This window comes from Panthera pardus, unplaced genomic scaffold (genome assembly GCF_024362965.1).
Source record: "Panthera pardus isolate Hobbes unplaced genomic scaffold, ASM2436296v1 HiC_scaffold_6, whole genome shotgun sequence".
NCBI classification, from domain to species: domain Eukaryota; kingdom Metazoa; phylum Chordata; class Mammalia; order Carnivora; family Felidae; genus Panthera; species Panthera pardus.
Window position 1 is genome coordinate 59839997 of NW_026526991.1, and position 60948 is coordinate 59900944.

Below are 60948 nucleotides of genomic sequence, written 5' to 3' on the forward strand. Positions count from 1 at the left end.
ATAAAATTTTTTGCAATTTTGCATCTAAAGTTACATTTAGAATATTTCTAAAGGGACTATATTCATCAATGTCCTCACTTCAAAATGAAATTATCTGCATGAATAAAATTATTTAAAGAATTGGTTATTTTAAAATATTTAGATCGCTTTCTACTTTTCACTCAAACTACGCCATGACATATGGCTTATATGTAAGATGGAAATTGAATTGCCTTTTGAGAGAGGTAAATATCCCATTATATATTCTCAATATTTTTTTTGCTTCTTAGAAATTTGTGTTTTTTTTCACATTGCTGAACTTGTAATAGTTTCAATTTATTATTTTGAATATTCTTTAAATATTCATTTTTTAAACTTTTTTAAAAAAAAATAAATGTTTATTTATTTTTGAGAATGAGAGAGCAGGGGCAGAGAGAGAGAGGGAGACAAAGAATCTGAAGCAGGCTCCAGGCTCCAAGCTGTCAGCACAGAGCCCCATGTGGGGCTCGAACCTATGAATCCTGAGATCATGACCTGAGCCAAAGTCTCATGCTTAACCGACTGAGCGACCAGGCACCCCTTAACGTTATTTTTCTTTTGTCATTTTCAATGTCTTTATCAGTAGTTCATAGAAAAGTTGAAAGAGGTGATAATGGGGCTCTAAGCAAATACAACTTTTAATATGAAATCTAAAATTTCAGAATTTAACTGTAGGTCTTAATTCATTATACTGGCATATTTTATATCTACAAAGTCAATAATTAAAAATGAATGAATTAATTTTGAATCTGGAACCAAGATTGTATTTAATGTATTTAAAGAAATGGATGAATTTGGAATTAGTTACAACTGAGTTGGAAGTTTGTAAGTAAGGGCAAAAAAGTATTATGGATTTTGCAGGTCAATTTTCAAAACCGAGTTGACTTCTATAGTGCTTTTTAAAAATAGTTTCTGTTGCATGGTTCTAGATTGTATCTTTAGCCTCTTAGAGTTTTACCTCATAAGTGGGTATATTTGTGAATATGGAACCTTTTATATATCATTGTCTACGTATAAAGCTAGATAGTATAAAGCTACGTATAAAACTCAGATAGTTTCTTATTATTGTACCTTTTTATTTCTAGAATTTGTTTGACATCACAAAAGAGAAATTAAGCACCATACAAAACAGATAAAGTTTATCCTTCTGGGACTGACAGATTATTCTCAGTTAAAGATTGTAATTTTTTTATTTCTACTTCTAAATTACATGTTGAGTATGATAGGAAACTTAACCATCATTGCCCTCACGCTCCTGGATTCTCATCTCAAGACCCCAATGTATTTCTTCCTACGTAATTTCTCTTTCCTGGAAATTTCATTCACAAGTGCTTGTTTCCCCAGATTCCTAATCACCATTGTAACCAGAGAAAAGACCATTTCCTATAATGATTGTATATCTCAGTTATTTTTCTACATATTATTGGGGATTATAGAATTTTTCCTTCTGGCAGCTATGTCCTATGACCGCTATGTTGCCATCTGTAAACCTTTGCATTATACATCTATCATGAACAGCAGAATTTGTCATCAGCTTGTACTCAGTTCTTGGGTAACTGAATTCCTGGTCATTTTCCCTCCACTGATCTTAATTCTTAACCTGGATTTCTGTGCCTCAAACATCATTGATCATTTCATTTGTGACATTTCTCCTGTCCTGCAACTTTCTTGCTCAGACACACATTTACTAGAACTGATTGCTTTTTTCTTAGCTGTGATGATCCTCATTGTCACATTGTTCTTAGTAATCCTTTCTTACTCTTATATCATCAAGAAAATTCTAAAATTCCCTTCAATTAAGCAAAAGAAAAAAGCCCTTTCTACCTGCTCTTCTCACATGATTATTGTATCCATCAGTTATGGTAGTTGTATATTTATGTACATAAAGCCATCTGCAAATGAGTTACTTCAAGCAAAGGAGTAGCTGTGCTCAATACTTCAGTTACCCCTTTGTTGAATCCATTCATTTATACTCTGAGAAACAAGTAAGTTAAACAAACCTTCAGAGACATATTTAGAAAGATACTCTCTGCTTCAGACAAGTAATACTGTTTTTGAAATAATATGAAAACATAAAAAAAACAGGGAACAAAAACTGTTTAGACACTTCTAGTTTAAGAAATGATCTTTTGGCACAAAAACAGACACTCAGATCAATGGAACAGAATAGAGAATAGAGAACATTTCTTCCCCCTACCCACACCCCCATGTTCATTTGTTTCTTAAATTATACATATGAGTGAAATCATATGGTATTTGTCTTTCTCTGACAGACTTATTTTGCTTAGTATAATACTCTCTAGGTCCATCCACATTGTTGCAAATGGCAAGTTTTCATTCTTTTTTATGGCTGAGTAATATTCCATTGTACATATATACCACAGCTTCCTTATCTATTCTTCAGCTGTTGGACATTGGGCTGTCTACATAATTTGGCTATGTTGATAATGCTGCTATAAACAAACATCAGGGTGCATATATCCTCTTGAATTAGTATTTTTGTATCCTTAAGAAACCATTATTCTAGAATTATGGAGAAGCTTAAAAAAGAGTATATGTTATTGAGCTTTTATAGATCTTTTCTATAATCTGACTTCTCCTTGCTAGTATACATTAAAAGTAATTATAACTCAAGCAGAACAGTTTAGTATCTAAACCATGTAGTTTTGAATACTGGCTCAGCTACCTGAAAACTGATTCTTTAAGATATGTGTATGAGACAGTTTCCCTGTTGGCTTTGCAACAGAAGTATTCTTCAGGGGCTAACTTGATATAATTATACTTGACTCTATACGATAGAGAATTATTGATCAGTGCCCTTCACAATTATGTTAAAACCTATGAGCTAGTCATAAATAAAGTAACGATGATGTCTGTAATTTAAATTCTCTTTAATTAATAAGGAATTAACAGGCATGTCTGAATAAGAGGGAGATGTTGTAGCTGCTTAATTGTAGTATGGAGATCATGCACCTTAGTTTTCTCCAGTCTGTGGAATTCCTAAGTCTTTCCTTGTTTTTCATGACCTTAATGTATTTAAAGAGTACTGATCAGGTATTTGGTAGAAAGCCTGCCAATTTGGTTTGTCTAATGTTTTCTCATGTTTATATTGAGGCTGTACATTTTTGTGGAGAATGCCATGGAGGTGGTATCCCCTTTTTAGGGTATTGTATCAGGGAGTATATGATATCTACATCTTATTACTGATGTTAAATTTGTCAACTTGGTTAATGAGTGTCTTCCAGTTCTTTCCATCATAAAGTTCTCCTTTGAAATTATTAAGTATTTTTGTGAAGAAACTTTGATATGTGTTGCTGTGGTTGTAAATTGTGGCAGAGGGACAACATTCTATAATTTTATGATTAATTCTCAGTCTTTTAGTGGGCCTGTGTTCTTTGGCCTTCGTAAGTGTTTCTCATAAAAATCTTTTCCCTTGGAGTACAGGCCTTTGTGTGAAGAATATTCTGGGATTATTTCAGAATAGTTACTCTTCCCTATCCTTGCCTGAGTCAGGGGGAGATCTTGGTTTTTCAGCTTGAGAAACTGGTGGGATTAGTTGGAGGCAAAACCTAAACAAATGTGGGGACCCCCTTTCACAATGATCTTCAGTATCTTCTAATTCTCATGGTGGTAAACACTCCATCTCCAGCAATTTGCCAAAATGACTATAAGTAGAACCATTACCAACATACAGTTCCAGTGATTTATATTCCATGAAAGTAGATCTCAACTGTGACTCTGGACTTTCCAGTCTCTTCAGATTTCAGGGTGTTGTTTCTGTGCAATTTCACTTCTAAAATGGGTAAAGTTCAAGTAAGTTATTGACTTTGATAAAGCAGAAGTGATGACTTTCAAATGCTAAGTGATGGAACTGAAGCCGGAAGTCCATAGGGTTTTCTATAAAGGTGCTTATGTTGTCTGCATAAATAAAGTCAGTTTTGCTTCTTCCTATTTAATATGAATACTTTCTTCCTTCCTTTATTTTACTTTATTACATAAATTAGAATCTACAGTACAATATTTAGTAGATGTAGCAAGAGTGACCATCTTGATCTTACTCATTTTCTTAGGATGAGATCATTCAGACTTTCATAATGAAGTAGTATGTTAGCTATAGTATTTCTTTCCTTTTTCTTTTGTTTTTTACTATATTTTGGATGTCCTTTGGTATCGTAGACTCTGGGTCTAGAGTTCTTTCTTGTCTAGCAAGAAAGCGGACGCAGGATTAAAATCAGGGAGATGGCTAATGTCCAAGAGAAGACAAGAGCCCAGATTAAGGGTCTTTGCTCTGTTTTTATTATCAGAAGGTTTACAAAACATGGTGATAGATATGCACAAAGAGACAATGAGACTGTAAACATTAACTCATGGATGTGAAGAAAAGGGGGTTTTGAAGAAATGTGGGGTTAGGGATTTGGGTAAAACAAAATCCTGGCGCCGGGTAGATGGTTGTTAAGGGCAGACATGAGACTCTGCCTCTGTTTACCTTAAATGGCCTAGGGGATAGGGAGGGGGACAAAACAGAAGAGACTCATAAATATGGAGAACAAACTGGAGGGGTTGTGGGAGGGTGATGGGCTAAATGGGTAAGGGGCACTAAGGAATCTACTCCTGATATCATTGTTGCACTATATGCTAACTAATTTGGTTGTAAATTAAAAAAAAATAATAATAAAACAAGATAAATTAAAAAAAGAAAACAAAACATGCTGCCTCAGGGTCAACAAGGCACCTTTCTTTTGCTAATAAGTGCCACTCCATGCAACTTCACCCTGCTGTGGTCTATAGCCCTGTTTACCTGTTTACCTAATTTGGTCCTTCCTTCCTGTGAAAACAGCTTTCAGCTATAGTACTAAATTGGGGGGTGTTTCCGCCCTGCATACCTCATCTCCTTTACCTCATATATCTTTGTTCTATTTTGGGGCCTTTGCCCCGCCCTCTCTATACCTATTTACCTAATCTTGTTTTCCCAAACTTGGGTGTGAGCATTCTATGGTTTTGTAATTCTTTATGCCTTGTTAACCCCATCAGTGCAGGCTCAGGGAATTCCTAAGCTTGTTCCCCACAGTTTGGTATTTGTCATTCATTAGATATACTTGCTGAGAGGTTTTTGTTGTTGTTGTTGTTGTTGTTGTTTTTTTTGTTTTTACATTGTAATATTTAAGGTGTACAATGTAATGATTCAACACTTATATACAACACCCAGTGTTCATCACAACAAATACACTCTAAGAGTTTTTATTAGATATGCATACTGACCATTTCAGTTGTTCTTCTGCAACTATTGAGAAAAATTCCACTTGACCAGAATTAAACTTTTTCTATATTGCTAGGCTTATTTGCCATTTATTTTTAAATGTTTACAACTTACTCATGTATGAGATTAGTTATCTATAATGTCTATTTTCTGATTTTGCTCTTAGGATAAGGATAATTTTATTTTCATAGGATGAGTTGGAAAGTATTCCCTACTCTAATATATCCTGGGGGAGCAGTGTGTAATTATTAGTATTGCTTCCTTAAATATTTTTTGGAAATTACTGGTGAATAAGGAATTTTCTTTATGGAATATTTCTTTTCTTTCTTAATGTTTATTTATTTTTGAGAGAGAGAGCATGAGCAGGGGAGGAGCAGACAGAGAGGGAGACACAGAATCTGAAGTGGGCTCCAGGCTCTGAGCTGTCAGCACAAAACCTGACACAGGGCTTGAACTACAAGATCATGACCTGAGCCGAAGTCGGTCACTTAACCTACCGAGCCACTCAGATGCCGCATCTTTGTGGAATATTTCTTAATTATAAGTTCAATTTCTACAACAGATATAGACCTATCATATCTTTTTTTTTTCCCCCTTGACTGACATTTTATTGTTCTTGTCTTTCAAGGGATTTTCCATTTCTTTTATATTTTTTAATTAGTTGACCTAAATTTGTTCAAAAATCTCCATGTTATTGTTCACTAAGAATGTCTGATACTGGTCTTCTCTGATACTGATCTTCTCTGATACTGGTAATTTGTATCTTTTCTGTGTTTTTCATCTTCAATCTGCCTATAAATTTATCAATTTTGATGATATTTTTTGGAAATCATATTTAGTTTTATTGATATTTTCTTATTGTTTTGTTTTCTATTTCACTGATTTTCACATTGATCTTTATTATTCCCTTTCATCTGGCTACTCTGAATTTTCTCTACTATTTTGATAGTTGATTGAAATGGATACTGGGGTTATTGATCTGAGAATTTTGTTCTTTTTTTTCTTTAATGTTTATTTTTGAGAGAGAGAGAGAGAGAGAGAGAGAGAGAGAGAACAAGCAGGGGAGGAGCAGAGAGAGAGGGAGACACAGAATCTGAAACAGGCTCCAGGGTCTGAGCTGTCAGCACAGAGCCTGACGTGGGGCTTGAACTCACAAACCGTGAGATCATGACCTGAGCCAAAGCCGGATGTTCAACTGACTGAGCCACCCAGGCGCCTCATGTTCTTTTCTAATTTTAGAGTCTTAAGTTTCTTTTTAAGTTATGCTTTACCTGCATCCCACAAATTTTGTTATAATTTTGTTTACATGGCATTTTATTTTTTCTTTGATTTCCTTCAACCCATGGGTCATATATGTGTTATTCAGTTTCCAAATAATAGTGGGTTTTCCAGATATCTTACCATAATTGATTTCTAAGTTAATTACATAGTGTTCAGTAAACATACTCTGCATGACTTGAATATTGTAAACTTATTATGACTTTTTTGTCACTCAGATTATGATCTATTATGGTAATGTTTTGTGTAATACTGGAAAGAATATTCTGTTGATGTTGGATGGAACATTCTGAATATGTCAATTTGGTCAATTTCATTGATAAGGTTGTTCAAGATTTCCATAACCTTCAACCTTTTCTATCAATTACTGAGTGTGTAGAAACTTCTGACTGTAATTGTGAATTTGAGTGCTACAGTGTTAAATCAGCTGCATTTGTCAAACTATGGCTGATTTGCAAACTTAAATTAGTTATGGAGATGAGTTTGGTAAAAATTGGTGAAATCATTCTGTGAAAATCAATTGGTTACATAGAATTTCCAATGAAGTTCATTGTATGTTTCATTATTATTTGTAAATTATATTAGTAAAATTTATAATATGCCTGTGTATTTTTTTCTGATAATTTGTTTTAAATACAAACACACTAGTTCTCTCTCTGCCTGTATGCATTGAATGATTTGGACTTTATTGAGCACCACACTGATTGAGTCATATCTGCATCAATAGATGCAAATTAAGTATTTAGATTTACATAGAATCCAACTCCAAAGCAACAACTGAAAAATGAAAAGCTTTGTAAAACAAAGAGGGAAACAAGAACATAATTCTGGAATAGCTGGATAATTCACATTTCTGATGCCTAAGAAGAGAGTACACTGTACTTTCCAATTCTAATTAAAGTTACTATCAAATTGAGTAAAACAGTTTTTACCAGCAGATGTAGTAAATGTTTTTGTTGAGACACAATTGTAAATATTATACAGATGTTTTAGACATTCATGCTTTCAGGTAGAATTTAGCTTTCAACTGTTTTTGATTATGTGTAACTCTGTTTCTATAAACACTTATTAGAAGAACTCATTCTTTTTACGGTGAGAAAAGGGAACTCAAGCATTGAAAATTCAAATAAACAGTGAGGAAAAGTGTTCTGATGGTAAGTTAAATGATTTCATGTGTTCATGCATTGCTTGAGGAAGAAGAGAGGAAAGAAGCAGATAGACAAATATTAATTTTTCTTAAAATATAGAGCAATAATTAAAAATTTCTTATAGGAAAGATTTATTGTGTAAGGTTTGGATGGTGCAAGCATGCTTAAATCCATATCCTTCAATGTCTGCAAAAATTCTGAAAGAAAGGTTTTTATATTTTTTATTTTTAAATTATTTTTAAATTATTATTTTTTAATGTCTATTTTTGAGAGAGAGAGAGAGAGCACAAGCAGGGGAGGGGCAGAGAGACAGGGAGACACAGCATCTAAAGCAGGCTTCAGGCTCTGAACTGTCATCACAGAGCCTGATGCAGGGCTCGAACCCACAAACTGTGAGATCATGACCTGAACTGAAGTCGGATGCCACCCAGGTACCCCTATATTTTTCATTTTTAAAAGAATGAAAGCATATGAACACTGGAAAACATTTTGGGGTACCATCATTGTACCAGAAATTTTGAGAACTACCTGAGAGAAAGAAAGCATATGGTTTAATTTCCAAAAAAACAAAACAAAAGAGAGGACATTGGATCATAGGAAACCAAAGGCATACCTGACTCTTTCTAAGAGAGCCTCAGATAAGCTCCAGACTCAGCATTAGTAAATTAAAAGAACATAATGGGCTGTGTAACAATCATCAGGGTAGTTCATTCAAGATGCTTTGTGGTGAAAATATTGAGATCTTACAGAAATGGTAATGCCATACTTCTAATAACTTTCAAATTTAGTCCAAAAAGGACATTATCAATGCTTATGCACTGGGAGAAATAACTTTTTAGAATTGCTTAGGGGTGCCTGGGTGGCTCCGTCTGTTAAACATCCGACTGCTGACTTTGGCTCGGGTCATGATCTCAAGGTTGGTGGAGCCCCATGTCAGGCTCTGTGCTGACAGCAGGAAGCCTGCTTGGGATTCTCTGTCTCCCTCTCTCTCTGACCCACCCCCACTCACGCTCATGTGCATGCATTATCTCTCTCTCTCTCTCTCTCTCTCTCAAAGGAAAAAAGAATTGCTTAGAATTTTATTTAGCATCTGTTTGGTGTGCAAAGGGAAAGTTCTTCAATGATTAAAACTAAATATTGGCATTGTTAAATGCTATTTGCATTCATGTGACATCAAATCACTCATCCTCAGAAAATTTTCAGGGCATGTGAATGTAAAAAGATAGTCGAACCACGTAAGGTCAAAATAGGATAAATGGAGAACAAAAGCTGAAGGAAAGGAAGTTGAATATTGTAGTGGGTGGAGAAACGTAACAATGTTAATATTGTGTTAGTCATAAGATTCCATTTAAAGTTCAAGTCATGAATATCTTAATGATTAAGATTTATTTGAGAAGCATTTGTTGACTAAGTTCTTGAAGGACTGCTTTACCTGCTGGTTCCTTAGGGAGTAAATAAAAGGATTTAGCATTGGGGCAACAGAAGTATTGAGCACTGCTATACCCTTGGTCAAAGCCACTCCTTCTTTTGCTGAAGTTTTGATGTACATGAAAATGCAACTTCCATAAGAAATGGAAACTACAATCATGTGTGAGGAACAAGTGGAAAAGGCCTTTTTCCTTTGCTCAGGCGAGGGGATTCTCAGAATTGTTTTAAGGATGAATACATAGGAAAGAATCACTAATATTAAAGTCACCATGAGTGTGAATACTGCTAGGAAGAATCCCAGGAGCTCTAGGAATGCTGTGTCCGTGCAGGAGATCAACAGCATAGGAGAAGAGTCACAGGTGAAATGGTCAATGATGTTGGAGTCACAGAAATCCAGTTGAAGTCCCATCATGACAGGTGGAAAGATAATGAGAAATCCAGCCAGCCAAGAGCTAATTACAAGCTGGTTGCAAATTCTGCTGTTTATTATTGTTGTGTAATGCAATGGCTTACAGATAGCTATATACCGATCATAAGACATAGCAGTCAGAAGAAAAAATTCTGTCGAGCCAAGGAGTATAAAGAAAAACACCTGGACCATGCAAGAATTATAGGAAATAGTCATATCCCCTGTTATAATGCTGGCCAGAAATCTAGGAATGCAAACTGTTGTGAATGCGATTTCTAGAAAAGAGAAATTCCTAAGGAAGAAATACATCGGAGTTTTAAGGTGAGGATCTATCAGAGTGAGGGTGATAATTGTCAGGTTTCCAGTTATACTCAGTATATATGTGAAAAATAGAAATAGAAAAATCAAAACATTTAGCTTTGGGTCATTTGTTAATCCAAGAAGAATGAAGTCTTTTACAGATGTTTGATTTTTCATTTCTTATTGCTGACTTCTCCCAGGTCTATAAATGCAAACAAGAAACAATGATTTGTGTGAGTCCAGTATTATTTTTTATCACTTCTGTGTGATAGTTAAGAAATATATAAGATATGTAACAGACCAATAAATTAGCCACCAAATTGTACTGAATTCTGAAAATCTGTATGAGCCAGGACAAATAAACTTATATCTAGTATCTTCTTTGTAGATCACTAGCCATTTAAAATTGACTGAGTCACTTGACATCTGTATATGAAAATATACTTGAATGTGTTTTGTTTTCTTTTAAAAATCTTATAAGTGTATATGAAAACTATAAAAAATATTTTATTTCTATTAAAATATTTTACCAATGACTACATGTTCTAATAATTTTTCTCAAAATAAAACAATTGAAGTTTCCTTTTTTAAATAGTTTCTACAAGTTTTTCAAGATGTTTCATGTCAGTCCTGCCTATACAGAGAATTACCAACTTAAAAGAATCAGGGCTATAAAACAAAAAATTTATATAATCCTAAGCAAAGTAAGAATTAAACATTTCCCTTTCTGAATTAAATAATAAGCTATTACTTTTTAGAAGACAAACTTGAGTGATTTAAGTTATAAATTGATTAGAAAATGGAAAAAAAATGAGGTAAGAAATGAAAAATATACTTACAGTTATATAATCCCACGTGGTAAAAATGTAACTGCTCAAATACAAATGTTCTGTTGCCTTACTTTACTTTTTTTTTTAAATTTTTTTTAACATTTATTTATTTTTGAGACAGACACAGAGCATGAACGGGGGAGGGTCAGAGAGAGGGGAGACACAGAATCTGAAACAGGCTCCAGGCTCTGAGCTGTCAGCACAGAGTCCGAAGTGGGGCTCAAACTCACGGACCGTGAGATCATGACCTGAGCCAAAGTCGGCTGCTTAACCGACTGAGCCACCCAGGCGCCCCTGTTGCCTTACTTTAATTGAGGGTCAGTGTTGGAGGCTTTACTTTTGGAGCATTTTATAGACTTCACAATTTGTTTTTGCCTTTAATTTTATGATGCAAGAACATATTTCTGTACCATGTAGGTGGAATTTGGCAGGATGATCCTGGTCACATAGAGTGAGATGGAACGTACTGAAGAATAAATTCAGGAGAAAGTAAAGTCAGGGAGGCCCTGATAGAAAGTTGACACAGTCCCAGTTGCAGGTAGAAGGTGCAAGTATTCAAGAGGTTCTGTAACAGGTGATCCAGAAAAGAGTTGGTGACACACATGGTGGAACTAGCTCTATGGTTAGTCCCACGTAGTCAATCCATGTTAAGTCTGGAAGACCGAGACTCAAGGTATTGCAAAAAATTTTCATTGGGTAGCAGTGTCTCTGGCACTAACTCATTGTTTAGGAGTAGAACTAGAGAGGTGGAGAAGGGAGAGCCAGCAGCAAAACAGACCCCTGCTCTAAGTTTCTGCCTGGTTACACAGCAGAACTAGAGACTAAACTTTCCTGGAATGTGGGTAAGACTCTCAAAATAAAGAAAAAGTAGTTACAGTGAAATAGGGGTGACAAAGTTGTCCATTTTGCTCATTAATTAAGTAAAGCTCTTTGTTCATAAGAAGGAAAGGCTCAAACCATGAGTGAAAATCAATGTATAACAGCTATAGGAAAGAGGTGAGCTGCTTGGGAATGGATAAAAATTTGTGAGACAGAAAATCCTTGAAACTTAAGAAACTATCTTAAATTGCACAATCCAAGACCACGCATTAAAATCCCTTGTTTTCCAAAATTTCCATAGAAACAATATCCTTCCTAACCCTAGATCCTAGGAAGACCTACTAATATAACAATTACCTGACTCACAGTAACTTTTATAAAATAAACATGAGTTCATTTTTGTAAACTTTTTATTACCTTCCTGTGGTTTTCTAACAATTGTTACTAAAACAAACAGGTATCTTTTTTTCTAAAAATAGTCACAAGGGATCACTTTGGTATGCTGATGAAATGTAATTTCAAAAATTAATCATCTTTCTTGATGTTCAAAAAAAGTAGTCACAGGGGATTCAAAAAAAGTAGTCATAGGGGATTCTTGTAGGAAAACAATTAAAATGTCTCCGGAGAGAGATGTTCCTGATGAATGTACCCTAAAGTTTAGTTGAATAATTTTGATTAGGTATCCTTGGGAAATGATTAAAAAAAAAAAAAAACCACATTCCATTTCAGAGGGGTATATAAGTGCAAAGAATAGCAGTGAGGAAAAAGCAGTCTTAGAATTCTTTAGGATTTCCTATCGTCAATGTTATTTTATTTTGACCTTAGATAAATGTCTGTTGAGGTACTATAATCCAATTACGTAATTACATGTAAACTTGTGAAGAAACAGAAAACAGCAAGAATAAAGGGCTACAAGTGTATAAAATGTGCTATTCAAATATTTTGTTAATAAAAGTATATTGAGAATAAACAAACTATTGGGACTACACCAAAATAAAAAGCTTTTGCACAGTGAAGGAAACCATCAACAAAATGAAAAGGCAACCTCCTGAATGGTAGAAGGTATTTGCAAATGATAAATCTAATAAGAGGTAATATCCACAATATATAAAGAAATTATACAAAGTCAACATCTACAAAAGAACAAGGAATCAATAAAAAATGAGCAGGGGATCTGAGTAGGCATTTTTCCAAAGAAGACATAGAGATGGCCAAAGACACATGAAAAGGTGCTCAACATCATTAATCATCAGGGAAATGTAAATCAAAACCACAATGAGGTATCACCTTACAACTATCAGAATGGCTAGAATCAAAAAGGCAAGAAATAACAAGTGTTGGTGAGAATGTGGAAGAGAAAGGGAACCGTTATGCACTGTTGGTGGGAATGTAAAATTGTTGCAGCCATTGTGGAAAACAACATGGAAGTCCATCAAAAATTTAAAAATAAAAATACTGTATGATCCAGTAATCTTCAGAAAGATATATGCACCTCTATACTTATTGCAGCATTATTTACATTCACCAAGATGTGGAAGTAACCCAGTGTCCTTTGATAGGTAAATGGATAAAAAAAGATGTGGCATATATATAATGGAATACTGCTCAGCCATATGAAAGAATGAGATCTTGCCATCTGCAACAACATGGATGGACTTACAGGTTATTATGCTAAGTGAAATAAGTTAGAGAAAGACAAATACTGTATTTTACTTGTATGTGGAATCTAAAAAAAAATGAACAAACAACAACAAAAAAAATAGACTCTTAAATGCAGAGAACAAACTGATTGGTGCCAGAGGGGAGGTGAATGGGGGGAATGAGTGAAGTAGGTAAAGGGGATTAAGAGGTACAAACTTTCAGTTATATAAGTCAAATAGGTGAAAAATACAGCATATGGAATGTAGTCAATATTATTGTGATAATATTATCCAGTATAGTACTTACTTTGGTGAACAATGGGTAATGTATAGAATTTTTGAATCACTATGTTGTACACCTGAAACTAATATAACATCGAATGTTACTTCTGCTTCAATAAAAAAATAAACTAATTCTTTGTGATGGGGAATAAAAAAAATAGCATAATAACTAAACAGAAAGCTATGAAATCCTCATGCTTTAGAAGGCTAAATATATTTAAGGTGTCAATATTTAGCAAACGTATTGATAGATTCAACAACATTCCAGTCAAGGTATCATCAGGGTTTTTTTGGATACATTTTTTATTTAAGACAGTTTTAGAATTATGGAAAAATTGTAAAGATAAAACAGAGAATTACTACATATCCCTGACACAGTTTCTCCTATTATTAACATGTTAATATGGTATAGTCATTACAATTAGTGAACTGATAAATTATTAATACATTATTGGGTTAATACATTATTATTAGCTAAAGAACATAATTTATTTAGATTTCCTTGATTTTTACCTAATATATTGTTTCTATTCCTGGATCTCTTTGAGGATAGTACAGTACTATAATCATCCTTAGGCTTCTTTTGGCTGTGACAATCTCTCAGAATTTTGATGATCTTGAGAGTTTTGAGAACTCTGATCAAGTATTTTGATCAACTGGGATTTATATGATGTTACTCTTGGATTAAATTAGGGTCATGTGTTTTGGGGAAGACCATTGAGTTAAATTTACCATTTTCATCACATCCATGTCATGAGTTGGTACTATCAATGTGATTTATCACTGCTGGTGTGAACTTTGATCACCTTAGGTACTGATAGTTAGATACTTCACTGTTAACGGTGCTATCCCACCTACCTCCACTTTCCACACTGTACTCTGTAATATGTGCAGTCCACACTGCATGGTTGGGAATTACACTCTGCCTAGAAGATGGAGTAAATTATTTGGGATTCCTTTACATGGAAAATTTGTGTATTCTTTCTCATTTATTAATTTATTCAATTATTTATTTATATCAGTATGGACTCATGGAAATGTTTTGTACTTTGAATTATATTCAATACTAATTTATGTTGTTGCTAAATTTTTCTAGCTTTGGCCATTGGGGGCCTTTCAAGTTGGCTACTCTTTCATTTGACATCCATCCATCATAGTTGTTTTTAAAAAATCGCTTACTTATTTTCTGGTACTGTAAGATGCTTCAGGATCATCTTGTATATTCCTTACCACAGCCCTGTAATCAAACATTTCTGCAGTACCCAGTTACTTTTATTGGCGAAGAGTATTAGAAACCAAGATCTGGGCTGTAGGTGTGTTGATTGCTACCATAGTGTCATTGTTTCTTGACTAAGAGGACAGAACCAGGAAATACATGTGATCCTGATAACCTGTGTATAAATACATATGTATAAATATTACTATATGTAACTTTCCTTCCCTTCTTCTCTGTAACCTCCTATTCCAAAAGTGAGAATTCTGACTCTACCACCCACCATCCAATTACTTATTGTTCAAGTTTTATAGTAGGTCTATTATCCATTTTGAGTTAATTTTGTGAAAGGTCTGTGTCTAGATTTATTTAAAAAAATGTTTTAAAAATATTTTTATTTATTTTTGAGACATAGAGATACAGAGCATGAGCAGGGGAGGGGCAGAGAGAGAGGGAGACACAGAATCTGAAGCAGGCTCCAGGCTCTGAGCTGTCAGCACAGAGCCTGACGTGGGGCTCAAACTCATGGACTGTGAGATCACGACCTGAGCTGAAGTCGGACGCTTAACTGACTGAGCCACCCAGGTGCCCCTAGATTTATTTTTTTTTATATGGATGTCTAATTCTACCAGTACTATTTGTGGAAAAGATTAACCTTTCTCAATTAAATTGCCTTTGTTCCTTTGTCAAAAATCAACTGACTGTATGTGTGTTATTTCTGGAATCTCTATTCTGTTTCATTGATCTTTACATATATTCTTTTGTCAATACCATGCTGTCTTCGTTAATTTTGATCTTTATGGATATCCTTTTGACAATACCTTGCTGTCCTCATTAATTTATTTTTATAGTGAGTGTACTGTATTTTAATTATTTTTTCTTCAGTGTCCCTCTTTGTGTAGAATAGGGTTTCTGATCTATATAATTTTCCTTTGATGGAAGAACTTTTGAAAAACTTCTTTCAGGTCAGGCCTGCTGATAATGAATTCATTCAGTTCGTGTTTGTCTGACAAAGTCTTTATTTCTCCTTAACTTTTGAAGTATAATTTAACTGTGTATAGTTAGTGCTTTTTCTCTTTAAACACTTTAAATATTTCTCTCCATTCTCTTCTTGCTTGCATATTTTCTGATTAAAAATGTGTTGTAATTTCACTCTTGTTCTTCTCTAGGTAAGCTGTATTTTTCTCTGGATTATTTCAAGATTTTCTTTCTATTTTCTGCATTTGAATATAAATGAGTAGTTGAAAAAAAATTTTTTTATTTGTCCTGCTTGGTGTTCTATTAATTTTCTTTTATCTGTGTATTTGCTTCTGTCATTAATTTGGAAAGTTCTATTTACATCCACTATTTCATTAAATATTTCTTTTTTCTCACTTTTCTCTTTCTGGTATTTCAGTTATGCCTATGTTACAAGTTTTGGGATTGTCCCATATTCTCTGTTAATTTTTTTTTTTTCTTTTTTCTCTTTGCATTTTGGTTTGGTAACTTTTCATTGAGCTGTCTTCAGAAACCACTGATTCTTTCCTCTGCCTGGTTCAATCCACTCATGTGCCTATCAAAGGCATTCTTCATTTCAGTTACAGTGTTTTAGATTCCTGGTATTTCCTTTGATTCTTATGATTTTCATTTCCTCACTTAATTTTGTCATCTGTCATTATATGTTTTCTACTTTTTCTTTTAGAGCCCTTACCATATTAATCATAGTTATTTTCAATTCCTTGCTAGATATCTTTAACATCTGTGGCATATCCACTCTGATTCTGTAGCTTGCTTTATCCTTTCAGATGGTACGGTGTTTTTGTTTGTTGGTTTTTGTTTGTTTCCTTTGTTATGTATTGTAAATTTTTTTTGTCATTGAAATGTAAACTGATGTGAATAGGCCATTAGTATGAAGATTTAGTATAATCTTGCTAGGATAATTTTGCTTCGATGTGTTTACTATTTGCTGTTGCTGAAGCTGTAGTTTGAAGTTTTCATATCTTTTAGTGTCTTTGCTTTTGTCTTCCCCCTCTTGACTTCAGGCTTCTTTCCAGGAATGAGAAGAGCTCTGCAGCTGTAATCCACTGTTACTGTATTGTATATTGTGTGATGGTAGTTGTGGCAAAGGGATAGTGTTCTGTAATCTTGTGATTACACCTCAGTATCTTAGGCCTGTGTCTCTAAACTGTGATTTTTCATGACTGTTTCTCTAGTGGTATAATTGTCCCAAATACTCACCTTTGAGTTGAGACATGAAGTTTAGAGAAGATTGGACTGTGAGTAAGGTGCTTTGCCCAGGTGGGATAAGGATATAGTAAAGTTCTTTGAAAATTTTTGTGATGAGGAACAATTTTGGTGTGTTTTAAAATGGTTACTTCCTGGGGTGCCTGGGTGGCTCAGTGGGTTAAGCGGCCAACTTCGGCTCAGGTCATGACCTCGAGGTCCGTGAGTTCGAGCCCCGCGTTGGGCTCTGTGCTGACAGCTCAGAGCCTGGAGCCTGTTTCAGGGTCTGTGCCTCCCTCTCTTTGACCCTCCCCTGTTCATGCTCTGTCTCTCCCTGTCTCAAAAGTAAATAAAACGTTAAAAAAAAATTTTTAAATGGTTACTTTCTGAGGCACCTGGGTGGCTCAGTCAGTTAAGCATCTGACTTCAGCTCAGGTCATGCATGATCTTACAGCTCATGAGTTTAAGCCTGGGGTCTGTGCTGACAGCTCAGACTGAAGCCTGCTTCACATTCTGTGTCTCCCTCTCTCTCTCTACCCCTCCCTTGATTATACTCTATCTCTCAAAAATAAATAAACATTAAAAAAATAGATCAGTTACATTTCCTTTAGCATGAAGGGATTTTCTTTGTTTTTCCCAAAACAAAAAGTTACCCCTGGAGGTAACTTCCATGTAAGTGTCAGGTCATTCAGAATTCTCTAATTCTAGTCTATACTAGGCCCCTAGCAGTTTGTAAAATTTACCGTTTAAGAATTCCTACCATTTAATGGCTCTAGCAGTTGTGTTCCAGGTAAGCGGATCTTAGCCATGACTCTGAATTTGTTCCTCTCTTCAGTTTGCAGGGTGGCAGCTTATCCTGTGACCTCAGTTCTCTGAATGGTCAAAGACAAGTCATCAATTTCAGTTTGTTTAGCATTTTATGTTCTAAGAATGGGAACTCCAAGTTCTTTACATGTCAAGCTGAAACTGAAAGTCTTTGTGGTGGTGGTTGTTGAAATTACAAGCCTAATCTAAAATTTCCATTGAAAGCTAAAAAACCTAAAATACTCCAAGTAACTTTGAAAAAGAAGAACAAAACTGGGAAATATGCAATATTTAAATTTTAATATATCCTTTAAAGACTTAAAGATTTAATGCATGTATTAGAATGTCAGAAATAAAAGAGTACTAGACATGATTTTATTTATATATACTTTTGTGAATTTTTATATAAAATTATTAAATCATTATTTCTAATGTGATTATATGAAATATATATATTTCAGGTACCCCAAAGATTCAATGACAACACATTATTTTTCAGCAAATGGTGCTGGAAAAATTGGACTTCCATAAGCAAAATCTGAACCACAGCATATATATTTTATTATACAAAAACCTCAAAACAGATCTACCTAAATATGAAACCTGAAACTTTATAATTTCCATCAACTGGTGAATCCATGTATTCATACAAACAAGGAATAAACTAATGATATATGCAAATCATATATATATATTCATACATAGATGAATCTCAAAAGCATTTTATGAGGTGAAAAAGGAACACTTAAAAGGTACATACGATATGATTCATTTTCTATGACAATACAAAATAAACAAAACCATAGGACAATGGATCAGTGGATTCTTGAAGAGCTGTAAGATGTAGGGATTGGCTACTAAAGTACATAAGAAAATATTTTGGATATTTTTTCAAAATATATTTATTTCAACTGTGCTTGTGGATACACAACTGCATACGTCTGTCAAATTTTATAAAAGCATGCAGCTGAAATTTATTGTTTGTAATTTTTAATTTTCTAAAACCTGACCAAAACCCAGGAAAGAAAAATATAAAGAGTTCATTTTGGTAGTGTGAAAAGCAAAGCAGTGTCAGTACAGTCGATGTGTCTTTCGAAATCTGTATTTTGGAGGACAGAAAAGTTGGGGGGGTTCTATGTTAATATGGTGTTTGGTATGTTAGCCTGGGAAGTGGAAGTATGCATGTTTTTTTAGGTATCATTTTAAATGAACATCATTAACTTCCTATGTATTTCTCTACATAGGATACATTTGACAATAAATACAAACCAAATGGTAATGTAAGAGTTTAATCTTAAAATCTCAATATTTTCATCATACCCAGATTATTTAATTTTGGATCTGTTTATGTTTATGATAAAAATGTCAAATTTAAATTAAACTCTGCAATGGGTCATATAGTTTATTTTCAAATTATTTTTAGATCTGTTTGATTAAAAATTATAAAGTTACTGTTTTTCACTTATGAGTGTGAGTACATCTTTTGTATATAGAAAGCTGACTTTCAGACCCAGCGCTTCTATTTATGAACTTGACATCTGTTGGAATTTAATTCTCCGTGAGTTCCTGTCCCCTCAAAACCTTTGCAATATTGTATGGTCATGGAAACATAATAATACCATGAGGTTTGTGGTTGGAGGACAGGGAACATGACAGGCAAGGCTGATTTTACTTACCTGAAATACAACAATGATGATAAGATGCCTGTGAGAATGAAATGTGATAATACATATGCGGTGATCAAATAATTGTAGAAACTTTCTGCTTTTATTCAATGCATGAAAATTATTGTGACTGATATCAATGTAGAGTATGGATTAGTACCTCATGCTTTAGCCTAAGGTTTTCTTGGTTATTGCTATCAAACTAAGAATAAAACTTTAAAGTGCTGTTGCATGAGTAATACCTCTCCCTTATATAGTAATGGAATTGACTACATAATATTGTTCCAAGGCTTATGATGTACTCAGATCATGTAATTTGTATGTGGATTCTAGATGTCACTGATTTTGATGAGTGTACGGAAAGACTCTTTTTCATTAGGTAAGAGATTAATTCTCTGCTCAATATTTATATAATTGGGAAGGAGCAACATAAGGAAGGAATGGAGCATTCCTGGAGAAAGGCCTTTGTTCCTTGATAGCTCCTTCTCCCTTCCCTCTTTTCCATTAATTTTGAGATGCAGTGCCATTCAGACTATGTCATCCATATTTATTTTTAAAAAATGTTTATTTATTTAAGTTTGAGAGGGGGTGGGGCAGAGAGAGAGGGAAAGAAAGAATCTCAAGCAGCCTCTGCACTGTCAGCACAGAGCCTGACATGGGGCTCAAACTCATGAGATTATGACCTGAGCCAAAAGCAAGAGCCAGAGGCTTAACCGACTGAGCCACCAAAGGCACTCCCCAGGAAAGTTAATTCTTAACTAATGTCTAGTTTCTAATAATAATTCTTTTCATGTGGAATTTGCCAAATAGCATGTTTGGTCACATAAAGGGGGAAGAAGACCATGATTTATCTGATATTCTCTGAATGTTATTTTAAATGGTAAATAATTTCATTTGTGCATCCAACTCAAACTTTATTTACTGCGAAACTTGATATTCTTTCTGTGCTCTTAGGCTCTTCCTCCTCTGCCTTTTCACCCATTTCTACCTCTCTCCTCGTGAACTTTATTAATGACTTCAGTTTAAGGAGGGATTTAAGATAGAATTCTTAAAAGATTGAATTGAAAAGTTTCCCTTAGCATTGCATGTATTAGAGGTAAAAAAAATAGCTGAATATTTATGAAAGCAAATGGATAATATAAAAAGTAGTTCTAGAGAACTGGAAAATATCACACCTCTCCTGAGTTATAAAGTTGCTTCTAAAAAAAGGAATATGTAGTTTGCCTTTTATAGAAAACATAAATGGAATGCCTTAGAAAAATGTTATCACATTTACTGTATTAGTACTTAGAGGAATTTAATTAAGTACAGGCAGCCTGGTTAAGATCAATGCAGAAATGTTGTGGAAGGTACAAAATAACTGATTTCTTCCTTTTCTATTCTAATTATCTATTCATCTAGCTCACTTTTCCTTCTGAGTATTAAAAACATTTTTTTTTAATGTTTATTTATTTTTGAGAGACAGGGAGAGACAGTGCGAGCAGGGGAGGGGCAGAGAGAGAGGGAGACAGAATCTGAAGTAGGCTCCAGGCTCTGAGCTGTCAGCACAGAGCCCTACAAGTGGCTCTAACTCACAAACTGCCAAGATAATGACCTGAGCCAAGGTCAGACGCTCAGCTGAATGAGCCACCCAGGCACCCCTGAGCATTTATAAGACAAAATGAAGGCTTTTCCAAAATTGTCTGATTGTGTGATTCTTTCTTAGATTTTGTGATCTGTAAGTTTTAGTGATTACTTTTTCTTTAGCCAATCATCACTTGGTATTAAGATCCCAAGAGATTCAATGGCCCATGAATGGTTAATACTTTTTGGAGAGTATTTTGTAATCTCTAGAGCTTGAGGAATGCTTCATGAGAATAGGAGTCAATGAAATTCCAATTTGCAATGCTATTAAGAAATTTTTATTCTAAGCTCCCACTTTATGTTTAATAGAATTAACTTTTAGGATGATAATTCACCAATGAAAATAAATGATTTCTTATGTTTTCAATAACCACAAAACAGTAAAGTGACAGTAACTGTGATTTGATTTTAAAAAAGGTTATGGCACAAGTGTGTTTGTGTGATCATTACATACGTGTAATTTCCCTTGTTAAAGGGAAGGCGTTTTAGAAATATTAGTGTGAAAAATAATATGAACTTAATATTTTTGAAAGCCTCTAAAACATAACATATATCTGATACATTTCTCACCAACCATCACATTTGCAATAAAAATTTCATTATTTCATAATACTTTACAATAATATTTCACCTTACGCTTATGAACAATGTGAATATTAGAATCAACTTTTTCCAGAGAAGTTTCTGTCAATCAAGAGGATCACCTTTCCCTTCCCTCTTATTTTTCTTCCTCTCTTTCTTCTGTCTACCTACATACCTATTATATATACCATATGTATAGTATATATTCATTTAGTTAACATTTTCATGTTGTTTGTATACACTTCTTATATATATATATACATATATATATATAATCAGTTTTATAATTTAAATGTTTTTATTTAAATTTAAGTTAAATACAGTGTAATATTGGTTTCAGGAGTAGAATTTAGTGATTTATCACTTACATACAACACTCAATGCTCATCATAAGTGGTCTCCTTAATACCCATCACCCATTTAGCCCATCACACCACCAACCTCCCTCCGTCAACTCTCAGTTCGTTCTCTATTATTAAGAGTCTTTTATGGTTTGCTTCCTTCTCTGTTTTTTTCTATGTTCATCTGTTTTGTTTCTTAAATTCCACATATGAATGAAAGCATATTGTATTTGTCTTTCTCTGACTGACTTATTTCACTTAACATTATACACTCTAGTTCTATCCATGTCATTGCAAATGGCAAGATTTTATTCTTTTTGATGGCAGAGTAGTGTGTATGTGTATATATATATATATGTGTGTGTGTGTGTGTGTGTATATGTGTGTATATATATATATATATATATATGTGTGTGTGTGTATATATATATGTATATAGATGCCACATCTTTATCCACTCATCAGTCGATGGACATTGGGCTCTTTCCATAATTTGGCTCTTGTTGATAATGCTGCTATAAACATCAGGGTGCATGTACCCCTTCAAATCAGTGTTTTTGCATCCTTTAGGTAAATACCTAGTAGTACACTTGCTGGGTTGTAGGGTTGTTTTATTTTTAGCTTTTTGAGGAAACACCATACTATTTTACAGAGTGGCTGCAGTAGTTTACATCTACACCAACAGTGCAAAAGTGTTCCCCTTTCTCCATATCCTCATCAACATCTGTTGTTTCCTGAGTTGTCAATTTTGGCTATTCTGACAAGTGTGATGTGGTGTCTCATTGTGGTTTTGGTTTGTATTCCCCTGATGATGAGTGATGTTGAGCATCTTTTCATGTGTCTGTTAACCATCTGGATGCTTGGAAAAATGCCTATTCATGTTTTCTGCCCATTTCTTTTGTTTTATCTTTTATTTTTTTAATGTTTTTTTTTGAGAGAGGGAGAGAGAGGCAGACAGAGAGAGTGTGAGTAGGGGAGGGGCAGAGAGAGAGAGAGAGAGAGATAGACAGACAGACAGAATCTGAAGTCGGCTCCAGGCTCTGAGCTGTCAACACAGAGCCTGATTCAGGGCTCAAACCCATGGACCGGACCATGAGATCATGAACTGAGCTGAAGTCAGATGCTTAAACAACTGAGCCACCCAGGCACCCCTTCTACCCATTTCTTAACTGGATTATTTGTTTTTTGGGTATTGAGTTTGATAAGTTCTTGCTTTTGCATTTCAGCTTACTTGTGATTTTCTTACAAAAGTAAACCTATATAATTTCATTTCTTACAAATTGCCCCAATATGGAATTTATAATTGAATAAAATGATAAATTAATTTTCATTTTGTGGTAATGTTATGTTAAATCCTTTTTTAAAAAAATGTAACCCATTCCATGAAAGGACAATGGTAAGAAATAAGTGAGTGTTCACAGACACTCTTGTCTATGAGATACAAGAAAAGGTATTTCTGTCTGGGAGTTAGAAACTATGTACAGCTCTTTACATTAACCTATGTATCAGACCAAGCTGGAAATCAAGAAACCAAAGTCAAATCCACTTACCTAGTATCTAGTTATATTCACAACTGCTGTCTTAAGACAACCAGTTTTCTTAGTGATACATAGGTGCCAAAGGGGATATTAACTGTAGGAGCCAGGCTTGGACACATTTTTTACAATTCTGAAGTTGTCAGAGTCATTTTCTTGGATATTATTGAGGGAGGTAGGACATGCTGTAAAAGAGGCAAAGGACAGATAAACACAGTGTGTAGATTTGCTAATAAGGAAAACTAAGGCATAAATAAGTCATGTATCATCATTTCCAAGAAACTCTTTGGAGTCTCTATGTCCTATCATTCCAGATTATGAAATTGTTGTTTCATATCAGTAGGAAAGACCATTTTTGTATCAGTTGAAAGAGTTTGAATATAAATATGACATTTATCAGGATAGCTTAATTTACCTTTATATACCATGCTTTTCCCTTTCAAATATGATTGGCAGAGAGGGAATTCTTCAGTTAATCTATTTTCTTTTAAGAACATATCAGTGGAAGAAAAAGGTAAATTTCATGTCTTGTACTGAAACTTCTATATTTTCCTACAAAAACTAGTATAAAATAGATACCATCTCATTTCAAATGGCAAAGATAAGGCTGACAGCAGATTTTATCTTAAATTTCTATTTGATTTTTCAGCATGTTTTAATTACATTTTATTGATAAACTCATGGAGATATTTTAATAATGCTTTAATTTTAAACGTTTTATTGATGACACAGAAGTAGAAATTTAAGAAATATTAATTGATACATATTATTATTTCTCGTAAAATACATTTCATAGTGCTTGTGGTTTTTAGTAGCTTCTTATAGTATAGCAATATGTATCTTTTCTATGAATGTTTAAGCTGCTTTGCTTTGATATGAGAAACAATGGAGATTATTGACACATGAATTTTAGTTACACAGGATAAGATTGACTATTTTCTATACAGAAAGCCAGTTAAGACCTGGTTTTTAGGCTAGTAAGAAAAAGAGGCGTTGTTTATATACCTATGTCTAACTGAAAGAATGAATTGAGGTGTTTGAAGAATTTATGTAGAGAAAGGCAGAGAGTTCTTCATTCAGCTTTACTTTTAAGGGTATACTTTTTTCATAATAACATTCATTTATTTGAGTAAAAGGCCATTCTCTGGACCACATTCTTAAAGGCTTGCTTCACCTGCTGATTCCTTAGTGTATATATGAAAGGGTTTAAGAGAGGAGCCACTGAGGTATTGAGCACAGCTACTCCTTTGCTTAAAGTCACCCTTTCCCTTGCAGAACGCTTAATGTACATGAAAATGCAGCTTCCATAAGAGAGGGAGACCACTATCATGTGGGAGGAACAAGTGGAAAAGGCTTTCTTCCTTTGACTTGTGGAAGGAATTCTCAGAATTGTACGGATGATGTATGTGTAAGAGAGAATAACTAGTGTTAAGGTGACCATAAGTGTTACCACCGCTAAAAAAAATGCCATGAGTTCTAGAAAGTGAGTGTTTGTGCAAGAAAGCTGTAGAATTGGAGAAGCGTCACAGATAAAATGATCAATTACATTGGAGGCACAGAAATCCAACTGTAGAAGCAACAGTATTGGTGGAAAGATGATCAGGAATCCTGCAAGCCATGAGCTAAAGACAAGAAGGGTGCAGACTCTGCTGCTCATGATGGTCATGTAATGGAGAGGCTTGCAGATGGCCACGTAGCGGTCATAGGACATGGCAGCCAGAAGGTAAAATTCTGTCACCCCCAAGAAGATGAAGAAAAATAGCTGAGTCACACAACCATTGTAGGAAATGGTTCTGTCCCTTGTCACAAAAGTGACAAGGAATCTGGGAATGCAGACAGATGTGAATGATATTTCTAGGAATGAAAAGTTTCGAAGGAAGAAATACATTGGAGTCTGCAGGTGGGCATCTGAAAGGGTGAGGGTGACAATGATCAGGTTCCCAGTCACACTTAGCATGTAGGTAGCAAGAAGAAATACGAAAAGTACAACCTGCCACTGTGGGTCATTTGTCAATCCAAGAAGAATAAATTCTGTTACTGAGGTGTAATTTTTCATTATCTTCCTTCTTTATAATGATATTTTTGTGTAGCTGTAAAATAGATGAAAAAATAAGAAAAGTTACGACACCAGGAAAGAAAAACATACACACATACACAAACACATAGACACACTTTTAAATAATGTTTGTTTATTTTGAGATAGAGGGAAGGAAGGGGCAGAGACAGAGGGAGAGAGAGAATCCCAAGCAGTCTCCGTGTTGTCAGCGCAGAGTCTTACCTGGGGCTTGATTATATGAACTGTGAGATCATGACCTGAGCTGAAATAAGAGTCAGGTGCTTAACTGACTGAGTCACCCAAGCACTCCAACTTAAATAAATAAATAAATAAATAAATAAATAAATAAATAAATAAATAAATAAATTTTAAGTCATTGCTGCCTTATATTTTTAGAGAAACATGATACTGACATTTATAATAATTATATAATAATATATAATAATAAATGTTAGTATGTCATATATTAATTCATTATTCTTGTATATCTTTCATTGTATTCTCACATATCTCAGTATAAATCCCTGTCTTCTGAATATTTTGGTATATACCTGAAAACAAGAAAAAAAGATTAAAACCTCTAAGATGAAAACCTTTTCTAATAAAACTCAGCTTACTCCCAGCATACTACAAAATTTTGAAGGTATTTTTTGTTACTTTCTTCATCATATATATTTTAACTTTTCTATTTTGAATAACCATTTGTCTTCTCCCATTCAAACTTTTACAATCTTCAGAGACCACTTACTTGCCCATCTGGTAGAATAATGTTCCATGATAACAGTATACAGACACATTTAATGCATGGGAGGGTAGTCCCAATCGAATTCCAATGTCTGTGTCACAAGACATTCTAGTTTTAATTAGTAATTTGCCATAGTGGTCTTTTCTAAGATTATAAACATATTCTTAAATATATTTGTATTTAGTATCTACCTATCATGAGTCTGCTCTCTGATACATAAAGCACTACTGTTTCTTAAGTCCTAATTTTATTTTTGTAAATTGTAAATTGTAAATTTTGTAAATTCTAAAATGATTTTGGGGCTCCTGGCTGGCTCAAAGGAGCGTGTTACTTTTGATTTGGGGTTGTGAGTTCAAACCCCATGTAGGATGTAGAGATTATCTCAATAAAAAAAACTTAAAAAAAAAATAAAATCATTTAGCACTTTTCCATAATATTGCCTATTGTTTTCTTGAGGGAGACAAAAGGTACGCTTTTGGGAAGCAAGGATTATTTCTTATTTCTTTTATTTTTCATCTTTGGCTTTAATGCAACTCTTGATGTTTATCAGGATTTGATTTTTTCCTGTTTAAAGTTTTTATTTTCCATAAAAGCTTTAGATGCGCTGTCATCTAAGATCATTTTTAAAAATGCTTAACTGTCCATACAGCCTAAGTCTGTAATGTCTCCTTTGTTTTCTACATCCTTCTGAGGTTTCAGAGCTTTCAAAAGGAATGGTATTTTCTGAGAATTAGCCAATTAATTTAGTGTGTTAATGAACACATTAAAATCTTTACCTGATTGCTAGGAGGGGATTATTCCTACTTTGCATCATCTCTCCTCCTCGTGGTCATAAGATATGCATTTTTTTTTTTTTGTCTTCTGCCTTTACATGATGGATGCTAACCCTCACTGTATAAAATTCACATTGTGTAAAATTAAAACAGAAAATGTATCTGCTCAGCGTTAAGACACATGAAATAGTTTCAAATCTTGCACAAAAATGATTACATGGTATCTTGATATTGATTATATTAAAAATAATTATTAAAAGACATTTAGATTAAGAACACAAAAATATGTAGTCTTATCAATCACTGAATATTTACATTATAATGAACAAAAATGTTGCATGAAACTATTACATTGTTGCAGTTTAAAAATTTCTTCATTTATATATTTCATATAAATTGTGTGGTTTAATTTAGTCATATATAGTATTGTGCATAATTGAGAAAACTTGCATAAAGCATAAATTTATCCTATTAAAGCAAAATTGCATTCCTGAAAGAAACTACTAAAGACATACTTTTTTTTTAATGTTTATTCATTTTTGAGAGAGAGAGAGAGAGAGAGAGAGAGAGAGAGAGAGAGGGAGAGGCAGAGCATGAGTGGGGGAAGGGCAGAGAGAAAGGGAGACACAGAATCTGAGGCAGGCTCTAGGCTCTGAGCTGTCAGCACAAAGCCTGATGCAGGGCTTGAACTCACAAACCATGAGATCATGACCTGAACCAAGTTGGACGCTCAACTGACTGAGCCACCCAGGTGCCCCAAGACATACTTACTTTTATGGTAAATATGGTTGGTTTAGTCATTGTCATTTCTAATGGCTTATTTAATTTGTTTAATTGTAAGAATTTTGGGAATTTTCAAAAGTCTTTGCAATCTGTTTCTTCTCTGTAATCTTATCCTTGTAACCAAGTATTCAAAATATTGATAAAGCATAATTCAGGGAGCTTCTCTGCAATTTTTATAAAAAGGGCATACATCAACTTATTTCTATACATTAACCCAGATTTCTCGAAGGATCTGAGTTCTCAAGATATCCTACCTATTGCCACTTTAAGAAGTATTGTCTTGATACTTGAAGTAAGTGATAGTTGAAATAAGTTATAGTTGAAATGAAATAAGTTATAGTTGAATGAAATAAGTTATGGTTGAAATGAAGTTATAGTTGGAATGTCTTTCCAGGTATGGTGGGCAAGATGATATGATCTTAGTAATGTTATTCAGGCTAGTTATCATTTTATCTGCTCCATTCACAATGGACTCAGGGGGATTAGCTGAGTAAATAAACAAAAGGTACCATGGAGATTGGTGTTCTCCAGACACCAGCATTCAACAATAGTCCAAATTAGTAAATAATTTAGAATAGATTATTTTGGTGATTGTGGCCTGAAATCAGAGCAGAAAAAATACATAGAAGAATTTAAATTATAAAAATATTCACATTGTGCAAAACTAAAACTTAAGTATACCTGCTCAGTGTTAAGATACAGTGTTAAGACATAAAAGTAAATTATAAAAAGAATCCATAACTTCACAAGGAGAAGAAATTTAATGGTGTAAGAGATAAACAATTTCTCAATGGCAATAGATTTTAAATTGTGAACAAGTGGGCTTCTCTCTAATCTTAGGGAAAATATTAAGAATTCACTGTGATGTTTTAGACTGGGGCTGAGGTCTCAATCATTCTACACCATAAGAAATGCCATGTTTTTTAAGGTTTTACATTTTTACACTGAATGGTGACATAGAAAACCTGTCATGATTATAATCATTACCATTTATTCACTCCATGATTACTTTTGGGATGTTTTCTATGTGTTGGGGTCAAGCTTAGGTTCTGAGGGTAGAGAGATGGAAAAGACAACTGTGTGCATAATTTTCACTTCTTACAACAGAAGGTGAGAATTCTACGTTATTTTAGAAACCTCAGATTCCTTTTCTCATGTCCAAGATAAGCGATATGTCCCTCATCCCGTGCATCATTTTATTTTTCAGTGCAGTGATCCGAAAAGATGTCTGTAATATCCCATTTACATTCATCATTTGGAACTTATATTTAGTTGCTATTTAAGAGAGGACAGAGAACAAACTGAGGGGTGATGGGGGGAGGGTGGGAGAGAGGGGAAAATGGGTGATGGGCATTGAGGAGGGCACTTGTTGGGATGAGCACTGGGTGTTGTATGTAAGCGATGAACCATGGGAATCTACCCCAAAAACCAAGAGCACACTTTACACACTGTATGTTAGCCAATTTGATAATTAATTATATTTTAAAAAAAAATAAAAGAGGATTTCCATAAGACATATAAATAGTTTAAAATCAACGGAAATTTGGATTACTTGATGATCTTAAAGTGTTAGACAATTTCTGAAGAAAGATTTTAAGATTTTTTTTGGAGACATGAAATTATTCAAGGTATATGACTAAGTAATAAAGAGTACACACTAAAGAAAGAGACTATTAAAGCAAGCAGAACAGCTATTTAAATTCAAAGTATATTAGTCTGTTCATGAGAAAAGTCAAGAACTTGAATACTATGCCATACATGTGATCATGTTTTTTAAAAATTTTTTAATGTTTATTTATTTTTGAGAGAGAGAGAATGAGTGAGAGCAAGCAGGGGAGGGTCAGAGAGAGTGGGAGACACAGAATCTGAGGCAGGGTCCAGGTTCTGAGCTGTCAACACAGAGCCTGACACAGGGCTTGAACCCACAGACTGTGAGATCATGCCCTGACCCAAAGTCGGGCGTTTATCCTACTGAGCCAGCCAGGCACCCCTGTGCTCATGTTTTATTATAAACATTGTCAGAATAGTATCTACATGATGTTTATGTGTAGGTCATCATATTATTTAAAAGTTTATGTTATATAGAAACTGTTGTCACATCAAGATACATGGAAATTGCTTTAATGTATATGACCTCAACTTGATTATGTATGGGAGGAAAGATGCTTTTCCTTTTGCTCTTTTAGGTTCTTGGCTGAGAGCCCTCCCCTCCCCCCCCATAATAAAAAAAATTAACAGGAGAAAAACAGAAGTTTAATAGCATGCGTACCTCCTGTATACATGGGAAAGATCCAGGAAAATGGAGTAATTCCCCCAAATGGCTCAAGCCACCACCTTTAATAATATCCTCACCTGTAGCCAAAAGAAGATGTTGAGAAGTGGGGAGGGAGCCAGTTATGAGAAGTTATCAAGGGAAACACAGTGAAGGAGGGTATGGTTGTACAGATTTGCATTGCTGCCTTCTCCTTTGGTAAGAGTTTCTAGAGATTTGATTATCCTCCACTTCTTGGTACAGAGAGGGAGATACCCTTACAAATGGGATTTTCTTACATAATGCAAATACCTTACAAAAAAGTGACTTCTCAGCTTACAGAGCTTTTCCTTTGTTATTTCTTAAACAAAACCAGGAAAAATAATCCTATGCCAAAGAGACATATCAGGGGGTGATATAGTCTGCTCCCCTTCAGTACTTCTGCAAAGACCCTATTTCCAAAGAAGGTCATATCTGTAGGTTTCAGATGGACATGACCTTTGAAGGGCACTATGCAAAGCAGTACAGGACCCAAACAGATACTTCTAATAACAGTTTAAGCAATAATGTATTTCCAGGGAGCAGAGAAACTTATGTGCCTCAAACTTTTTAGCAGAATTTGCTTTTATATCAATATTTTCAATAATAGATTATAGGGAGATGCATAAAGATTGACAGAATATAAGTAATAAAGCTATTACATTAAGCATAACTTTATCAATGAAGAAAAACTTAATCTTTTATCCTTTAAAGACATATCCATGAAAGATTAAAGATTGTCTTAAATCAATGGCACGCAATATAAGTTATTCATGATAAGACCTATATGTTTGTATTTTAGCTCTAGTTTACTTTTAAATTCACACCTGAGACCATCCCTCCCCCCCCCCACCAGCAGTGATTAAAGTGATACAATTCATCAGTTGGCTATCCACTATGCATAGTAAAAATATTAAATATATGGATATCTAGTATTCACCTTCATTTAAAGTTGTGAAATAAAAATGAATACAATGAATATATACAAAATTATAAATAAGCAAAAACACAGTTGGAAAAAATGAGTCAAGTTTATATATGGCGTGTTAATAAACTCCTTTCTACTCATGTGGCTCAGTAGTTCATTTTACCTTCTGTTGTAAGCAACACGATGCTTCTTAGACATCTAAGGGCTTACTCCCAATCAGAAAAAAATGTCTTAAACAATATTTTCCTAATTTTATCATTCTACAATGATCTTGCTGCAGAATTATCACATGGTTTTGTGACTTGAAACTGGGTTTGCCTTTAGGTGGATGTTGAGCCAAAAACAATGAGCAAGTTAAAGAATAGGAAAGGAAGGGTTTTACTTGCAACAAGTAAAGGAAAACACCTGGGATATTTCCTAAAGCGGTGTGTCCTTCATCAACAAAACTGGAGAAATTTTAAACCAAGGGTGAATACATATTCATCCAGAGGCTTGCAAAATGGGAAATTCAGCATGGAATTGGGAGAAAATTCCAAGGTGACTGAGTTAATTGACATCACAAGGGCTGGCAAGGGTCACTTCTCTGGCTTTGGTTGGTGTGATCTCTTAAATTGTGCAAAGGCATTTAAATCCTGCAAACATAACAAGAATGCATCAGGCCAATCTTTACTTTTGAATCAGCCCTGGGAGTTCTACCACTGATTTATTGTTTCTCATATGACTGTGCTGTCCCCTGACCTTATAGTGGCTATTTGTTCTTACCTTGTTTTATTGACTATTGAAGTCTACTCTTCTGCAATTTCAACATATCCTAGGAAGTTCTGCAAGAAATGTGCTTTGGACAAGTAGTGCTGCTCAGGTATAGGTCCCAAGATGGCAGGGGCCTAAAACAACTTTTCTTATGTCAAGAAAGCTATGTCTCATCTTTTTCAGGGGACCCAAACTCTTTCTGCTTATAGTTTTAAGGTAGTGATTTTGTATTTGTCATTTTTTTCCTGTATTTGTTAATTGGCATTATTCTGTAAGAAAGAATTCACTTTTTTCCACTTTTATTTAATTATACAATCATTTCTTTATAGTACGTACAAATGATTATTTTAAAAAGTTTCAAACACTTATTTATTTTTGAGAGAGAGACAGCGAGTATATGGAGGAGAAGCAGAGAGATGGAGACAGAGGATCTGAAGTAGTCTCTGCGCTGTGAGCACAGAGCCTGATATGGGTCTTGAACTCACAAACCCACCATGAGATCATGACCTGAGCCAAAATCAAGAGTCAGCTGCTTAACCAACCTAGGTGCCACCCAAGCGCCCCAACACTAATGAATATAAATTGTATCCTTTGGATTATAATATAATACTAGATTCTTTATTTTTTAAATTCTCTATCTTTGGCCTTTGGATCTTTCAATGGCTCTTGAATCCTTTCAACCTGACTCCATCTTAAAAAAAATTTTTTTTTTTTTTGAGTTTTGAGGTTTTCCTAGGGTCTGTCAGTGGACAGTGATGAGAAATCTTTCTGTGCACACTAATCCATGTATACAAAGCATCAGCATGCATTTATGTATCAATATACCTGTATATACACATGTACATTTTTTTAATGTTTATTTTATTTTTGAGAGAGACAAAGTATGAGCAGGGGAGGGCCAGAGAGAGAGGGAGACACAGCATCTGAAGCAGACTCTAGGATCTGAGTTGTCAACACAGAGCCCAACACAGGGCTCAAACTCAACAACCATGAGATCATGACCTGAGCTGAAGTCAGACGCCCAACCGACCCAGCCCCCCAGGTCCCCCTACAAATACAAATACATTTGTAGAGAGTGTTGATTCTCATTATTCCAGGTGGTTATGCTCCATAAGCTTTCCACACTGAATTAGCAATATTGAGTTTTTGTTCCTAGGGGGAATAGAAAGGTACATTCCTTCAAGCCTCTGTCACATCATTTTCACCAACTCAAACCACTTGTTATTATATAGGTTATATGCAATTTGTGCTATATGGCTTAGTTTTCCAGTGTCCTTTTAGAACAGACCAGTCTAATTAGCACTGAAACCCTGCTCTACATAATCATTTTCCTGTATCATATCTTAGAGATATTTAAAAATTCTTCCACAGCCTCTTGATCTGCAGAACTTGCCTAACCTGCAAATTTAACATTTCTTACACCTTGTCACCTTTTGAAAAATGTTAGCCAACAGCACTAGCTCTGTAGAGTTTAACATTTCCTAATAATGAGAAAACATGACCATAAATTTCTTTGGCTTTCAGACTTACAATGCTGTCGTTATGCACCCCCCCTCCTTTTTTTTTAATCTGTTTTCAGAGAACAAGCTGAGAATTGCTGGAGGTGTTGGGTGGGGGAATGTGCTAAATTTGTGATGGGCATTAAGGAAGGCACTTGTGATGAGCACTGGGTGTTCTATGTAAGTGATGAACCACCAAATTCTACTCCTGAAACAATTATTACACTATATGTTACTAATTTGGATTTAAAAAAAAGTATAAAATCTGTTTTCATTTCATGCATCTACAAATTTGTCTGCTTTTCATCTTCTCCATGGCTTCATGACACAGTAAAGATGCTACTTTAGCATTTTCAATAGAAGCCTCACGTACAGAGTGACAAAATTTCCTCTTCCTTTTTCTGGATGTACTACGTTGTTGATCTATTAGCATTAAGCCAACAGTCCTAGAACTCATGCCTGGCCCAAACTTACCCAATAGATAGGTATTTTCTCTGTAAGTCACATCACAGTTCTTGCTCTCAAGACACTTAGTGCTATAGCACTGTGCTCTGGGTTCATTAAAAGCAGTGAAATAATTAAAACAGAAAAATGTGAAAAATGTGGCATTATGTAGGCCTTGACAAAGACTTTGTTTAAGGTATGAGAGCTGAAACAAGAAGGCAGAGCATCACCTTGTTTAACCTCTGCTGGGGACAGGTGTAATGGGTAACTCAAACTTTTTGCTGCTCTGCACATGTCCTGGACTGGCTCAAAAAGTGTCCCGTAGATTGATTTTGGGGTTGCAAATACATGCTAGAGAGTAGGAAAATGTACAAATAAGGAGTCTGAATAAGGAGGAACAACTTTATATGAAACGAATGTAAGTTCATGATCCCTCCAATGTCGGTTCTTCAGACTTCATTCTTTATAAAATAGATTTATTTGTCAGTGTATGTCCCTCTTGATTTCTACTGACATCCTGGGTGACTATTTGTCGTTTTCATTTGGTGAACTCACACACTATGGGTTGTTTACTGTTCTATGGGTGGTTAAAATTGCATGGATATAAAATTGCTAACTGTAAAACTATTTGTATAATGTATGGCTTAAGGAATTATCAAGACAGCTGAAGGCAGATTTTAGGATGAGCTTTCTGGAATGATCTCAAAGCTGCCTCACAAAACTGAGCCCAAGAGAGCTGCTCCTCAGGAATCTAGTACTATTGCTACAAAATGTAGAGTCATCTGAATCTACTATGCTCTATACTAGCAATACAGATATTTAACTGTTACTAAGTTTAGAGTTTGTACCTTTTACAAATGTATCTGATTGGCAGAACTAAAATTACATTTAGAATCCTAGCTTCAAGGACAACTTAAAATGTAGTCTTTGCAGTCCTTGCATATAGATAGACATATTTGATGGAATTTGGAAGATGCAAAATGTTTAAGTTCATAATGTTTTTAGAGTAGTGATAGACAAAAGATAAATTTAAATTATTCACATCAATAAATCAAGTAAGCATTATTGTAATCCTCAATTTACAGATGTGGGAGTAGCATATAATGTACTGTAGAAGGACAGTTTTCCTGCAGACACTGTTGTGATACATAAAGCTGAATTATTTTTGAGTAAATACCATGTGGTTAAAACTGACATTGTGTAAAATAATAGTATTAGTTTTAATTTATCAGGTGCTTGGAAGGTACCAGGCATGTTTGTAAGCCATTTATAAGCCTTGTCTAAATAAATATTTACAACGACCACCAGAGGAAATCCTATTATTCTCCTTAATTTTTATATTAGGAAGCTGAAGCTGACTCATTGAGAGTTGCGCTAATTCTTCCAAAGTCTCACAAATGGAATTGTGTTTCTGGGGATTATATAGAGTGAATGATACAGTAGATGAGCTGCTGAGACTTGAAGAAATCTGTCTCAAGGAAGCCACTTATATATGCTAAGTAAATAATATTATTGAGCACCATTGTGATGTTTCACTATTGTCTATATGAAAACATCTCAAGTTAAGAAAACATTAAAATTGTGATAACCATGATAGTCTAATCATGGGGTTCCATATGGTACCTTAATGATTAAAAGATAGGATTTTGCCCTAAATATGTCTACAGTGGAGATCCTGGGAGGTAGACCTATAAATAAAAGAGAGGTCCTGTCTATTGAGTTAGATAGATAGGTCCTATCTAAGGAGTTTAAGAGGTGTTGGTATTGTTTGAAGGGGTATAGCAATTTCTGTCTTTGGTTCTAAACACAAGGAATCCTAGAAAACCCACATATAGAAACTTATTCAAACAAGATATCAGCAGAGGAATGATAATTTCAAGGCAGGAGATACCAATCATTTAGATAGGAAGTAGGCATTTTGACACTTTCATCCATTTGTTGATTAACAAATATTTGAGTAAATGACTACACTACAATAAACCCTTTGGTAGGCAATAATGGACATAGTATTCCCTTTGCTAGAAAAATGCTCATGGTCTATTAATATAGTCATGAAAACTGAAATTCAAGTATATTGTGAAAACTTCTAATTATATTGATAAGTATACTGTACGACGTGGATCATGTAATCCTATACGACTGTAAATTATAACAATCCATGTCCAGTTTTATAGATGGAGCCAAAAAGGCAAGTGAGCTTGAGAACTTTAGCACTGGAGATTTACCATCAGAGGGTGATGTAGGGCATGATGAACACCAAAATGTTCTGATTATTTAAGAATACAGAGGTTTACTCTGACTCAAATCAGAATGATGGAGAATGACTAAGTAATATCTATGAGTGAGATAATGAATTATCAATTGCATATTCTATGGTGATGGCTGCAGTTGTTGTTGTGGATAACTCAGTGTTCAATCCAAAAATAACAGAGAGTCTTGCCAATTGAGTGTCTATATTATCATACAGGTATATGTTGTATCTGAGACTACCAATGGAAAAGTTTGGGATTCTGAGTTTCTTTGGCTATTTTTCTGGTTTTAGGTCTAGGGATTTAATTTTAATTTCAAAGGAGTGCTTGTCTTCTGAATTTTTAATTTTCTGAGAGATGTTACTTCGAGAGAAATCCCCATAAGCCAAGTGTGGCATTTCGGTGGACTTATTTAGTACTCTTGTGAAAGAAAGTACTTTCGTGAAAGAATGCCATCTTATTCTGAAAGTCTGTTTCTTTGTATATGTTTATATTGCAAGATTTCTCCCTTCCCACAGGAATTGGCACAATGGCTTATTTGGGGGACATAGCTAGATTTGAATCATGGTTCTAATATATATTGGCCATATATACATTATTTGTTTCCTGTGAATTTCTATGTCTCATTCTTTAAAAGGAGAAGAGAAACATACCCACTTGAGGGGATTGTTAACACTCATAGGGGTAGATAAAATGTTTAATATCATTTAAAACATACAATACTCACATGAGGAAAGCGAGTATTGGTTTTATAGCATTATTTTACCTGTGTATAATAAATTGAATCAATAAAATTAGCTTTTCAAGGAAAACATAAAAAAGAAGTAGTGGCTACTTGTTACCTTCCGTTTATTTCCATGTGGTTCACATTCACTTCTCTCACTTTTACAATTGTGTTTTTTGCAATCATTATTCCCCTTGTCCACAATATCCATTTGATTATATTTCTTATTTTGAATTGGTGTTCTTACTTCATTACTGCAAATATTGTGAGCAATCCCATATTTCATATTGATATAGCCCTTGGTATATGTTTTTATAAAGATTCATTCTATATCTAAATGTCCACCTTTTTATCCATTGCCTGAAATTTTATAAGATGGAGATGGTATATCTTATTAACCAAATGGCTAGCACATGCTTGCAACATTTTAAAAGTATTTTTAGAAATAACATCTAAACGAATTTTCAATGATATAAGAATTAGGGAGAAATTATATTTGTGAGATTCTTATTCTGCTTATAGGAAGCTGTTACTATCCACGTATAGGTATTAAGTATTGTTATTGGTTTTTCTTTCTGCCTGTTTTGTTTGCATGGGTTTAATTTGACAAATACACCTCAGTGTTCACTAGATGTAAATGCCTGAAGTAGTCCTAGAAATATAGACTGTGGTCATTGATATAAATTCTTTCAAATAGATCCAAGAGAGGAATAGAAATGGAATGGTAATGGGTTAAACTTTGTATAAGATTAATGTATGATTCACAATGCAGTTTGAGGGTAGAGGGAGCCTTGCTGGAGAGTGTCTTGGAGAATATCATAATCCTATTTCTCAAAACCCTTTTTTACTCAGGAAATAATGTGATTTGTGTATAACATATATGCTAATGACCAAGAAATAAAATAAAAGGGAAACTAAGATGACAGCCAAAGCGGGCAAGTTTTCTCTTCTGCATGTGACTTTAGGGTTAAAAAGAACCAACATTTAGCAATTATTGTGAAGTTGACTGTAATTGTGCTAAGAAAAAAGGCAGGAAAACTGCCATTTTCTTTGATGATGATAACATCACCTGGCCTATAGGTTATTTAGGCCTAAGCTGCTGCATTTATCAAATTAAATTTTAATTATATGTTGTTTTTCTCCCCCACTACTTTGAGATAATTTAGGGCAATAATCATTCTTTTTCGTTGTTATATCCTCAGTGCCTGTCATAAGTAAGAAAAACCTGGAGTTCATCACACATTAAAAAGTCCTTTAATTTAACAATTCTAATATTGACTATGAACTTTTGTTCATAAATTATTACATGTGAAATTCAATGAGAAATGAAAGTAACCCAGTAGTCTGGATTTTGAGATGAAAGAAAAGTGATTTACATCCCAGTTCTGAAAGCTGCAGTCTCTGTAGCATTGAAGTCTCAACCTCAATTTCATTGTGTTTGTTCACCTATAAATTAGGAATAATGATGTTCATTTTCAAAGAGTTTTTGTAAAATAAATACTTCATGTGATTTGCTTAATACAAAAAAAAGTGTCTAGAATATTGTCAACAGATGTTATTTCTGTTCTGTACTTCCAAAAACCCTGAGGTTGATTCTAGATGTGACAATTAAAACTCAGATCTCCAGAAAGATGAACTTTTACCAGTTTATCATAGTTTCATACATTTTATACATTTGCCATGTTTTACGTTGCCTGTTCTCTACCCAGTTTTTAATTTTGGGGCGTATTTGATCTACGTAAAGAAAAATACATCTAACTAAAAGATAATAGTAATTGAAAGTACATCATAAGTTTGTTGTCAGGATTAAATGAGTTAATACAAAGAAAACAATAGATTTTGAGTGTAGGAATTGCTGAAAAATCTTATATTATCTTCTACCCCAGTCTCTCTTTCTTCTTCTCATTAGCACTATGATTAATATTATAAAGATTTTTTAATGTGTATGAGTTTCTAATTTTTAAAATATTTAAGTAGATATTTATATATTATTTCCAACCCCTAATGGTTGTGTTCATTTGATTTCATGGAAATGACAAATAGAATCAAAATTTTCTAATGACATTCATTTCCATTAGTAAGAATGAAAAGTTCAGAAATCTGCATGTACTCTTACACACTTACCATCAACCTAAAGCCCATGTCTCTTCAAAATCAAACCACTCCCATTCAAAATCATAATCATCAACCCAATTTTATTACTTCATCCAAATACATTTGAATAAAACTTTTGAATGCACAGAAAATTCTGAGACGATATTCACATTATCAAATTTATTGAGTTCCATGATTGGGAAATTTTAATAGGGGGATGGAAAAAAAGGGGAAAACACATAACTCGAGTAAAGGAAAAGGAGTTTTGAGAAAGTGTGAATAATAGAAAGCATTTCCAAGCACTTCATTCTTGTAATGCTACTAATGCCTTCAATTACTGGAGAAAAACATAACCTTTTGGGCAGTATCCTTAAAGGCTTGCTTTACTTGCTGGTTCCTCAGAGTATATATAAATGGATTCATCATAGGAGCCACAGAGGTATTCAGAATAGCTACTCCTTTGGTCAATGATGCCTTCTGTTTTGCGGAAGGGTTGGCATACATGAATATGCAGCTTCCATAAGAGATGGAAATGACAATCATGTGAGAGGAACACGTAGAAAATGCCTTTTTTCTCTGACTGGCGGAAGGCAGTTTCAGAATTGTTCTAATGATGAACATGTAGGATAGAATTATTAATGCCAAAGTGAAAAGCAGTATGACTATTGCAGAGTAAAAGCCAATGACTTCTAGGAGCCATGTGTCTGAGCAAGATAACTGCAAGAGGGGAAAATAGTCACAAGCAAAGTGATCGATGACATTGGAGCCACAGTAATCTAACTGGAGAAAAAGAATAACTGGTGGGAAGATATTTAAGAATCCTGCCAGCCAAGCACAAAAGACAAGTAAAATGCAGACTCTTTTGTTCATGATGGTTGCATAATGTAGGGGTTTACAGATGGCTACATAGCGATCATAGGACATGGCAGTTAGAAGATAAAACTCAGTTATACCCATGAAGATGAAGAAAAACAACTGAGCTGTACAATTATTGTATGAAATAGATTTGTCTCCGGTGATAATTGTGCCCAGAAATCTAGGAATACAGACAGTTGTAAAGGATATTTCTAATACAGAGAAGTTCCTGAGGAAGAAATACATAGGGGTCTGTAGATGGGAATCCACCAAGGTGAGAGTGATGATGGTCAAATTTCCAGTGACACTTAATAGATATGTGATAATTAAAAAGAGAAAAATCACAGTCTGGAGCTCGGGGTCATCAGATAGCCCTAGAAGAATGAATTCTTTGGGTATTGTGTGGTTTTTCATCGCTGATCATTTTTCCCCACTTTCAAACAGAGAATGTATGTTCTCCTATAGAAAATAAAAGAGTTAAAAGAAGATTGAGGATAGAATATAAAATCTTTAAATATCCATGATGATGAATAATCTATGAAAGCCAAAAACACATGTTCCCCTTCAGCAACTCTGTCCAATTCCTATTGGACCTTACATTCAAGTAATAACATGATCTGAAGTTAAAGATTGATCTCTTATTGTTGAGTATACACAATCACAGGCCATGGATTAAAAAAAAATGTCTTTTGCTAGCATTTAAGCAGAAGCTATTTCTTCTAATGTTTCTTTAAGATTAAGCATCTAATTATTCTTTTTTATAAAACCATGAAAATATTCTGATTGATCTTTTCTTTTCCTCAGTACTATAAAACAAGTCTGGATTATGGATAATCTAAATACAGAGTTTGAAATCTTACAGGGGTGCTTTAGGCTATCTCCACATTTTCTATTTTGAAGCCCACATAGTTGAGGGAACTCTCACAAGGTTAAACAACTTGTCACCATAGTAATCATCTCACAAGTTTATCCATGGGAATGTTTTGTTCGCATTCTCTTGTTAATTACTTTCTTAAAGGTTTGGTTGATGCTACCCTCCCTTTTCTTATCTTTTTAAATCCTTTTCCGATAAAAGTCCAGAAGGACAAGCAGGCAGTCTTCTTCTATTACTAAAATAATTATAGCCTAGAAATAGTTTAATTCATACAATGTAGAATTCTATTTTTTTTTTTTTACAGTATTGTCATGGAAAATGAACAAGTAGGTGATCAGTATAGCATTTACTGGGAAACAGATAACCTTTCCAATTGGGAATTTTTTTTTTAATTTTTAAATTTTTAATGAAATTCCAGTTACTTAACATATAGTGTAATAATGATTTCAGGAGTAGAATTTAATTATTCATTACTTACATATAACATCCACTGCTCATCCCAGCAAGTGTTCTCCTTAATGCCCATCCCCCACCCAACACCCAACATAATGTATGTAACAAAAATGATTATAATATAGATCTACCTTTAAAATTAAATGTAATAAGTATATTTACACTTGAATTTAACACAAAAAATAAGCAATTAGATACATTAAACTAGGAAAACAGTTTTTTATTCTAAGAAATGGTAACTCTTAAAAATGGAAAGTATGAAAGATCCAATAGGGAATAAAAAAAATTGTATTTTTATAACAGACCACGATTTCAAGTTAGAAAGAAAGAACAATCCAGGATTGATTTGTGTGTTCCTTCTTTATCATTTTATTAATAGTCTCTTGGTAGTAAACAATTATTTAATTTGTAATATTGAAAGATTTGTGAATCCACAAACATATACAAATAATATTTTTAAAGACATTTGAATAAAATGAAGGTATATATATTGAAGAATAAAAAATTGACTTACTTCTTGGTCTTCTTGATGATTTAATCTCAGATTTTATCATCTGATTTGCTTAAACATTTACATAATTTCAGAGCTGCTAAACTGAATTAGCAAAAGATTTAGTTTCTATTGTGTTCTCAAAACAGCATATTAATTTTTAAAACAAACAAGTATACTGATTTAGCTTTGTCATGGTTTTAAGGATCATAATTCTCTTTGTTGCTAGATTAGTTATATGTGACTCACAATATCCTTCATTACTGATGCTATGAATTTCTGAAAACATAATACAACTCATTCTGGCTTTTCATCTCTTATCAAGCTCCATGTACTAATTCACTTACACCTGGGTTGACTAGTAAAGTACTCTTCCATTTGCCTCTTTTCATATAGTACAAAAGATGATTTATTAAATCATTTTTCTTTCTATTCGTGTAAACATTTAAAATCAATAGTTTGTAATTCTATGATTATGCATCTATAAAACCTAAGTAGTATTTTCCTTAGGTTCAGGGACTGCTGTATTTTCCTGCAAATGCTGTTTTGAAGAACAGAAAATAAGGAATGTTCTTCTCTAGGCGTGCCATACAAATGGAACTGGACTGATTTTATGTGCCTTTTTGTTGGCCCAGGGGAATTGATTAAGTAAACTGAGTGCCAAGAGAAGAATCATTAAAGATAGGGGTGAATCATTTTTATAAATATTGATTAAAAAATATAAAAAGCAAACTTATAGGCAAATGTACAAACAACATTATAATGAATGTGTGGGAGCTTGACTTGGAATTTCACCCTTCTGATTATACAAGGAAGTCACATTTTTCTTCCAGAAACTTTGGACTTTTCCTCAGTAGAATTGGTGCCCTTATATCCTTTGAATTCTGGCAACCCCGAGAAGAATTCTTTAGCAGAATGAAATGGTAGAAAACACTGCTGTTGATTTCTAGTGTGAGTTGATTGCCTTCTGAAATGGACAACCAATTAAAGACATGTGAAGGTTTATCCCTGTATTGGGCCTTTGAATGTAGGGAAACGCTTCCCATAGCTCCCACTAATGTGGCTTCTATTACCTTTAGACTACTTTCTTCCATTCTGTTATTTACTTCCATTAAATACTGGTTTATATTTGTGCATATGACATCTTTTTGTTGTGAGAATATTTTTGAACCAGTAAAATAAATATCTGGGAATCTGGCATCGAATATTTTTAACTTGTTTATTTTCACATTTTCTTCAATGAGAGATGCTGTTTTTATTACTAGAAGAATACGATATTTGAATATCATATATGTAATGTACACATATATGTACACATATGTAATATAATTTCACATTTGATGACTTATCTTTATTTTCTTCAGTTAAAAATGTGGGCATAAAACATGCATGCATTAATGCCAGAAATGCAGATAATATGTAGGATTGAAAGATGAGAATATTTGAAAGTGGGACAAAAGAAAGAAGTGAGAAAGGATGAACAAATAGCTAACACACAGAACAATAGATAGATGCCGAGATGTGTTGAATTCATTTATTTTTTAAAATATTTATTTATTTTGAGAGAGAGATAGCAGGGGAGGGGCAGAGAGAGAGAGAGAATCCCAAGTAGGCTCTGCTCTGTCAGCACAGAGCCTAACACAGGGTTCGAGCTCATGAACCATGAGATCATGGCCTGAGCCAAAACCAAGAGTTGGTCGCTTAACCAACTGAGCCACCCAGGCACCCTGAGATGTGTTGAATTTATAATTGATACATATTAAAACAGTAATTGAAAATATTCATTCAATATATTTCAATAGAGATAGTGAAACTGATTTTCTACTTATGAAAATTCTATTCCTTTGCCTTTATTTTTGTTTCCAAATAGTGATTCTGTTTTGTTCTGAGCTTTTATTGGTTACCAGGCACTGACCATACACTTAAATTATCTCAACTTTTTCAAACAAGCAGACAATACAAAACCTTCTGAGGTCGGTGCTATTATTCAGGTAAAGACTCTGAAGTAGAAAGAAGTTAGCTAAGTGTCTGCTGACCATCACTTGTGTGTTTGTGAACAATGCAGTCTTCATTGATTTTCTTACAGGGAAAAGGAAGTGAGTTTCTATCTCACAAAGCACTGCACTTCATTTCAAATATCCTATTAGACAGGTTTCTTCTCCACATCTTTTCTGAGACTCCTAGATGATGAATTGCCTGTCTTTCTTACTTGATCATTCTTTCACTCTTACTTTCTTACATTATTGTTTTATTCTTGGTTCCTAATAGCTGTCTAGCTTTTCTCTGGACCTCCTCATAATTTACTTTTAATTAAGACTGATTATACCTGCTACCTATCCAAAAGATACTAGGACATCAGGTTTTTAATAATGTGTCAATTACCTTCATGTCCTGTGAGGTTGATGAGTGACTATGTTTAAGGCCAACGAAACATTGTTCAGCTACCAGTTTCACTCTCCTACAGTTACAAATAATGTTTTACTGTAACATGTTCAAAATCATAAAATAAAATTTATTAAATCAAGTGGTTAAGGGATCCAAATAATTTAAGACTTTCTTAGAAGGACCTCTTATAGAGTTCTGAGCCTGGGTGGCTCAGTCAGTTGAGACTTGATTTTGGCTAGGGTCATGATCTCAGGGCCAAGGGATCAAGCCCCATTTTGGGCTATATGCTGAGCACAGAGCCTGCTTGGGATTCTCTCCCTCTGTCCCTCCCCGCCTCTTTCTCTCTATAAAATAAATTTAAAAAAATTATTAAAGACTTTCTCTGAAAGCCTGAACTGACATCATATTACTAAATAATTCCAGTGCATATAACTAATTATTTTCAGTGATATATTAACATCCTTTTTAGGTAAGCTATCCTGCCCCTGCAGGATGTGTGATTGATCTCCCATTTACTGAATATTATCAGTTATTGACCTATTATTCTATAAGTTGAATTTATAATTTCAGAAGTGTATCAACTGACAGGTGATGTTGGATTTCATACATTTCTTGGTGTATCCCAAATAGTTCTAAGAATTTTTCTATGAGAAAAATAAGGGTTTGCATCATGGGAATTCCTACTATTAGAAAGCTCAGTAGGAAAACTTAATAAGAAGTGTTATCATTGACTTCATGAAAAGTCAAAGAAATAAATTTGTACATAATTTTTAGATGGCCTAATGTAAAATATAAGACAATGAAAATCAAATGCATTAGAAATATTCAATTATTTCTTTCTCATTCAACATTGTCTAGTTATGATATACACATTTTATTTGAACATTGTTTTAAAAGCTAACTCAGTGTCATGTACATTATTATATAAATAGCATGTGTTTCTGTTGGACAAAATAGTGCTCTGATTGCTAGGACACTGGAGCCATTCTACATTATTTAAACTTATTTATTCAAAAAATATTTATTGAATACCCACTACATGGCAGACACATGTTCTAAATGAGGAGGAATAGTGACTTCCAGTAAATGTTTAACAGCTGCCTCAGCGAGTGGAGGTGAGGAGCCCATCGGTAGAGTTTATCAATTTTTAAGATGTAAAGTCTCCCCCCATGGCAGGTGATGTGGCCTTTCTGAATGCAGAATTGAGGAGACACAAGCACAGTTGGCTGTTGGGAAGTGTAAAGGCAGGTCCCAGCACAGCACTGCTGGAACACATCATTGTGTCTACAAAGTGGACAGATATCCCTGCTTTCACGGGGTGAGGGAGGGGTGTGAGACAGACAATTAAGCAATGGACATGATTGATTAGCACATTATATGGTCTCTTGTAAATTAATCAATGTTTTGTAAAGGAAGAAAAAATTTAAAAACCTTGGAAGTGGGGAGCCACTAAATTTTAAATAGTGTCATTGGGGTGGGCCTTATTGAGGGGACATGTGGATGTCTGGCCTATCCCATGTAGATATCTCGGAGGGTAGTATGTCAGGGTTAAGAAACATTTAGTGTAAATACAGTAAGGCCGTAGGAGGAAAATAATGTTCTTTGCAAAGAAAGATTTATTTGTTTCTTCTTTTCCAGTAGTTTTGAATGTATTTATTATTCTTGTGCTAATGCCCTGGATAGAACTGTCAGTGGAGTGCAGAATAAAAGCAGTGATGGTGGGCTTGTAATAGATTTTTGTTAAATAGGTTTTCTATGAACAAAGTATATATATTATGAACAAAGTATATTATGAAATAAAGAAGGCATCTTTTGCACTTCAATGAATTGTTCCTGTAAACTTTTATATCAAAATAGCCAGTAAAGATAAGAGAAAGTTGTAACTCTTAGCCATTGATTATCAAAAAGAGCAGTTTAAGTTTAAGCACTTGTTTAAATATACCCCTGAACCATATGTAGTCATATCTGGTATCTAGGAATATTTATTTCTTCAGGTTTTTTTTTTTTTTTTTGAAGAAGTGGTATTGTGTATCTGATAATTATGGAATTCCAAAAACAAAAAAAAAAAGGGATTAATTCAAGTTTTCCTAATTATGTTTTAAATTGATAAATTATTTAGCACAGAAAATTTTAAATTGGGTAATGAAAGATGTTTTTTGATTTCTCAAAATATATATAATTACATTTCTATTTCAGTGGTACTGTTTCTTATATAATTACTAATAGTGCTATAATATGGAGAGGATAGTAACTGCAATATTCTAATAAGACTGTCAAGCTGTATTTACAGTCTTTGTATAGTAATTTAAAATAATGTTAAACTTGATTGAATATTTTCTGAATTTCTAAAAAGAGCATTTCCTGATGAAATTATAAAACACAGTTTTCTCCTCAATGCTCTTGCTCTTTTTCTGTCTCTGAATTCTCTAAGAATTACTGTGGAAAACCTGGAATTTAAAACTATTTAAAAGAAGGAACTGAGGCCAAGCTCATAGTTACAGAGTGGAAAGACTAGCTCAAAGGTGGGGAAATGAATGAAAGAGGGATGGAATTTGAATAGAAAATACATATATATATTCAAATATCCTCAGTAAACTGCTGGCAATAGAAATAAAAGCAATGAAAAACAATTCCAGTGAGGCTATGTGTATTTAATAGATTTTTGAGGGGCCCTATTTTTTAACTATTCTTCATTATGCCTTTAATTTATGACAGTACTTTTAATTTTTTTCATTTTCTTGAGAAGAATACAATTTTTTTTGCCCTGCCCATGAAGGCTCGCCTGACTTGCTGATTCCTTAGGCTGTAAATAAAAGGGTTCAGCATGGGGGCCACTGAGGTGTTTAGCACAGCAACTCCCTTGCTCAGAGACACTCTGTCTTTTGCTGATGGATTAATATACATGAAAATGCAGCTGCCATAGGAGATGGAGATGACGATCATGTGGGAAGAACAGGTGGAAAAGGCCTTTGTCCTCTGACTAGCAGAAGGAATCCTCAAAATTGTTCTGATGATATATATGTAGGACAGAATTATTAATGCCAAAGTGAACAGTAGAGTAAGCACAGCACAGGAAAAACCCACTATCTCTAGGAATTTTGTGTCTGAACAAGAAAGGTGTAGTAAGGGGAAATAATCACAGGTAAAATGGTCTATAACATTGGACCTACAGTAATCAAGCTGTATGAACAGCATAAGTAATGGGAATATGATTAAGAATGACATTAGCCATGAAGCAAAGACAAGGAGTATGCAGACTCTGTGATTCATGATGGTCAGGTAATGGAGAGGTTTGCAGATGGCAATGTAACGGTCATAAGACATGGCGGCCAGAAGGTAAAATTCAGTGACTCCCAAGAGAATGAGAAAAAAAAACTGAGTCATACAATCATTAAAGGAAATGGTTTTATCTCCTGTAATCATAGTGCCCAGGAACTTGGGTATGCTGACAGTTGTGAATGAAACCTCTAATAAGGAGAAGTTTCTGAGGAAGAAATACATGGGGGTCTGGAGGTGGGAATCCAGCAGGGTAAGGGTGATAATGGTCAGGTTGCCAGTGATGCTGAGCATGTAGGTGACGAGCAGAGAGACAAAGATCACCACCTGAAGCTGTGGGTCATCTGACAATCCCAGGAGGATAAACTCTGTTATTTCTGTGTGGTTTCTCATATTTTTCTTCTCTTGTATAATCTAGAGGGAAAAGCACAAATAGAAGGATTAGAGGATTATTCATGGATACTGCTGGAATATGTCTCTGGAAGTAAACGTATCATACCACATTGATTTAATTTATGAGACCTTTAAGACAATAAAAGTAGGTAACACGTTTTAAAGTACGTTTTTGCCATATGGCACACTCTGTATTTTCCACATAATGTTTCTTCTTAAAATCTTTATTTTACAGATTGGAAACTGAATCTAAAACAGTTATTAAAAATCTTATCTGAGTCATATACCCTAAATGAGAAAACAGGGATTTTAACCCAGTTTTTTCTGAATGTTTGATAACGGGAATAGAAATCCTGCCTGTTGACACAGAAATACTTCTCTCAAGGGTTGCCTTCTTATTGGGAAACTCCTTGTCCTTTTTCCAACCACAATAAAAGTGTCTCATTTCCTCATTCCTCTCACCAAATTTCCTGTATTATTACTTACCTGTAAAATATAGAAAGACAAATGTGTCAGGAAAAATGTCCTTCAAATGGGGAGGTCTCCAAAATTTGAAAGTCATTGATGTTAAATCTTTAACAGTGTGACAAATTTCTGTTTTCATTCTGGCTCACATTCTCCTTTCAACCACCTACTCCTCATCTCAAGCCACAGATAATGAATTCATTGCCATAATGTTAATGTCCTCAGATTCTACAGTGTACAGAATACGGAAAAGGCAGAGCAGAAATTTAGTAGATTGGACTCACATATTTCACGGGCTAAGGAAGCAAAATTGTATGAGTATCTAAAATAAACATGATCTTCTACAGAACTTTTTTCCTTCAAAATTTCTTCCATCTAAACCTTGTAGTGTATTCTCTCTGTATATGTCTTCTGCTTTCTATCGCGTATAGTATTTTTATATTTTCCTTTCTATGTACGTTAGCCTTTACTTGTAGAAGCTTTATTTTGTCAATACCTGGGAGTAATCAAGGAGATAGCACATGAAATCCCTTTATTTTCTCTTCCTGAATTATAATCATCATCATCATCATCAATGCATTTTAGAGAGAAGCTAAAAGTTCCCTCAATGAATTGAACTGGTCCATTATCCTATCCCTTACTCTGGGCATTCTCATTAAATAGTTAGGTTTTCAGTTCAGTGTCCTGAGAGAAGTTTTGCAATAGAATTTTTAGTTTAAAGATGTCAGATTGTTGATTTGTAGTATATAATGCATCATAATACTGTGAAATTTTTTGTTTTTTTCTCTTACATCTTTGAGCTGTCTTCTCACTCACTTCCCCTGTGTAGCCAAAAATATTGCTGTTGATTAGAAGGTACATTTGAGGTAAGATGGATAGTGCTAATGCTATTGGGAAAGTATGTGAGGTTCACAAGAAATGAGTATTTCTTAGGGACTGGAGAAAACAGGCTGAGGAGCACTTACTTGAGGAAAAAGACATCACAATGACATATTTTGTAAACAAACTTATGGCAATTCAAGTGTGTAATAGATATTTCAGTTAGGTCATTGTTCTTGAGGTGCCTGGGTGGCTCGATTAGGGTCTGGTCTTGATCTCACAGTTCATGAGTTTGAGCACCACAGCAGCTCTGTGCTGTCAGCAGAGCCTGCTTCAGATCTACCCTCTTCTCTCTGCCCCTCACCTGCTCACACACTCTCTCTCAAAATTAAACATTAAAAAAATCTTTAAAAAGATAAAGGTCATTGTTCTTGATTAACAATCCTCTATAATTAATAGCTGTATAGATCCTTTGATCTCTCAGCCATTTCTGTGATGTTTTTGGTGGAGTAATGAAAAAGTTATCCAAGAATCTAAAACATCATTTTAGGCTTTCCTTCCTAACCACTCATCCATATTTCTTCTTCCCCGTCACATGTAACTTATGATCACAAATTTAGTATGCTCCCTGCCCCTTTTTGTTTCAAGGAATTTTAACCCATCCTGGGTGTCTTTGTTGAACTATGTTGGGTGGCTCATGAAAGTGAAAATTAACCTATTTAATGAACAAATACTTGCTGTTGTGCTAAATGAAATAACTGATGCATGTGAATAAAATAATAAGCACCAACTAAATATTTTATTTAAATAAATGACTTTTAGGACACCTCTGCCATTTCATATGAATTTTAAGGATGGCTCTGTTGAGAAGAGAATAGTGTCTTCCTATGCCCAACTTAAAATGCAACAATTTAAAAAGACCTATTAAGGTATAAGAGCTTGTGTTTCCTTGTTTGTTTTTTTTAATAATTAGGAGAGATGGTTAGAGTCTCCCTAAATTCCACACTTTAGTTGGAAACTAACTGTATCATTCTGCATTCTCTATGTGTGCTGAAATCTCTCAAGTTAAAACTCCCAAAAAAGGTGTGAATGCGTATATCCTCAAGGCAATTTGTACCCACAACATTACTACGCAGTTTTCCAATTCTCTATGTCTCTCTCACTTGACAATCTTTTTCTTGGTTTTAGGTCTGTATGTTAGACCAGTTTGTCAAAATAGAGAGCAAAATGCTGGTTTAATCTGATATCTTGAGTAATTGGTTTACACCAAGTACTATTTTTTTTCTGGAATGATTCATTCCATTTTTGACGTATGTTTGGTGACATCTAATATCATGTAAGAACTTCATGGTGACTGAATGCAAAAAATCTCATAAGATGAACCAATTTAGATTCTTTTTCGGATTATTATTTTAGTAATGCCTTAGAGTATTCCTAAAGTTTGTTCAGAATGCAGTTTACCTGAGTCCTCTGAAAAAAAGATAGGACCTTGCTTTTTTATTCTAATAGAAAGGGGATATTTAAATCCCAAGTCAGATCAGAGCACCAGCCAATATGAATAGGAATAATGAAGGAAAACAGTAATCATCTAAATCACTTCTAAATCTGTAGGTTTTCATAGGTAGGTGTTCTACTTAAACCCTGATTATCTCAGTCTGTTAACCAGGTAACTATATTTGTAGATCATTTTCAATTTAAAAGGGAAAGGGCTTCTTATAAAACAAAGGCATCAGAACTTAATATTAATTTATAATGCATGGTATTATTGGGGCAACCTGTGGGCTTTGCACTCAAAGAGAAATTAAGTAGTTTAAAGTTAAAAATGCAACTTAGCTACATTATAGTATAGTATTGTAACTTTGGACAAGTTACTTAATCTCTCTGAGTTTTAGATTTTTTTTTAACTTTTAAAATGAGAATAATATATTATGGAAATAGAGCTAATTTAAATACAAAGTAAAATTGTACAACAATTTTATAGCATGTACTCCCAGACAGCAGTTACTAATATCCTTATTATTCCTAAAAATAAAATCAACGATCACACTTGAGGAATAGAGCCCCAGTGCAAAATAACAAAAACCGTTTTTGTAGTCCCTCATGTGAGAGACTGCTAACGGTGTATGTTCTTACCTCATTTACTAATTTTTATAATCCTGTGTTGGTTAAAAGAAACTGACAATGAGAGAGGTTAAATAACATAAACAAGGTCAGACAGCTACTAAATGATAGAATTGAGCATGGGCTACCTAGTATTCAATACCTATATTCAGTGGGGGAGACCAAACTCAGAGAAAATAATTCTGAAAATTAATAAAGGAATAAATTATGAGAAATAGGAAATGTAACATGCTCATTTTCATAATCCTTGATGCATTCGGAAAGAAATAGCAACCCCCAATTTTTCTATATGATCTGATGAAAAGTTGAGTTAAGAATGAATGAATCAGGGGTGCTGGGTGGCTCAGTCGGTTGAGCAACCGACTTTGGCTCAGGTAATGATTCTGTGTCTCCCTCTCTCTCTGCTCCTCCCCCACTCATGCTCTGTCTCTCTCTGTCTCAAAAATAAATAAACATTAAAAAAAATTAAAAAAAATGAATGAATCGGTGCTAAGAAAAGGAAATTTTTCATTGGCTTCAACTTTACAGCCTTACCTCTACTTGTCATACAAACGTTCTGCATCAGCTGGTTGCAATGATAAAAATCCACATTGACAACTATTTCAGTTTTAGGTTAGGAGATTCAGTATTCCTAAAAATCACTCTTAATACATTTGGAATTACTTTATTTCTATAGTTTATATTCTATTACTCATTTTCCATTGTAATTATGGGAGCAAAAATAGTGAAGACAAGCTAGGTTTGGAGTTGCTTTGGCCTTTCTGGACAAAGATTCTATATGGACTTTCACCTGCATAGGTACATGTTTTATCTACCATAAATACCTATCTCTCATGGCTATTACTCCAGTGAATCAAATGTGCCAACAAGGGCTTAGAGAAAGTACACTAAGGGATTATAAAAATGTTATCAACATTTGCACCAATATTGGAACAGCAAACTTTTGTGATAATACCCAAAGAGTTACAAAGGGCATGTGAAGTAAGCCAGAAACGGATGGAATATTTTGCACATTATCTAAGTGAGAAAATAACTTAGTTGCAAAGCTTTTGGGAGAGGTCTCCTGAATTTCCTAAATCAGAATTTCTTTGACAAATTGAGGCCCCCACTTCTTTTCTTGGTGAGTTAAATACTGGGACAACTTAATCTTACATGAAAACATTACATTTTTATCATACACTAAAATGTCTCCATTAAAGTGACTCTCCAAGCTAGTAGTATCACATAAATTGTTCAGAAATGCTGAATGCAGAGCAATACAAAGAGTGGGATAGAGTTCAGTGCTTAGTGGATTCCCATCGAAAGGCGTGAAATAATATGGATTAAATACTCATTGAACTCTTCAACATTTTCCAAGAATCATTCTCGCAAAATAGAAATGGTGCTAATTCTTGAGAAGGATCTACTATCCAGAAATCCTTTTCCATTTGAAAGATGTGCTGGGTTTAACCCTGTAATTAATGAAAGCATAATATCTGGAAATGTGTCATGATTTTACAATTCAGATTCCTTTTTGTCCATTTTAGAAACAGCAAAAAAAGAAGCTTGTTGACTCATGCACTATTTGTTTTCATTCAACAAATATCTTTCCAGGACCTGCTATCTTTAAATAGTATACAAAACACTGGGAATAAAATGGAATCAAAATAGATACGAGTCCCACTGTCCTATAATAACCAAAATCAAGGGTAAACCGATGAGAGAAAATGTTGTGAAAGATATAAATAAAGTAACCTGTTTCTCAGTTCAGAACTTTCTCTACTACACCAAGCCAGTTTTTATTCAGCAAACTTACTCCATTATACTAGGTAATATGCCCTATTGACCTCATTATTTCTGAGTCATTTTTCTAACATGAATTTATACAAAAGTCCACTTTCAACATGTTCTAAGCTTTCTGTTGAATCACATGTTCATCAAAAGTTTCCCCTAAATAGTGATTCTTTGCTTGTTAAACACTCTAATTTATCCTCATTCAACCATCGTATCTAATAAAATTATATTTGGAGGTCAAAGTAATTTGGGGCTGATGATCTAATTGTTCATATCACGACTAATAGCATAACCAGCATATCTATTAAAAAAGCTATTTTAACAGATTTCTTTAATTTCTACTCAAGTTTTCAAGTATACAAAACTTTGTTACATTAGGGCTCAAAATTTTCAAAAACATATTTTTTGATTGATATATAAGTGCTTGTGCTATACAAGAACACCAATGGGAGGCAGTTTACCAGAAAGATTTTTAAAATGGCATCCTAGGTCCAAGAGAGAGAGGTTCAAATGCAAGTTATGATATTTATTCATGTTGCAATCTTGGAAAATTGTTAAAGGCCTTTCTTCATTTATAAAATAGGATTAACAATGAATCTGCAAGTTTTTAGAGAATTAAAGAAAACATTATGTGGAGCCTTCTGTTTCTGTAAGGAGTGGATTGATATGCCCTGATACTCAAGAAACGAACATATGGAAATGTGAGATTAAATGGAAAAACAATGTGCTTGAAGACAGAGGACACCTTCAGTGTCCAGTTCTGCAAGTAAGGAGTTGCAAATCACCACTCAAGTCTAACAATAAGGAAAAAAGATGAACAGATTGAAAAATCCACTCTCTTTGTATCCTTAGGGAAGGCAAATCACTGTCCTTAAGATTGGAAATCATATAAATACAAGAAGTGAAGGTTTAAGGGAACAGAGACTTGGGAGCCAAAACTACCACAAGGTCCAGTGCCAGCACAGGAAAACCGGAAGTAAACTGATAATTTGTGGAGGTTCAGGGAGGAAACACAGAGTTAAAAGCTCTGGGGGGACCAAGATATATGAGGCCCCATCCCATTTTTGAGATATGCTTCCAGGAGCTCAACCAGGTTCAGGTAGTGAATGTCAGAGAAAAATCACCTCATGCTTCTGTCAGGGGCAAGAGAAAAGGAACCATTTTGAAATGCATCAGAGCACTGTGTTGTTGTTGAGAGAGCCTGCCCTCACAGAAATCTTAGATGGCCAGAGACAAACCTGCTGGAACACTATCAGTGCTTAACTGACCCAGGGAGAGAAATACCCACCTCCAGTGTCCTCTAGCCTTCCACGTAGGACAAGGGAAATACTCAACTCTAGCCCACTCTAAGTTTCCTGTCTGACTGAACTGGGGAGAAAGAACTGAGAAACCCTTAGGAAGTTCACAGTCCAGAGGCCTAGGCTCACTAAGAGACTGAGACCTAATCATAGGACTGTGGAATCCTTCCCCTCCCCCGATGCCTGACTCTCACAGCCCCTAAAGGCTATTTGCTCCAGTTCTTTTTACCCAGTGCATCATGTCTGGTTGTCAAGAAAACAGTACAGAGTTAAAAAAGGAAAAAAAAAAAAAAGTTTTGAAGAGGCAGAGAATGATTCAGAACCAGACATGACAGAGGTGTTAGAATGATTAGACTGGAAATTTAAACCAACTATGATTAATATCATAAGGGCTCTCCTGGATAAAGCAGATGGAATGCAAGAATAGAAAGGTAGCATAGGCAGAGAATGAAAAATCCAACAAAACAAAAGAAAACAAAAAAAAAATCCCTGAAGGAATAAAGAATTCCTTGGACAAACAGAAACTTAAGTGTATGTTTTGTCAGTGTTCCAAGCTTGAAGGAAATGTTAAAAGAAATGCTTTAAAGAGAAGGAAAATAATATAATTCACAAAGTCAGATTTCCATAAAGTAAGGAAGAGTGTCGCAAAAGGAATAAGTGAAGGTAAAATAAAAAGATTTGTTTGTTAACTCAGGGATCCTGACATACTCTAGGTGACTATGGGCTGCTGAGAACAAAAAGGATCTGGATGGCCTGCCGTTGCTTCCAGGACCCGAGTTACCCCAGACAGAAACAGAGCTCAGAAAGAAATTACAAGCTCCATGAAAAGCAAAAAATGAGTAAAATCTAACTAGGAATATCCATGTGAAATTCTGAGAATGCACATCCTTAGAAAAGGCTTGAGAGGCCCCCAGAATCTCTAGGGGGACTGAATGGTGATGGTCTTGCTCTGCACAAATCTGGTTTTACAAGACTGTGAGAGATGGTTGTGTTTTCAAATGTGTACATAACAATAAAAAGGTAGTAGGAATGTGAAGAAACAGAGAAAAATGGTCCAATCAAACAAATGAAATCTTCATTAGCCGACCCTGGAGAAATAAATGCACTACTGACAAATTATGCTCAATGAACTAGGAAAGTGGCATGTTTTTAGTTTTATTGCATTTATTTTGAATTTTTAATAAATATATATATATATATATATGTATGTATATATTTAAATAACACAGAACATGGAAATTCTATAAATAGTGCTCAATATCATGATCAATATTTTCCTTGATAATATGCACTAAATTTCACAAAATATAAAGCTCTACATTTAAAGTGTAATTCACTACTCCATATTACTTCTAAGGAATGAATGTAACATACGATATATAGGAAGTGTATATTTTTAAATGTTAAGAAATTACCAATGAATATCTTGAAAACACAAAAGAAATCACACACTGATTTTGAAACTCTACATTCAAAGTATGATAGGCTGTTATATGTATTTTTTAGGGATTTTTTATTAATAGAATTAAAACTGTTTTTCACATTCTGTTATAGGGTATGTCTTAAAGAAATCCATACCCAAAAATTTTGTAGGAGAAATAAAGTTTACCATATTTTAAAAGAAGTGAATAAACCATGCATTGGGGAAATCTGGGTGTGGAAGTGGAAATGGACTGGAAAAACATTAAGTTAACTGTAAGGTGGCATATAAGAGACTATGGGAACAAGCATACGGATACAGATATTTAGGAATTTTAAGATTTTACCTACTTACTCTTTAGCATGTCCTTTGTTTGCCAAAATAAATATTTGAAGAAAATACTACTTTATGGACCACATCTTTGAAGGCTTGCTTCACTTGCTGGTTTCTCAGAGTGTAAATGAAGGGGTTCAGCATGGGGGCAACAGAGGTATTGAGAATAGCTACTCCCTTGGTCAATGATGCCCTTTCTTTTGCAGAGGGATTAGCGTACATGAATATACAGCTTCCATAAGAGATGGAGATGACAATCATATGAGAGGAACATGTGGAGAAAGCCTTTTTTCTCTGACTGGCAGATGGGATTCTCAAAATAGTTCTGATAATATACATGTAAGATAAAATCACCAATGCCAGAGTGAATAGCAAAGCAACCAACGCAAAGTAAAAACCGATGACTTCTAGAAACCATGTATCTGAACAAGACAGTCGTAAAAGGGGAAAATAGTCACATGCAAAGTGATCAATGACATTGGAAGCACAGTAATCCAGCTGGAGCAGAAGCATGAGGGGTGGGAAAATGGTCAGGAACCCTCCCAGCCACGCACAGAGCACAAGCCAGGTGCAGAGTTTCCTGTTCATGATGGCGGTGTAATGCAGAGGCTTGCAGATGGCAATGTAGCGATCATAGGACATGGCAGTGAGAATGTAAAATTCTGTCACCCCCATGAAAATAAGGAAAAAGAGTTGGGCTGCACAATTGTTAAAGGAAATAGTTTTATCCCTGGTGATAATTGCTCCTAGAAATCTAGGAATACAGACAGTTGTAAATGAGATTTCTAAGAAAGAGAAGTTTCGGAGGAAGAAATACATTGGTGTCTGTAGATGAGGGTCCACCAAGGTTAGAGTGATGATAGTCAGGTTTCCAGCGACACTTAATATGTATGTGATAAATAAGAAGAGGAAAATCACAATCTGAAGGTCAGGATCATCAGAAAGGCCAAGCAGGACAAACTCTGTGATCACTGTGTGGTTCATTTCTGTCTCTCTCTCTCTGTCTCTCTGTCTCTCTGTCTGTCTCCCTCTCCTTTTTCTTCTCTTAAAGATATTTAGGTGGCAAGAGTATTAAAGGGAGGAGATGAAAGATATAATTCATGATGATCAATATCACTGTCATCGATACAATTCTAAAGTATGTTCTATAATCCATGCTGATCTTATTTTCAATTGAACTCTATTGTTATATTTAGTTTTCATACACATTCGTGAGTTTTGCTTTATTTACTAGTTTTCTTATTTGAAATGTACCAGAAGTTTGGAAATCTTCATACAGTAACTCACATCATTGAGAGTGATGATTTATCATCATTGAGAGATGATAAATAAAATCAGTACTTCTTGCTTTGTCCAATTTATGCAAATCATTACAATCTTCTTGAAAAATTAAGAGAAATATGCATTTTCTTTCTTTCCTGTCAAGTATTTATTAAACGATGCCACTACCTAGAAGCATAAATGGATAATCTTAATTCCATCACAAGGTAAAAGTGAAGTTTAGAACGGTTAAAGTAATAACCATTATACTTTGTATGATACAAATAATCAATTAATAACTTTCTTAACAAGTAAAATAGGATATAAATTACTAATTATTAATTTACTTCTACATTAATATTTTTGGTGTAGTCATCAAGATTATGTGAGAACATTATATTTTTATATTACGTAATAATACATATGTATTTACTATATGATTGAATAAATAACCTAATTATTTTATTTAACAGAACATACTCACTTACTGGTTTGTCTTGTAATTCCACTGAAATCATTAATGTTTGACATCTTCTGTGACTTGCTAGAAATGTACATATAGAAACATTTTTACTTTTGAGCTTAAAGGGACATACATTATCCATTTTGTGTATTACACTGTGGCACAAACTGGGAAAGAAGTAGTTGCCTCAGATCTTAGTAGCTCTGTCGGTTCTATATTCTGTTTGAATCTTCCTTCTGAGCTATTAGCTTTATGAAAAAGTGTTTGATTCTCTTGTAATTCTGCCTCACACTTATCTTTTACATGAGACCTCTGATCCATAAGGGTATTCCAGAAACATAAAGAAGAATGTCTACCATTGGTACTAACCTATTCAGTTAATTCCCAGCTGTGTTATGCTGTAGATTTGGTTTTGTAAAATTATGACAGTTAACTCCTTTAAATTTAAATAGTCCAATTTGGGCTGTGAAGATTAGAATGCACCTCATTGCTTCCTTGCCAGACTTTAGCAAAGTTCACTCTGATCAGATTTGATTTGTTTTGTCTCTATTTTCGATGACTCAAAGGAAATAGTTCAGGAAATAAAAATACAATGTCAGAAAGCTTAAAAATATATTGAAATAATATGACAGTCCTCTTCAATAATGTTGATATAAAAACTTAAAGCAATATTTAAAGAGAGAAATGACAGGGATATAACATCGTTGGGTTCTGAGGACAGATTCTTAAAATTGGCTTCCCTCTGGTTGCACTCACAGCTCAAATTTTCCAAGTCTCCTTGTTTTGACCTCAAAAGAAAGTTGTTCGTTGATCTCCTGGGAACAAAGCCAAGGCCAAGCCAGATCTGTGCTATACGGGAGACCATGAGGGATTTCTGGAAGCCTTGCATTTCTCAGTAGCCTTTTAGCTCTTCTCTATGGTGAATCTCCCTTGAGAATGGTTATGTTCACCTTCATATCCCACAGAGAACCTGAAATGTTGTCTTCTATAAAATAATTACTTCCATTAATCACAATTACCTAATATTTCATGAGTAATAAAAAGTTGTGAAACCGACTTTCTTACAAAAATAAAACTCAGAATCTAATTTATTTTTAAGCTTCTGGAAATACGAACTTTTGAACATATACCCTTTTTGTTGTTTATTCTTAGGCTTTGTTAGTGTTGAGACATTGAGAAGTAAGGCCATTTCATAATTCTAAATTAAATAATAACTATTATGATGCACATATCATACTCACATTTTAAAAAAATGCTATTACACTGATTAACCAACCGAGCCACCTAGGTGCCCCATAGCTACTTAATATTAAATGTGTTTTATATCTAAATAAAATAACAAAACATGCATTTAATGTAAAATATACATAATGATTTTATATAATCAAATAATACAGTCACTAGTGCAGACCTAAATCACAGCTGGGATGCACATTTGTTTGGGAATTACTTACTGGAAGAGGGGAATTAGAACAGAGTAGGCAGAAAAATGGAAGAAATAGGTAGGCCTAACTCAAATTTATGACCATGTAGACTTCATTTATGTATCCTAGTTAAAGGAGCGCTCAGTAAAAGAATTTTTGCAGATGTGGCTGTAAGTCATAGAGAGTGATACCCTGGTCCAAATCACTTTTTTTTTTTTTTTTTTAGTTTTATTGAGATATAATTGACATGTAACACTGTGTAAGGTTAAGGGTACAATGTTTTGACTTTATACAGTTGTATGTATGAAATGATTACAAGGATAGGCGTAGTTAACACATCGATCACTCGTATATTTACCCCTTTTTTTGTGGTGAGAACATTTAAGGTTTACTCTCCCAGCAACTTTCTTTTATTTATTTATTTAAAAAAATTTTTTAAATGTTTGTTTTTGAGAGACAGAGACAGAGCGTGAGTAGGGGAGGGACAGAGAGAGAGAGAGAGACAGAATCTGAAGCAGGCTCCAGGCTCTGAGCTGTCAGCACAGAGCCCCACACAGGGCTTGAACTCATAAGCTGTGAGATCATGACCTGAGCCGAAGTCGGACACTTAACTGACTGAGCCACCCAGGCGCCCCTCTGCAACTTTCAAGTATATAATATGGTAATCTTATAGATCAGTTTTGTTGCAGTAATGAAATGGTATTTTGTTTTTACCCTAAAAGCCCAACTAATAGGCAATAAGAAAATCTGTTATTATTTATAGAGGGCAATGTGCAGTCATGCTTCACTTGATTGTAAGCTCGTCTTCATGACTGCCTCTAGTTGCTAGATTTAGAGGCTCAATCCAGGTTTAGGTTTGGGAACGTTTTTTTGTAAGACTACTCTAGAGATGGAATTTAAACTTTTAGCAGGACATACATGTCTAATTGTCTTCTTCTTCTTCTTTTTTTTTTTCTTAGCAGGCTTTGTTTATCAATGGCTGGATCATTAATTCATTATGTACTGCAAGACGGTTCTGTTCTTAATCTGTCATTTTCCAGGTGAATGCCTACTTTATTCTGTAGTTAGGGTTGGTTTTCTAGTATCTTTTTGTGGGTATTGTTATGAATTCATGGCTGTATAAATTTTGCTTTTGTTGTAGGTCACATTAGTGATTGACTTAAACATTTCAAGAGAGATTTAAATTGGGATCACTATCTCTTTGGAGTGCATCTGCTGGGGGAAAACTCTTCCCTTTTGGGCAGTACACTTTTCCTCTTTGATTGCTTCCTTCCCATCTTGGATGACAAGTGTCCCCAGGCTCATGCTATACTTTTCTGTATGAGAACTGGACTGAGTCATTTCTCTCAAGAGTCCTCCTTCCATTGATTAGGAAATCTGGGGTTGATTAGGAACATTAAGAATCTGGGCACTAGCTGTGATAATTACTATGAGTTCGATCATCCTTTCTAGGTATTTTCAGTGGAGAGGGCCAGCAAACACATATATTTTATTTTCAAATAAAATGTCTATGAGCGTAATTTAAATGTATCATTCAAACTTAAGACTACAATACTTTTAGGTTCGCCCCCCCCCCCTTTTATCTGTTGAACATTTATATTTCCTTTATTTCATGATTAGAGCCCTGGCTATGAATAGCATTAGATAAATCGTAATATCACGTTAATTTTCATTTGCTTCTTTTCCTCATGTTGCACATACACCAGTATTAGAATAACAGCCCTACCATCCACAATATTATTCCTACCTAGGAACAGTTTAAGATATTTTAAGCTATTTTTGTTGTTGTTGTTGTTGTTGTTAGATTAAATCCCACTTGTATGTCTGGTCCAATTACAGCATTTAAAATCTCTTGGAAGGGTGCCTGGGTGGCTTAGTTGGTTAAGTGCCCGACTTCAGCTCAGATCATGACCTCATGGTTGGTGAGTGTGAGTCCCCCATCGGGCTCTCTGCTGTCTGAGTAGAGCCTGCATCGGATTCTCTGTCTCCCTCTCTCTGCCCCTCCCCGCCACTTGCACACACTCTCTCTCTGTCTCAAAAATAAATAAGCATTAAAAAAAGTTTAAATACAAAATAATAAAAATAAAATCTCTTGGAATAATTTAGCTTCATGTGGTTATCTCACCAACTAAATGTAC

The 60948-nt window shown here is 34.4% G+C and overlaps 6 protein-coding genes across 6 annotated transcripts; 1 reads left to right on the top strand and 5 right to left on the bottom strand.

The window, feature by feature from the left end:
• The first annotated feature begins 1297 nt into the window (after positions 1–1297).
• LOC109270232 (olfactory receptor 6C70-like) lies at positions 1298–1942 on the top strand. The gene has a single exon (XM_019454651.2). The coding sequence runs from the start codon at positions 1298–1300 to the stop codon at positions 1940–1942; it is 645 nt and encodes a 214-aa protein (XP_019310196.2).
• Positions 1943–9079: 7137 nt separating this feature from the next.
• On the bottom strand, positions 9080–10015 carry LOC109270231 (olfactory receptor 6C76-like). Its single transcript, XM_019454650.1, has one exon. It carries the CDS (start codon positions 10013–10015, stop codon positions 9080–9082), a length of 936 nt encoding a protein of 311 aa, XP_019310195.1.
• Positions 10016–24490: 14475 nt separating this feature from the next.
• On the bottom strand, positions 24491–25429 carry LOC109270581 (olfactory receptor 6C75). Its single transcript, XM_019455261.2, has one exon. The coding sequence runs from the start codon at positions 25427–25429 to the stop codon at positions 24491–24493; it is 939 nt and encodes a 312-aa protein (XP_019310806.1).
• A 13363-nt stretch (positions 25430–38792) lies between these two features.
• On the bottom strand, positions 38793–47457 carry LOC109270580 (olfactory receptor 6C3-like). The gene is made up of 2 exons (XM_019455260.2): positions 47366–47457; positions 38793–40019 (listed from the first exon to the last, which is right to left on the bottom strand). Exon 2 carries the CDS (start codon positions 39975–39977, stop codon positions 39039–39041), a length of 939 nt encoding a protein of 312 aa, XP_019310805.2. The 5' UTR covers positions 39978–40019; positions 47366–47457; the 3' UTR covers positions 38793–39038.
• LOC109270579 (olfactory receptor 6C1-like) lies at positions 46496–47451 on the bottom strand. Its single transcript, XM_019455258.2, has one exon. It carries the CDS (start codon positions 47432–47434, stop codon positions 46496–46498), a length of 939 nt encoding a protein of 312 aa, XP_019310803.2. The 5' UTR covers positions 47435–47451.
• Positions 47458–55687: 8230 nt separating the features above from the next.
• LOC128774988 (olfactory receptor 6C3-like) lies at positions 55688–56647 on the bottom strand. The gene has a single exon (XM_053895328.1). The coding sequence runs from the start codon at positions 56645–56647 to the stop codon at positions 55688–55690; it is 960 nt and encodes a 319-aa protein (XP_053751303.1).
• Positions 56648–60948: the final 4301 nt, after the last annotated feature.

Coding starts and splice junctions, on each gene's coding strand:
- LOC109270231 (XM_019454650.1), bottom strand. CDS start 10,015: ATGAAAAATCAAACATCTGTAAAAGACTTCATTCTTCTTGGATTAACA.
- LOC109270579 (XM_019455258.2), bottom strand. CDS start 47,434: ATGAGAAACCACACAGAAATAACAGAGTTTATCCTCCTGGGATTGTCA.
- LOC109270581 (XM_019455261.2), bottom strand. CDS start 25,429: ATGAAAAATTACACCTCAGTAACAGAATTTATTCTTCTTGGATTGACA.
- LOC128774988 (XM_053895328.1), bottom strand. CDS start 56,647: ATGAACCACACAGTGATCACAGAGTTTGTCCTGCTTGGCCTTTCTGAT.
- LOC109270232 (XM_019454651.2), top strand. CDS start 1,298: ATGTATTTCTTCCTACGTAATTTCTCTTTCCTGGAAATTTCATTCACA.
- LOC109270580 (XM_019455260.2), bottom strand. CDS start 39,977: ATGAAAAACCACACAATACCCAAAGAATTCATTCTTCTAGGGCTATCT.